The sequence below is a fragment of the Hibiscus syriacus genome, unplaced genomic scaffold, assembly GCF_006381635.1.
Source record: "Hibiscus syriacus cultivar Baekdansim isolate YM2019G1 unplaced genomic scaffold, ASM638163v2 tig00116996_pilon, whole genome shotgun sequence".
Classification (NCBI taxonomy): Eukaryota; Viridiplantae; Streptophyta; class Magnoliopsida; order Malvales; family Malvaceae; genus Hibiscus; species Hibiscus syriacus.
In genome coordinates, this window is record NW_024063512.1 from 2429834 (window position 1) to 2501626 (window position 71793).

Consider the following 71793-nt stretch of genomic DNA (forward strand, 5'->3'; position numbering starts at 1 on the left):
GAAGTTGATAGAAAGTAGACTATGAGCGCCGGTTTGCATTTTCCTTTTTGAGTCTCAAATACGGGCAAAAAATATCTTGGAAACAAAGACAAGTGTTTCATGTATTTGCCTCATGAAAAGTCCATGGCAGACAGCCTATGAACATTGAATTTGAAGGGGGAGAAAAAGAAAAAGAATGCTTAAGCGATTATTATTTTCTAATAAGCCTTTTTTATAATAATTATTTTCTAATAAGCTAGGTCTTAATGCGTGGAAGGGTGATTATAATTCAACATAGGGTTAATCAAATAGGAGAAGACTAGACGCACTAATCCGTTGATATAATTGATTGAATGCTACTTTATTTTATATAAGAAATTATTAAGACATAATTATAACAACAACAACAACAACAACAACAAAACCCTATTTCCATGTACGATGGGATAAGAGGAGGAAGTGTAGTAGGCTGCACCCAACGCCAGGTTGAGAGCAGCTTCCGTGGAAGACCTCCGGTAGTCAGAAAATTTAAAAATAAAGATACAATACAATGAATGTATAAATAATTATATAAATACATAGTTAAACAGTCTTCTTATGCCGTCTTCATATGTTCGTCTGTAATGTGAAGTAATACCCTACAAATAAATCTCTGCATAGAAATCTCTGCATATAGACAGAAATGTAAGACCTGACTAATTCAAAAAGAGGAAACATGAAGAGAATGGTACCCAGAAGTCAGCGATAGCAAGCTACGATAAGGAAAAAAGTCAAATGGGTTAAAACTTAAACTAAGGTACTCTTCTACCCTAGTTCTAAGCCTTCATAAAAATCCAATGACAGAAACGTATAAAAAGTAGAAGTCCTGGAAATTACTACAAAAGGCATTACAAAGAAGATAGAGATGTTACACCCTAATGGTTGTGACCCACACTACTCAGCTACTCTGGTATTAAGTCTCCATACTTTTCTATCAGAGGTCATGTCCCCGCTAAAGGCTAAATCCTTCAAATCAGCTCTCAAGTAGTCTACCCACTTCCTCCTTGGTCGTCCTCTCCTTCTGGCACCGTCGACTGAAATCGACTCTACCCTCCTAACCGCTTCCGACGGTTGTCGCCTAAGGACATGCCCAAACCACCGTAGTCTTCCCTCCCTTAATTTTTCTGATACATGCACCACCCCAATGACATCCTAATTGCAGAGTTTGGTGTCATGTCCCACAGAGTCCTACCACATGCCCATCGAAGCATTCTCATTTCTGCGGACTCCATCCTCCTTACGTGATCCTTCTTGATTGCCCAACATTCTGATCCATATAGCAGCGCTGGTCTTATTGCCATTCTATAAAATTTTCCCTTTAGTTTTAGAGGCACCTTCTTGTCACACAAAACTCCAGTAGCAACCCTCCACTTTAGCCATCCTGCCTTTATACGGTGTGTAACGTCATCATCTATACCCCCATCTTTATGTATCATAGACCCTAGGTACTTGAAACAATCCTTTGAGGGGAGAACGTGTCCTTCTATGCATACTTCTACATCTTCATCATTTTGGTTCCCACTGAAGTTTAAACATAAATACTCTGTATTTTCAATATTGATCCTTAGACCTTTTTCTTCCAAAATAGTTTTCCATGTAGCCAGTCTACTATTCAGCACAGTTTTTGTTTCAGCAACAAGGACAATGTCGTCAGCGAAAAGCATACACCATGGGACATCATCTGGTGCCTCATAATAAATGTCGTCCATAATCATGGAGAAGATGTAAGGGCTAATAGATGACCTTTGGTGGAGTCCGATTTCCACCAGGAATGCATGGTGTCACCAACTGTAGTCCTAACGTATGTAGTAGATCTACAGTACATATCACGAATCGCCCGGATATAAACAGTTGGGATCCGTCTCGTTTCCAAGGTTTTCCAGATCGTTTCGCGGGGAACGCTATCATACGCCTTCTCAAGGTCAATGAACGACATGTGAAGATCCCTATATTTTTCCCTATATTTCTCCATAAGATGTCGAAGTAGATGAATCGCTTCCGTAGTAGACCTGCCTGGCATAAAGCCAAATTGGCTTTCTGAAACCCTAGTAACCTGTCTCAACCTTGCCTCTATGACCCTTTCCCATAACTTCATGGTATGATTGAGTAGTTTAATACCTCTGTAGTTACCACAACTTTGGGGATCTCCTTTATTCTTATAGATTGGTATCACCGTAGACTCTCTCCACTCCTCTGGCATCTTGGCAGTCTCTAAAATAATATTAAAGATGTTGGTCAACCACTTAACTCCCTCTTCTCTTAGGGCCAGCCATACACTGATAGGGATTTGATCTGGACCGACAGCTTTGTCCCTCCCCATCTTTCTAAGAGCCATTTTCACTTCCTCAAACCCAATCCTACTTGTAGGGCAGTCATTGGTCGTAGTATGAAGGTCTGCTGACCTATCAACGATACTATCTCTACAGGTAGAGGCACCGTCATTAAATAAGTCAAAGAAGTAACTACCCAAACCCTCTTTATATCGTGATCGTTCACTAAAAGAACACCATTGTTGTCCTTAATATACCTAATGCTACCTAGATCCTTTTTCCTATTCTCCCTGGATTTTGCAAGCCTGAAGATGCCGTTTTGTCCTTCCTTGGTGTCTAATCTCTTGTACATTTCCTCGTATGCCTTATCCTTTGCTTTAGCCACTATTTTCTTGGCTTCACGCTTTTCCTCCTTGTATCTTTGTTTAGCTCTCGATCTTCCTTCGACATCATTGCATTGTATAAACTCCCTGAAACAAGTTTGCTTTGTCTTCACCTTAGTTTGGACTTCGTCATTCCACCACCACGATTCTTTATATTCCTTGACCTTCCCTGTCCACAACCCAAGGATGTTTTTGCCAACCTCTCTGATTGAATTTGCCATATTTTACCTAAAATTAGCCTTTAAAGCTTGTTTAGCATTTTAGTTCTCAATGTTTCAATTTTTGAATGAAGTAGTCCTATTAGATGTAAGCCGTTAGTTGACTAAAGATCAACACATGTTGTTGATATGATATTTTCACATATAATTAAAATGAGAAAATGAATAAATATAATAATAAGGTTGAGAACATTCATGTATAGAATAAAATTGAACTCCCTTTAGTTCGTCTTTATATAACAATCCAATAACATAAAATAGAGTAATATACACATACCTGAAGAGTAAAGGCAATCTCGTAAATATAGACCTTCAAATGAGTAATATTATATTCCAAATCGTATCACTATATAATACTCACCTAACAAAAGGGTGACAAATTCTATATCATTCTTCAATCTAGAGGAATTACGCCTCAAGGGTACCGGTTGCACCTATTGGATCACTCCCTTGTAACCCAATAATGAACAACACTTAAAGCCTAAGAGACCTATGAATTGGGCCATATAATACGTATAATAGGCTTGTAATGACCTATGCCCAACCCTCACAGCACTACGTGTCATTTGGAGTTATTTTTTGAAAATATTTTTAAAAGTATAATTTAAAATTTAATCGTTTGGGATTATTATTAAAAATTGATTTTAAAAAGATAAAATATCTATATGAGACATTATGTTATTAATTGAAAATATAATATTTGAGGATAAAAATATAATTTCACCCAAAAATAAATTTTCACCGCAAAAATTAGAAATTTGAGCATATGAGGTTATGTTAAAAATTACTTTTTTAATCATAATTTTAAATTATATTTTGGGGTGTTTAACATTACTTATGGGATGGAAAATCACTTTTATATGTCTAGAAGCGTTCCCAATCTTTTAATTTGATCAAATTATATCATTCAATTTGTATTATTAATAAAATAATTCACTTATACTAACAATGCTAAATTATTATAACAAGAAAAAGAACTTAAATTGACACTTTTAGTTAACATATATTTCCACATATCACTAACAAATAAACAATTTTAATTATTTTTGCTAGAATTTATAAAAAATTTATTTATTTTCTTAAAGTTTTATTTGAACGACATATTTAAGGAAATATTTTTAAAAAATATTTCAATTATCAATTAAACATTATTTCATGATATATGAAAAACATGTTACGTAAAATTATTAATTATTTTTTTACGTTAGAATTATTTAATGTTGTTAATACCAGTGATTTATTTTATTATTAATAAAAGTTGAACGGTAAAATCTAATTAAATTATAACTTTGTGATCTAAATAAAATTAAAATTAAGTTCAAATAATTTATTGTTTTATTATTCTTGAGTAAATACAAAACAATATTTGTAAAAAATTCTTAATCATTTAACATTTAATGTTCGTACTCTATACTTGTGATGCTCGAATCTAAAACCTTAAATCATAACATTAATTCCTTAAACAAATCATTATAAACCCTAAACCTTAACTCTAACCTTAACAAAAAGGCCCATAACTATTGGTTTTTAAAATATCTTTGAAGGAAATCACAAGGAAGAAGAGAATGGGTATATACCAAATGACGTGAAGGAGTGGGCGCAACTCAATCGTATGTATTTGTCTTTACTCGCATTATTAGGACACTATTGTGCCCAACTCTTATTGACTTTAACAACCACATTCGAAATTTATTCACTTCACGCCATCATCCACTTCCATTCTTCCATGTCATCATACCATCCATTTAACTTAATTTGTTTTTCAGAAACGAAGGAGATCACTCAATCAATTTTTCAATCAACACTTAAGATATTCTGTTAAATTTCTCGATCTAAAAAGTCAAATTTTCAATTGTTTCAACATGTTGTCTAACTTCTAAAGAAATATCATATCTTCAATAAACTGATGAACCTCAAAATTACAACTCTCTCTTAGCTTATTATCGTAAAAAAACTTAAAACTTGTTTATAATATTTTTGTGAAAGTTAATTAGATTTTTTTCTTATTTTAAAGGTTGCTTATGTCCAATGAAAAAGGATTGAAGACACCCAACAACGAAAGAACCAAAACTGCCCATGCTCTTTTGTTTCTCTAATAAATCAGCTTGAGAAGATTTCTCTTTTTGTAAACGATTAACTGGTTTTGAATTAGAGGTATTTTTATTTGAGCTGTTAATTTAATTGAGTTTACTTTCTTAGAAGAACTTAATGGATAATGTTGAATTAGGTGTTGTTAATAACTAGAAAATGTGATTTTCTATGAATATTTTTAATTAAAAATTCATAAAATTATAATTGTAAAAAAATATTTCAATAATTTTAAAAATTATTACTTAAAAATATTTAAAAAATACTAAAATAAAATTTTAATTACAACCGGGGGTCAAAAGATATATTAATCATAAAAAATTGAGATGGCGGTGCGCGATTGTGGGTTTCTCTGGGCGTACGTTAGTAGATCTAATTGAAATTGAGAAATTTGCTATGTCTCCGACATTTCAATCGATTCTTCAACGTTTTTTCCTTCAATCATCATTTGTTTTTTTGAAGATTTGCACGATTACTGATGGATTGGCGCAAACTGTTCTCGTACTCAGTTGGTCAACAACTACAGTATTATCCCCCAAATTCGCGAGATGGGATCCTGACTGTTCATCCACCGCCTGAAGTATTTGAAGGTGGAATTGCTGAATGGAAACTCTTGCTTGTTGGGCAATCATTGGGGCTGCTCCCAATCTTTCCTCATTGCAAAGGATCATTGAAAATTTGTGGAAAAAATCCTTGCAAGACACTAATGTCTAGGTCAGTTACGCAGTTAACAATCTTTATTTATTTTCCTTCAACTCTGAATATGCTCGGGATTGGGTATTGGAGAATGGCCCATGGCACATCTTTAACAAGCCGTTGATCCTTAGGAAATGGGAACCGAATTTGAAAAAGCTGAACTTTGACTTATCTAGAATCCCTATCTGGGTTCACTTGTACAATATTCCACTTGGACTGTTTTCGTGTGAAGGTCTTAGCTACATTGCAAGTGCCATAGGTTACACTATTTCAATGGACTCTATCACTGCCTCTAAATCCATATTAGAATTTGCTAAAGTATGTGTCGAAATAGGGGCGTCTGATGTAATTCCCAAGTATGTTGATGTTGTCCTTAACAATGGTCAAACAACTTCGATTGTTGTTGAAGTGCCTTGGCTTCCACCTTGCTGTAAAAGTTGTAGTGTTTTTAGCCATAGTGCTAAAGACTGCAAGAATAATCCCATTACTTCTCATGCTTCAATCCAAGTCTGGAGGAAAAAGGATCTTACATCTTTTTCTTCACTGACTCAAGAAGGTGCTGGTAATGAAGACATTCAGAAATTAAAGTCAGCAGATTCTGATATTACAAAGGATCTTAACCATAAGGACATCGAAGCAGGTAGTAAACCAGCCTCAGAATTTCAAAATTTTGACAATGACTCAGCTGCATTGGGTGACCTCCAGAATCCTGTTAATTTTTCTTCCAAGGACACTACTCCAGAAGCTGAACTTGATCTTAATGTTGAAGTTGATCATAATTTATCAGTTCATCCAGGATCTGCTGATAGCAGAAAAACTCCTTCATCACCCAAAAAAAGGCATAGAGGAAGGCCAACTAAAAATAAGTCCATCAAAACTTTAGCAGGATCCAGTAACATATTTGAAATTCTAAATTCATTGAAGAGATTCATCCTGCCTCAGAGAATAAGGGTAAAAAAGCAAAAGCAACAACTTCTGGTGTTGCAGAATTGATTAAAGAACTCATAACAAAAAAGAAGACATATCTTGATAAAGCTAAGGGTTCTTTAGTATGAAGTAAGGGAGGGGACACAAGCTCCTCATCTCAAGGAAAATGATTATTTCCTTTTGGAATACAAGAGGATTAAAAAACCCTCTTAAACAAGGCAAACTCCTTCGAAGGGAAACCCATAATAATGTAGATATTCTTTGATTGCTGGAAACTCGAGTTAAAGTTGAAAAATATGCAGACTTATTCGCATCTAAATTTGAGAATTGGAATGTCTTCACTAACTATGATTTTGCAGTGAATGGAAGGATATGGATTTTGCGGAGAAAAGACTTGAATATTTCCTTATGTCATGTTTCGGCTTAGAGTATTACTGTAAAAGGCTTTTTCAATGATGGCCCTTTCATTATCACTGCGATTTATGGCAGTAACGACGGTATTACAAGAAGACAACTATGGAAGGACCTCTGAAATCTAGATTCTAATTTTAGTAACTTCCCTTGGATCTTGGGAGGGGACTATAATGTCATCTTGCACCCAAATAAAAGCTCCACTCATGAGCAATTGGGAATGGTTACCACCTCTGATATGTTAGATTTTCAAGAAGTCACTCAGGACCTTCAGCTATAAGATCATCATTTCTTTGGTCCCACATACTCATGGAGTAACAAACAAAGTGACGACTTCCTTGCTCGAAAACTTGACAGAGTGCTTATAACCCTTTGTGGTTCCAATCTTTCCTTCACTCTATTATGGAATTCTTGGTGCCTGGACCCTCTAATCACTGTATGGATTTAGTGGCTCTTAAAAAAGAGGTACAATAAAACATACCTAAGCCCTTTAAATTCTTCAATTGCTGGACTCTTCATCCAAATTTTTTAAATAGTGTTAGTCAATCCTGGAATCCGACAGTCCAAGGCAATCCAATGAAGATTTTATTTCTAAATCTTAAACACCTTAAAGTAAGTCTTAAAAATCTTAACAAAGACTACTTTAGTGATGTCTCTGCTCCAGTCAGACAAAAGAGAGAAGAAATCAAAAAACAACAAATTCATACTTTAAGAGGTGATGAGCTCATTGAGAAGGAACTGGAATTGCAAAAAGAATTCAAATCCTTGGAAGAAGCTGAAGTCATGTTTTTAAAACAAAAAGCTAAAGTGTATTGGTTAAAAGAGGTTGACAAATGCACCAAGTTCTTTCATTCTGTCATTGCAACTAAGAACAAAAAAGACACTATAAGGGTCATTGTCAATGATCAGGGAAGAAGACTAGATTCATTTGATGAAATGTCCTCAGAAGTAATTGATTTCTTCAAGAGACTTTTAGGTTCTTACGATCCTAAAGTAAAAGATTGCACTCCCAGTCTCCTTAAGGATCTGATGAAACCATTTTCCACCATCGAAGACTATGATGTCTTATTAAGGAAATCACCAGTGATGAGATCAAAGAAGCTATTTGTAGTCAAGGCAATGACAAGGCTCCAGGCCCTGACGGGTTTACTTCATTATTCTTCAAAAAAGCTTGGTCAGTGGTTGGAGATGAAGTGATTGAGGCTATAAAGTATTTCTTTCAAGAGTCTTTCATTTATCCAGTTTTTAATGCAACTACTATTGCTTTGGTCCCTAAAATCCCTAATCCTAGAAAAGTTTCCGATTTCAGGCCTATATCATGTTGCTCAGTAGTTTATAAGACCATTACAAAGATCCTTGTTAAAAGGATGACTAATTTGCTACCAAGGATTATTTCTTCCAATCAATATGCTTTTGTCAAAGGTAGGTGTATTGTTGACAATATTCTACTTGCTCAGGAAATTGTGAAAGGATATGGGATGAAAATCATTTCACCTAGGTGTGCCTTGAAAATAGACATTCAAAAGGCTTTTGACTCAATTCATTGGAGCTTCATTTATGTTGTTCTTAAAGCATTAGAGTCACCAAGTAAATTCATTGAGTGGATAATAGCTTGCTATTCTGAAGCTAGATATTCCACAGCCTTCAATGGAAGCTTGATTGATTATTTCAGGGGTGTTAAGGGAATTAGACAATGTGACCCACTTTCCCCTATTTTGTTTGTTCTGGTAATAAATGTTTTATCCAAAATCCTCATCAATGCTGCTACTAAAGGGATGTTTGGATTTCATCCTAAATATAAGAAAATTGGTCTTACTCACTTATCATTTGCCGATGATTTATTAATTTTCTGCGAAGGCAATCTTGATTCTGTTATGGGAGTCATTACTGTTTTGGATTTCTTCTATGAATTATCTGGTCTGAAGCTTAATGCAACAAAATGTGAGATTTTTACTACTGGCATTTCTGTTCATAACTTTGAAACTATTATTAATTTCTCTGGTTTCAAACATGGAAGTTTACCTATTAGATACTTTGGGGTTCCACTTGTCACAAGGAAGCTTTCTGAAAAAGATGGTCAGACCCTAATTGACAAGATCAAATCTAGACTTCAACAATGGTCAAGGAAGAATCTGAGCTATGCAGACAGGTTTGAGCTTGTAAAAATAGTTCTTTTCAGTGTTACAAATTACTGGTGCAGGCAACTAATACTACCACAATCCATCATCAACAAGATTGAGCAACTTTGCTCAAGATATTTTTGGAAAGGTTCTGACATACCTGCTGCTGGAGCAAGGGTGAGCTGGGAAAAAATATGTAAGCTTAAATCTGAAGGGGGACTCGGCTTAAAGAACCTCAAGTCTTGGAACAGAGCATACATGATTCTTCTTCTCAAAAATATACTTGCGGGGGGAGGGCTCTTTATGGGTAGCTTGGATCCATAGTTATAATCAAGCAACAAGATTTCTGGCTCATGGAAGAAACTTCGAGCTCTAGCTGGAGCATCATGAGAATTCTGAAACTAAGAAATGTTGCTCGACTTGTTCTAGCATCAGGAGCAAAGAGTATAAAAGAAATATAGGAAGAGGTTCGATTCAAAGGCATTAAAGTCCCATGGCAAAAACTGATCTGGTATCCTCTTCATACCCCTAAACACAACATGATTTCTTGGATGGTAATTTTGGATCGGCTTCCTACTAGGGACTGATTGCAACGTTTTGGTTTAGTAACAAATGATCACTGTATTTTATGTTCTGAAGCCCAGGAAACCAGAGACCACCTCTTTTCCAAATGCAAGATGGTTGCTTCCATTTGGAGCTCTATTCTCCAACTCTCAGGCTTGAACTGACCTTCTTCGACTTGGACTAACTTGCTTGATTGGGCGTCTTCTACATGGAAAGGTAAATCTCTGCTTACTAGTATTTTGAAGCTTTCTTGGTGCGCCTTCAATTACACCAAATGGGAGGAAAGGAGCCGAAGGCTTTTCAGAGGGAATTGCAGATCAGAGGATGAAATGCTTAACTCTATTAATGAGATAGTAGGAACTCATCTAAGTGACAGGAATGTTAATAGATTAGATAGCACAAATTTATCTCTTTGTAATCATTGGGGTATAGTCTAATTTTTGTTGTACATAGGTTCCCATTCTTGTTCCATTGATTGGATTGATTTTGTAGCAGTTCACTGCTATTTTGGGTAATAAAATCTAATTATAAAAAAACGTTATATTAATCATTAATGTGTTATATAATTTAAAAACCGTTAACATAACTTATCTTATTATTTTTTAAAAAAACTAGTGATAAATTAATCATTTGAATATAATTTAATAACCTTTAATAGTTTATATTATTATTATACTATCATTTTAAAAATCAACACTGAATAATTATTTGCAACTTCTTTTACGAATTACATATTGTGATGAAGGATTCTCCGTCTATAAATAACCAGCATGACCAACTATTAAGTCCATGCAAATTAATGCAATTGCAGGTAATCAATGGTGTCTGAGAAAATAGTATGCAGTCTGGCCTTGTGCTGCTCTTAGCCATGGCATTGGCTAGTAGCAGCAACGATGGATTAGCCTTGGAGGATTCGGGTTTGTCTTATGACTATAAGGATGCACTTGGCAAATCAATCTTGTTCTTTGAAGGACAACGTTCGGGGAAGTTACCGGTGAGTCAGAGAATAAAGTGGAGGGGAGACTCTGCACTTACCGACGGCAAACCCGATAAATTACGGCTACGAAAATAGTTTGTATTACTACTGACTTATAAATTCCAGTTTTATCGAAGAATAAATTATAAGTTTGGATTCGATTTTGTTACAGGTTAATTTGGTGGGAGGTTACTACGATGCTGGGGACAATGTGAAGTTCGTATGGCCTATGGCGTTTACGGTCACTCTTTTAAGTTGGGCAGCTGTTGAGTTCCGGCATGAAATCGATTCTGCCGACGAGCTTAACCACCTCCACATCGCAATCCGTTGGGGCACCGATTTTATATTGCGAGCCCATACTTCGCCCACGACACTTTATACTCAGGTTTATGCCTTCTTTTTAACCATCTATTCAACATTCGTTCGGACATGAATATCAATGGTATTTGTATTTACAGGTGGGGGATGGAAACAATGATCACCAATGTTGGGAGCGTCCCGAAGACATGGACACCCCTCGAACACTCCGTAAAATAACTTCCGATTCACCGGGATCCGAAGCAGCAGCCGAGGCAGCTGCCGCCCTTGCCGCTGCTTCATTAGTCTTGCAAGAGGTTGATTCCAATTACTCTACGAAGCTGTTAAGAAAATCCAAATCAGTAAGAAGCTCTGGTTAAATTAGTTCCTTTATGCCTGACAAACTATCATTAACTCATATGCATATTTAACCTGGATCACTCGGTTTTACAGTTATTCGAATTTGCAGACAAGTATAGAGGATCTTACAAAGATTCTTGCCCTTTCTACTGTTCTTTCTCAGGATATCAGGTAAATCATGTAGAAATTACGTAGGTTAATACATATAACATGCATCAATTCTGTTTGATTTGAGCTTCATTCGTTGGGATTTTTTGGACAGGATGAATTGTTATGGTCGGCAGCTTGGCTATACAAGTCAAGGAAAGATATAAAATACTTAAACTATGTTGTGAGCAACCAAGGATGGAGTCAGGGAGTGTCGGAGTTCAGCTGGGACAACATATTTGCTGGAGCTCAGGCATTACTAGCAAAGGTATATCGATATTAATTCGCTGTGTAATCTTCTGTCCCTTCTTTGTAAGCAACGAAAGACAGATATTAACAGTTTTTCTTCAGGAATTCTATGGTGGGAAGAAGGAATTGTCTAAATATAAGACCGATGCCGAAAATTTTATATGTGCACTGATGCCAGGGAGTAGCTCTTTACAAATGAAAACAACTCCTGGTAATCGATAATGAATAACTATTAGATTTCTAATGAATAACTATTAGATTTCTAATGAATAACTTAGATTTCTATTGTTTGTAAGAGATAGCTCTAATTTGCAATATGTTACAAGCTCGTGCATGGTGCTGTCTGCTTACTCGAAAACGTTAAAGACGTCTAATATCGACGGCATTCAATGCGGCTCAGCCCATTTCTCACCCTCCCAAATCAAATCTTTCGTAAAATCACAAGTTAATTACATATTGGGGAACAACCCCATGGAAATGTCGTACATGGTGGGATTTGGAAGTAAACATCCCATGCAGCTTCACCATAGAGGTTCGTCCATTCCTTCGATCCATACTCACCCGAACAAGGTGGGGTGTAACGATGGCTCGAGCTATTTATCTCCTAACAATCCGAATCCGAATCAACATGTTGGAGCAATCGTGGGGGCCCCGATTCGAATGATCATTTCAACGATCAGAGATCAGATTACTCTCATTCCGAGCCCACAACTTACATTAATGCAGCGCAGTCGCTGCTTTGCTTGATGAAACCAAAGAGGAGCCTCTGCAACAGCTGTAGACTAATGCAATCATAAACATGATTGACCATGTGTAATGCAGTTTACTAGAGTTGCATCAGGCAATGTAGACCTATGAATTTACCATATTCATGGAACTAATTAATTAAGTAATTTAAACTTCATTCCAGGGAATATCTACACCTTCCTCATGGTTGTAAAATATCAAATAAAAAAAATACATTATAAGATACATCTTTTCTGGGTTTTTTTACTAGTTGTAAAGTATCATAATTTACATGTGATTTTCTAGTTGAACAAATGCTGTGTGTTGTGTGCTTTTGCATGTTATATGTTTTGAGTATCTTGAGGCATAAGATAAATATTTTATACTTTTTGACTAAAAAGTTATTTTAAAGTTTTCAGGGTTAAATTTTGAATCAAGATTTAATTATGAAACTTACCATTGGATTCTAGGGGAAGGAAATAAGTGCTCCTAATGAGTCTAGAACTCATGACCTAAGAGAATATGAAAGAATAAAGATGAGCAACTTGATCAACCGACCAAATATGTTTGCTCACTTAGCTTAATAATATTAAATGAGTTTATTATTTAATTTATTTTAATTTGGATCAATATATAAATATTGACTCTGTAATAAGAGGAGTTACACTTTACTTTTTGAAAGAAAATCACAAATCAAACAATGATACTTCTTATCATCGTTTGGTTTATTATTTTATATGAAAAGAAATGATTATAACAATTGTATGTGTTTAAAAAAAATAAAAAAGAGGTGTTTTCAATCAAAGCAAATAGTTTAATCATGAAGTAATGGATAAGTTTATAACATTAAAGAGTTACTTTTACTTTTTATTGATAATTGAATTGAACTTGAATTATTAAATTAAATAAGGGTTCAAAATTGGATGACTTTGTAAAATTTTATCTCTAAATACATTGAGAATATATATTTTTTAGGTTAGGAGGTTACAAATATTTTCTTAAAAGTTCATATTTTATAAACTCATCAAGTGAATTTAGTGAATGAAGAGAGTGTTGGTTTTTCTAGATGTTTTAGATTCGAGTAGGTACGTCTGTAGGGTGTCTGCGTTGTCAATGGTTAAGAAAATATTATCTTGTAATCATTTCAGACTATTTAAAAAAATCATTTTATCTTTTATGTATTTTTATTAGTCTGAAGTAATTACAAGGTAGTATATATTCATAATTATTCTTAGCTATTGATAATGTGTACACACATCCTGTAGACGCAAATTGAATACTTTTACTCTTTTTAAAATATGCATGATTGATTTGTCCATATTTTAATAAAGGATCAAAATACAATCCAAATATAATTGTAAAAACTACTATGATACTTTTACATATACAACTTATTTTATGTGCAATCCAAAAAGTTACTCTTGCTCAAGTTCCATTATTATATTTTTAAATTCAAAGAGGGATTGAGTTCAAACCATAAATAAAAGGGTCCTTATGGCTACTTAACCAATGGAAAAGGATTATTTAGTCCATTAATATAACTATTAATATGAGTTAGCTGAATCAGAAATTCCTAAACTATGACTCTCATTTTATATCGGTCTTTAAATTTTTTAACATTCTAATTTTATGCTCAAACTATGACTTTTATTTTAAATTAATCCCTAAATTTTTGAATATTCTAAATTCATCCTCAAACTATGATCTCCATTCTAGATGGGCCCCTAAACATTTAAATGATCCAATAAGTCTCCCAAAATCATTCAAAAATTTTGGGGATGGAATTGGAATATTCAAAAGTTTGGGGACTAATTAGAATGAGGTTCATAGTTTAGGAGAAAATGTAGAATGTTTAAAAGTTTGGGTACCAATTTAGAATGAGAGTCATAATTTGATGATGAATTCAGAATGATCTAAAGTTTAGGAACCAATTTAGAGTAAAAGTCACTGTTTGGGGATGTACAGCGTAATTACTCCTATTAATAAATATAATTTGACAGTAGTTTTCCATTAGATGGCACGCGGTTTGTCATATTTATTCCGGAAAAAGAAAGCTAGGCGAGTGCAAGTTGGATATATGGAAAATAAAATATAAAACTTGCAATGCAATTTAATCTTAAAAGGCATTTGAAAAACTGCTCAATCCGGACTTCCTTGACTTTTAACATTTATTATATACAATATATATAAATAACAAATTTCTTCTTTTTCTCGACATAATTATCGATATTCGATTTATGATTCGATTAATCTGAATCGAGTATTATAGAGGTCTATCATAGACCGATTAATATAAAAGTTCAAAACTTTAACTTTACTTGAAAGAATCTTGTTATTCTTCCCACTAAACCTAAAATTGAGCTAATTAATGTTTGCTCGGTTGGATGTATGGATTCTAAACCAAATCCATAACTGCTAATCCATTGTTCATTTCTATGGTGTCTTAGTGAGATATTAAACTTTTAGATTAGTACTGTAAATTGGCTGAGGATCTCTACTTTTGTTATATCAATTGTTTATATTCAACCTCTTGCATGAGATGTATTACAGAGACTGGAAGTGCAAAGAAGAAAAGTTACAGATACAAAAAAAAAAAAAAAAGTCGACGGTGCATCAGCTGTTACCAGTCTGCAATTTGGTTGTTACATGGCTAAAGACTAATTCAGCAACCGCCGGTTAAGGTTGCGGATTCATTCACGGGCCATACTTCATGAGACAAATCTGGAAACTGATCCAGAAAGAAACCCTCAAACTCAAAATTCTCGAAGCTTTGAACTAATTCGTCGCTCAACATTATGTTTGGCATGAGACTTTTATCCCTATGAATCTGATCAACACCTCCAAGCATTTCTTGTTCTTCCATATTTATGCTCTCGTGTTTCACAACCTCATCTTTAATGGTAGTAGAAGATAGAACCGTTTCTTCTGCCCCATGGAGTTTACATTTATTGGCAAGGCTTTTAGCCACTGTTGATGACTTATTGTGACTGCGAGTGCTTCCCGCAAGCGAGTTTCGCCGAGTCGGGTGGCCATGGCTGTGCTCGGCGGTGTATGTTATGATAAAGACTCCGGGATCCGAGCAGCTGCGCTCTACTTGCTTTCTTGCTAAACATCCTTTTAAGCTGCTGCACCTGTAATAGCTCCTGTGTTTTTCCATTACAAAATATAAGCTTTATATACAAAAACAAAGATGACAATGAAGAGAGAGATGCTTATTTACCTTGGATATGGTGAGCCCTTGATGGGTTTCTGCCCATATTTTCGCCATGCCCATCTATCCGATTGAAGATCATCAGCTGTTACATGCTGCACCACTCTATTTCTCTGATTTTTCCGGCTGAAACATGCGAAAATCATTTGTTTACTCAACAAAACTTACCACCAGATTCTTACTTGGTTATTACAAGCATGATAATTTTACAAACCTGGATCTTTTAGGTTTGCCTGAGTCCTTATTTGCACCAGAAATATTAGCAGACTGAGAAACAGATTGCTGCTGTATTTGGTTCTCAGGTTCCACCACATGTTCTTCAAGGACTGGTACGGAATATGGATTGAACTCGGGATAGAAGGTCTTGTAAAGCTCTTCCAATTCATCTAAATCTTTCGGGTTGGGCTCAAAATTTTCTGGGAAACTCATGAGATCTTCTTCCAGTTGAAAACTCCAAGGATCGAAACTGAATACTGGGTTTTCCATGTAAGAGATACAGGCATCGTTGCTGCTTTCTCCAACTGCTAGCAAATCCCAGTTCTCCATGTACAAGTTACTCATCGATAAATTTTTATGATCAGAGAAGAGAAAACAAAGAGTGGTGCTGACTCTGTCAGAGAATTGTGATGAAATGAAGAGATGGATATATAAGAGAAAATGTAAATGAAAGGCCTTTGTTAAAATATTCAAATAAAGAGAAAAGATCATTAGTTTTCTCTACTGGAAATTAAGCTGAAATCCTGCAAGTCTGGTTCGTATTTCCACCAAGTTGACATTTTTGAAAAGTCAAAGGATCATTGCAGCTCATACATTCACCGTTATAAACAGCGTTCGATGACTTCATTGACGACGTCGGTGAGAAAGGAAATTTTGACTCACCTTTCTCGAATAAAATTTCGCTCCAATCATGATGATAATGAATTACAGTTAAATTTCATTGGACTGACAAAGAACTAGTGTGAGTTGAGCTAATTACTTAGGTATTATATATAATTAGAAATTGTAACTTCTAATGTATATATATTCGAAACCTAAACCTGCTAGATATTATAAGACTAAACCCAGAGTTTATCTGATATGCTAACAGCCAAAGCAGTTTTCTAAGAATTCATCTCTGATAAAGGATCATTTGGAGAGCTGTGCATGTATCATATAAAAGGCATCATACAGTTTAGCATGATTTGGGACAAAGCAGTCACTTTCTTTTCCGCCAACTTGATGAACTCATGACTTATCTAATAAGATGATTGGAGAATAGATTTTATGCAGAAATATTAATGGGTTTGAGCTGCAAACTTTCCCAGAAATTTCTCCAAAAGAGAATCAATGTATACTATCCAAATTTGGAAATGCTATTACAATAAAATATATATATATATATATATATGCAGAGATTCGAAAAAAACAATAAAATATTTCCAATTTGCATGTAGGGCATGGTTAGGGGACTTAGGGTCGGTCCCTGGTCTCATATGCAAATGAAACCATAGGTTTTTTTTTTCTTTTAATTAAAGCCTAAGAACCCCTTCTTTACGGACGATTTGTTGTTAGACTTCATCAGATCTGGAACTACTGCTACGTTGGCGAAAAGAGAGAGAGGAAAAGTATGGATTATTATATGAAGAGTACCTTCTTTTTTAATGGCTGAAAATAGGATCAGTTGCTGTCTTCGTTGCGCAACTTGCAAAGTGATAAACACGTCTGTTAAATCTTAATACATTAGTTGCAGCCTGCAGAACATCATGCACATATAGGCTTATGGGTCTTTGGCTATCAACAGTCTGAAGAAGAACATATATGATAAAATTATTTGTGGGTGGTTCTGGACTTTTTTAAAACAATATTCATATTTTTACAGGTTAACATTTCATGCAGTAATAGTATATGATGGATGATATGTAAGATGATAACCATGGTAATTTTAAATTTTTAATGTGTTATTATTTAATTTATTCACAATGTATAGTGTTATACATAATCTTTTCATAAAGTTTTAGTCTCAGTCATCCATTCATATTCATCAAATAATCTTAAGTGTAAAGTATAAATGTAATATACTACCATCCTGAAATCTTGAACCAATTTTTTTAATCTGATGATCAAAAAATTATTTGAAGGATTAAAATATTAAATTTTAATCATTAGAAAATAATTTATGTTTAATTAAATTTTTTTGATAAAATAATTTTCCAATTCGAAATTTAATTGTAAACTAAAGAATAATTGAAATTTTAATGATTAAATTGTAAAGGAAGTAAACATGAAGGATTTACATGGTCATTGAGTCAAAAGTCTTACTAGTGAAATTCTATGGGATTTCAATATTATATATAATAATATATATGTTAAAATTTAATATAAATAAAAAAAATATTAAATAAGACCTTAGTTTTACATTAATATAAATGAATCTCTCCTATCATATCATATTAAAATTTAATATATATATATATATTTAATGTATCTGTTATAATAACTAGGACAGTTGATTCCTTATAAGACTTTTTCTTTTTTTATGTTAATTCAATAATTATCTCATCTTTCTCTTTCCCTTTGAATTTTGTTTAAAAAGTGAAGGTTTCAATTTTAATGTTGGTTACCGATTGTCGATAATTATTAGTTTTTTTATTTTTATATATTATGTAATTGTTTTCTTTTTTACTTAAGTTTTTTTAAAAAATATTGAATAAGAATCTCTGTCATCGTGATACGTTTTTCTTTATTTTTATGACACTTTTTTTTCTACTCTATGACACGTTCCTTATGGATTTTAGTACGTTTTTCGCATATCTTGTAACAACCCGAATATTTACAAAATAATATTTAATTGAAATTGGATGTTAATTGTGAAAATTGGTGAAATTTAATGACTGAACTAAAATTTATGAAAAGTTATAGGCCATTTTATAAGTTGAAGGAAATTCAGGGACCAAGCCCTGAATTCCTCCAAGAAGTGTCGGCAGGCTTATAATTTAAGCGTGGTTTCTGATTGTAAATCAGAAAACACAATTGAGAATTTGCTCAATTTTCCTTCTCTCGTACCCTTACTTCCAAGCCCGATTCCGACGCCGTTCGACGTCCAATCGTAAAATTGAAACCACCGTTGTGTTCATCATCAAGCGAGGAACAAACCCTTCAAATTAATTGAAGTGAAACGCTGCCAAACGTCGGGAATTTTCAGTCAAAGCATCGTCGTTTTTTTTAGCTCTATCGCCGGGAAAAACTTAAATTCACCGCCGATCGTTGTTCCGTTTACGACACCTCCTGCACCATCGTGTTCCTTGTGTCGTTGCGAGTCCGCCGGTGTTAACCTTGTTCGCCGTCGACGGCGGCACGTGAGGAGGTGGAGCAGTCAAAGATTCGGCCGAGTTGAAATACGAGCTCTCCGCCGTTCAAAAATTTGAACCGATCGTTGTAAGTATCTCGAAATCGCTCAAAATAATTTTTAGAAATTTTTCCGGGAATTTTCCGACACCGTGGCACTGTTCACGCGCCGAACGCGCCGCCACAGGGAGAGTGAGCTGCTGGAAAACCGGTTTGACCAGTTTTGAACCGGTTTGACCGGTCTGAACCGGGTTGACCCAACTCGACTGTTGACCCGACCCGACAGTTGACCGTTGACCGTGACCGTTGACCGTTGACTTTCTTTGACTAAAACTTAAAATGGCTTTGACCGACCCTTAAACGGCCGTAAATCTTTTCTGAATATACCTATCCTGATAGTTTTCGACGTGCCAAATCCATTTCCGCAGTCCGTTTTGCCAAATTCAAACCCAAAGGTCTCCAAATAGACGGTCAAAGTGGTTGACTTTGACTTTGACCAAGAATCTGAATTTTCGAAAAGTCATACTTTATATTTTTCGACGTCCTGATTCCGTTTCCGCAATCCGTTTGGCCAAATTCAGACTCGAAATACCCCAAATTGATAGTCAAACTCGAAAAATGCTTATATACTTAAGAAGACTAGCTTTGAACAATTAAATAGGATTTGGGACTGATAGATTATTATTGTTTGAAGGTACAAGAGACTCTCCGGATTGTTCGACAGCTCGACCCAGCTCTTCTAGATCAGTTAAACCACGTGTGCCAGTATTCGCCCGTTCGAAAATTGTAGCAGAGCGTGGTGAAACCAGCAATCAGTAAATTTGCTATTTGAACCTATTGTCGAGGTGTGTTCCCTACTTATTATTGAACTGTTTTATTGGTTTTAATATGTGGTACACCGAATTCATTGGCTATTGTTTTATGGATGCACCAATTTAATGTGACAACTTATGGAATATGGCTGCTATCTAATTTTTGTTTTGAAATGGTATATGATTACCATGTTTTTGGATTTATGGAATTTATGTCACGGTACAATTGAATTTTGGAATTGAAATACGATGAAATAGCTCTGATCAAGCTAAACTGGGCCTAATGTGACTCTTGAGGGCCCCAAGATGTTTCATTAGGTCGGCTTTCCTTTACTGTGTGCTTAGGGTAAGCTATATGGACTTATTGACTTGGGCTTAAGGATACAAGCTTCATAGCCTATCCTTAAGTCGGCTTTCTTTTTGCTATGTGCATAAAGTAAGCTATATGGAAAATACTTTTGGGAACTACTGATGGTGTACCAGAAAAGGGTTTAAACTATGATTTTCAAAAAGTTATACTCTTTTACGAATTTGTGAGATTACTGGACTATGATTTGTACCTATTGTGATTTTATGGAAATGTTGGGACACACTGAGCCTAGCTCACCTTTTGAAAATGTTTTCCCCTTTCAGATACTGTTGGTTAGATACCTTGGTTCGAGCACTTGGAGGATCAACATATCTCTTGAAGTAAATCAAATTGTAATGTTTTTATCTCGCAAGTTGACTTTATTTTGGTGACATGGACCTTATTTTAAAATATCGGATTTTATAATGATAACTCTTTTGCTAATACTGCTCGGTTTATTGTGATATTGAATTTGAAGACATGTTTTAAATTAAATTATTATTTATTGGTACTATATTTACGAGTTGGATTTTGATAGTATAATTTGTTTATAATTTCATGTTATTTATAATGTGATTTTATATTGATGGAATAACGGTTTCGAAAAATGTCTTTAATAATCATAATGTGATCCACTAGACTTAGTCGAAACGCATAGGCCGGGTCTAGGGGGTTACATTTATTGGTATCAGAGCTTTTGGTTTTTAACCCTCGGACTGTGTATGAGTCCACATTGAAAATACAGTTTTGAAATATTTTACAAAACGAGTTACTAAGGCCATGTCACAAAGTTATTAAGATTTTAACTATGTTCGAGACTCCAAGTGCTTATCTAACCTTAAGTTTATCTTCTGTAGTAATCTCGAGATCTACCAAAATGAGTGCTAGACGTGGTCGTCGAACTAGTTGTGGACGAGGTCGAGTAGCTAGATTTGCAGATCCGATTGATGAGATACGAGTAGATCCCCCACCTCCAATAGGTGATCCTACTCCTACGACACCAACGAATATGCCACCTACCGATGGTATTGGCATGACTACACCGATCATAGGAGCGACCGATATTGAGTCAGAGTCTACTGGAGTTGCATTGGATGAGAATTTTAGTAGACAGTTTCTGCAGTTAATACAGGGAGCAGTTAGAGCTACTGGTGTTGTATCTGAGGTTCCTATTTCACAGACGTTGATTGCCAATGGAGTTAGAACTTTTGGGGGACAGATTGGTGGAGCTCCTACTGAAGCTGAGGATTGGCTCCAGGATACAGAGAGACGCATGGATCAGTTGGGTTTGGACTCAGCTAAGAGATATCTGGGTGCTGTAGCAATGTTAGATGGTAATGCCTACACTTGGTGGGAGTCAGTGACCAGTAGTGTTCCTACCGATCGTTTGACCTGGAATTTCTTTAAGGATCGCTTTCGGAGTCGTTTTCTGGGAGAGCGCTACTTAGCTCAGAGACGACAACAGTTTCAAGACCTGGTTCAGGGAGACATGACTGTTTCTGAATATGAGATCGAGTTCCTGAAATTGTTGAAGTATGGATTCAGTATGGTACATACGGAGAGAGATCGATGTCGTAAATTTGCCCTTGGACTCAGATACGAGCTGCGTAGGCAAGTTGTAACCCATCAGGATGAGATATTTGATGTGCTGGTGGGCAGAGCCAAAGATGTGGAAGAGGTGAAGGTTTTAGCTTCTGGTAGAGAGCGTGTTGATCAAGATCGATCTAAGAAATTTTCAGGCCTGGTGGAGTCATTAGCACAGTCCGGAAAGAGGACTCGTACTTCAGCCCCTCAGAGAAGCAATACACGTTTCAGGCCTGCAGCATCCTCACCTTTAGCTGTCAGTCGAGGCGGTTCCTCGTCGTATTATAATGGGCCCCTTTGTGAGTATTGTGGTAAACAGCACTCAGGAGAGTGTCGTAAGAAGATGGGTCTTTGCTATCAGTGTGGATCTAGTGGTCATTATCGGAGGGATTGTCCTCAGTTAGTTTCGTTTGAGCAGACCACTACCCAAACTCCTGTGCGTTCGCAGACTACAGTACAGACCTCAATTAGAGATCGTAGTCAAGGAAAGACTCGAGGATCAGCGTCCAGGACAGACAGTAGAGCCCGACCTCAGCAAAATAGAGGGTCAACAGCTTTTGAGGCTAGACAGCCAGCTTTGGTTTATGCAACTAGGCGTCGTGATGACAGAGATGAGCCTAAGGTTATTGCAGGTACATTTACTATTTATTCTACCCCATACTTTGCATTATTGGACAATGGTTCCACTCACTCCTATGTATTGAGCTCAGTATCTCGAAACCTTCAGATTCTGATCGAGAACACTGAAAATACTGTTACAGTTATAAGTCCAGTAGGACAAGCGGTATTAGTGAATAAAGTATTCCGGCGTTGTCCTCTCGAGGTTCAGGGAGAAATTTTTCTCGCTGATCTTATGGAGCTTCCTTTAGAGGAGTTCGATATAATTCTTGGAATGGATTGGTTGAATAAACACAAGGTAAAGCTGGATTGCGAATACAAGCGGGCTACTCTGAAGACTTCAGATGGTCGGACTGTTGTGTTAATTGGTGAACGGCGTGGTTATCTCTCCAATATAGTTTCAGCGATGGAAATTGATCGTATGATCCGGAAGGGATATGAGACCTTCATTGCTTGTATTTTGAACACCAAGGGTGCATTGTCCACGATCGAGGAGATTCGTACAGTTAGCGAGTTTCCTGATGTTTTTCCGGAGGAGTTGCCTGGGTTACCTCCTAATAGAGAGGTAGAGTTCGAGATTGAGACTTATCCGGGATCGTCACCTATTTCTATGGCACCTTATCGTATGGCTCCAAGGGAACTTAAAGAGTTGAAAGTCCAATTGCAAGAATTATTCGATCGAGGATTTATCCGACATAGTACTTCACCATGGGGAGCTCCAGTTCTGTTCGTGAAAAAGAAGGATGGGTCGCTAAGATTATGTATTGACTATCGGAAATTGAACAAGATGATGGTCAAGAATAAATACCCACTACCCAGGATTGATGATTTATTTGATCAATTGCGATGAGCTACTGTATTCTCTAAAATTGATCTTCGTTCGGGGTATTATCAATTGAAAGTTAAAGGATCAGATATTGCAAAAACGGCTATTCGCACTAGATATGGTCATTATGAATTCTTAGTGATGCCTTTTGGTTTGACGAACGCTCCTGTAACTTTCATGGATTTGATGAATCGGGTGTTCCGACCATATTTGGATCAATTTGTGGTGGTCTTCATTGACGATATTATGATCTATTCTCGTACTGAGGCAGAGCATGACGAGCATTTGAAGATAGTTCTGCGGACTTTGAGAGAGCATCGTCTATATGCCAAACTAAGCAAGTGTGAATTTTGGCTTCAAGAAGTGTCGTTTCTGCGGCATATTATTTCTGCGCGAGGTGTTCAGGTCGATCCCAGCAAGATAGAGGCTATTATGAATTGGAAACGACCTAAGAACGTATCTGAGATCCGCAGTTTCTTGGGCTTGGCTGGTTATTATCGACGTTTTGTTGAGGGCTTCTCGATCATTGCTTCTCCTTTGACAAAGTTGTTAAGGAAGAATGTGCCGTTTGACTGGGGCGAGGCACAACAGGAGAGCTTTGAGAAATTAAAGGCGGTTTTGAATCAAGCACCGGTGTTGATTCAACCAGAGTCCGGGAAGGATTTTACAGTGTATAGTGATGCTTCACACTCAGGACTTGGCTGTGTTTTAATGCAGGAAGGTAAAGTGGTGGCTTATGCATCCCGTCAGCTGCGACCTCATGAGTGTAATTATCCTACTCACGATTTGGAGTTAGCAGCAGTGATTTTTGCCTTGAAGATTTAGAGACACTATCTTTATGGAGAGAAGTGTTATATTTTCACGGATCATAAGAGCTTAAAGTATCTCCTGACCTAGAAGGAGCTTAATTTGAGACAACGGCGCTGGCTAGAGCTTCTGAAGGATTATGATTGTGTGATTGATTATCACCCTGGTAAAGCTAACATTGTAGCGGATGCTTTGAGTCGAAAGACGGTATCGGAGTTGAGATCTTTAATGGCTAGGATGAATTTATATGATGATGGCACTTTGTTAGCAGAATTGCAAGTTAAGCTGACCTTGGTTGATGAGATCAAGGCTAAGCAGCCCTTTGATAGCTCCTTGCTTCCCATATTTGAGCAAGTAGAGCAGGGGACAAGCTCAGATTACGCCCTTGACCGGGATGAAGTTCTATGCTTCAAAGGTCGGTATTGTGTGCCTGATGATGCTGAGTTGAGACAGACTATCCTTACTGAGGCTCATAGTAGTCCATATGCTATGCACCCCGGTGGAGATAAGATGTATCGGAATTTGAGAGAGATGTATCATTGGATCGGCATGAAGAAGGACATCTCAAATTTTGTAGCGAGGTGTTTAACTTGTCAACAAGTTAAGGCAGAACATCAACATCCATCAGGTTTGTTACAGCCTATTAAGATTCCTGAATGGAAATGGGAGCGTATTACTATGGATTTTGTTACTAGCTTGCCTATGACTCCTTCGAAAAAAGATTCAGTTTGGGTGATTGTTGACAGACTTACAAAGTCAGCTCACTTCATTCCTGTGCGAGTAAATTATACTTTGGACAAGCTGGCAAGATTGTATATTTCAGAGATTGTCAGATTGCATGGTGTTCCATTGTCTATTATTTCTGATCGAGATCCAAGATTTACTTCAAGATTTTGGAAGGCGCTACATACGGCTTTGGGAACAAGATTGGATTATAGCACATCCTTTCACCCACAAACTGATGGTCAATCTGAGAGAGTGATTCAGATACTTGAGGATATGTTGCGGGGTTGCGTAATCGATTTTCATGGTAGCTGGGAGAAATTTTTGCCTTTGGCTGAATTTGCTTACAATAACAGTTATCAGACCAGCATTCGTATGGCACCCTATGAAGCACTCTATGGGCGTAAATGTCACACTCCGATCTGTTGGACTGAGTTGCGTGATAGGAAAACGTTGGGACCTGAGTTAGTGCGAGAGACGGAGGACACAGTCCGATTGATACGTGACCGTTTGAAAGAGGCATTTGATAGGCAGAAGTCTTATGCAGATCAGAGAAGGAAAGATATACAATTTGAGGTTGGTGATCATGTCTTCTTAAAAGTTTCACCGTGGAAGAAAGTATTGAGAATCGGGCGTAAGGGTAAATTGAGTCCACGATTTATTGGGCCGTATCGTATTCTGAAGAAAGTTGGACCTGTTGCTTATCAGCTTGAGTTGCCTTCCCACCTCAGTCGTATTCATGATGTTTTTCATGTGTCTATGTTAAGGTGATACCGTCCAGATCCAGGTCACATTATTCAGGTTGAAGAAGTAGAGCTGAGACCGGATTTGTCATATGAGGAGGAGCCCATTCAGATTTTAGAAAGAGATGAAAGAGTTCTTCGGAATAGGCGAATTCCAATGGTCAAAGTTCAGTGGAGTAATCGAGGCCCCTCAGAAGCTACTTGGGAGACATTGGAGTCAATGGAGGCTCAGTTTCCTCAACTATTCTCATAAGGTAAATTTCGAGGACGAAATTTCTTGTAGAGGGGGAGAATTGTAACAACCCGAATATTTACAAAATAATATTTAATTGAAATTGGACGTTAATTGTGAAAATTGGTGAAATTTAATGACTGAACTAAAATTTATGAAAAGTTATAGGCCATTTTATAAGTTGAAGGAAATTCAGGGACCAAGCCCTGAATTCCTCCAAGAAGTGTCGGCAGGCTTATAATTTAAGCGTGGTTTCTGATTGTAAATCAGAAAACACAATTGAGAATTTGCTCAATTTTCCTTCTCTCGTACCCTTACTTCCAAGCCCGATTCCGACGCCGTTCGACGTCCAATCGTAAAATTGAAACCACCGTTGTGTTCATCATCAAGCGAGGAACAAACCCTTGAAATTAATTGAAGTGAAACGCTGCCAAACGTCGGGAATTTTCAGTCAAAACATCGTCGTTTTTTTTAGCTCTATCGCCGGGAAAAACTTAAATTCACCGCCGATCGTTGTTCCGTTTACGACACCTCCTGCACCATCGTGTTCCTTGTGTCGTTGCGAGTCCGCCGGTGTCAACCTTGTTCGCCGTCGACGGCGGCGCGTGAGGAGGTGGAGCAGTCAAAGATTCGGCCGAGTTGAAATACGAGCTCTCCGCCGTTCAAAAATTTGAACCGATCGTTGTAAGTATCTCGAAATCGCTCAAAATAATTTTTAGAAATTTTTTCGGGAATTTTCCGACACCGTGGCACTGTTCACGCGCCGCACGCGCCGCCGCAGGGAGAGTGAGCTGCTGGAAAACCGGTTTGACCAGTTTTGAACCGGTTTGACCGGTTCGAACCGGTTTGACCGGTCTAAACCGGGTTGACCCAACCCGACTGTTGACCCGACCCGACTGTTGACCCGACCCGACCGTTGACCCGACCCGACCGTTGACCGTTGACCGTGACCGTTGACCGTTGACTTTCTTTGACTAAAACTTAAAATGGCTTTGACCGACCCTTAAACGACCGTAAATCTTTTCCGAGTATACCTATCCTGATAGTTTTCGACGTGCCAAATCCATTTCCGCAGTCCGTTTTGCCAAATTCAAACCCGAAGGTCTCCAAATAGACGGTCAAAGTGGTTGACTTTGACTTTCACCAAGAATCTGAATTTCCGAAAAGTCATACTTTATATTTTTCGACGTCCTGATTCCGTTTCCGCAATCTGTTTGGCCAAATTCAGACTTGAAATACCCCAAATTGATAGTCAAACTCGAAAAATGCTTATATACTTAAGAAGACTAGCTTTGAACAATTAAATAGGATTTGGGACTGATAGATTATTATTGTTTGAAGGTACAAGAGACTCTCCGGATCGTTCGACAGCTCGACCCAGCTCTTCTAGATCAGTTAAACCACGTGTGCCAGTATTCACCCGTTCGAAAATTGTAGCAGAGCGTGGTGAAACCAGCAATCAGTAAATTTGCTATTTGAACCTATTGTCGAGGTGTGTTCCCTACTTATTATTGAACTGTTTTATTGGTTTTAATATGTGGTACACCGAATTCATTGGCTATTATTTTATGGATGCACCAATTTAATGTGACAACTTATGGAATATGGCTGCTATCTAATTTTTGTTTTGAAATGGTATATGATTACCATGTTTTTGGATTTATGGAATTTATGTCACGGTGCAATTGAATTTTGGAATTGAAATACGATGGAATAGCTCTGATCAAGCTAAACTGGGCCTAATGTGACTCTTGAGGGCCCCAAGATGTTTCATTAGGTCGGCTTTCCTTTGCTGTGTGCTTAGGGTAAGCTATATGGACTTATTGACTTGGGCTTAAGGATACAAGCTTCATAGCCTATCCTTAAGTCGGCTTTCTTTTTGCTATGTGCATAAAGTAAGCTATATGGAAAATACTTTTGGGAACTACTGATGGTGTACCAGAAAAGGGTTTAAACTATGATTTTCAAAAAGTTATACTCTTTTACGAATTTGTGAGATTACTGGACTATGATTTGTACCTATTGTGATTTTATGGAAATGTTGGGACACACTGAGCCTAGCTCACCTTTTGAAAATGTTTTCCCCTTTCAGATACTGTTGGTTAGATACCTTGGTTCGAGCACTTGGAGGATCAACATATCTCTTGAAGTAAATCAAATTGTAATGTTTTTATCTGGCAAGTTGACTTTATTTTGGTGACATGGACCTTATTTTAAAATATCGGATTTTATAATGATAACTCTTTTGCTAATACTGCTCGGTTTATTGTGATATTGAATTTGAAGACATGTTTTAAATTAAATTATTATTTATTGGTACTATATTTACGAGTTGGATTTTGATAGTATAATTTGTTTATAATTTCATGTTATTTATAATGTGATTTTATATTGATGGAATAACGGTTTCGAAAAATGTCTTTAATAATCATAATGTGATCCACTAGACTTAGTCGAAACGCATAGGCCGGGTCTAGGGGGTTACATATCTTTACGATCGTTTTGGTGTTCACACAAAGACCCTCAGGACATTTTTTTTCTTATTGATTTGTCAGTGGTCACGTATAGTCAGATTCATTCTTTAATAAAAGATTGTTTACCGATATAATTAAAATTATGTAGTGAAGTAACATGCCAGATAGTTTGATTCGCTCATCACTTCTTTATCATTTTGTAAAGCATCTCGTTCAACGGAAACAATGATTTGTTATAAAGGTTATTATTTTATGTATGAGTCTTTTATGACTATTATCTATATTTTTCTTTATCTTTGGGTACGTTGTAGTTCCGATTCCCTCTATTATTTTTATTATATTTTAGGTTAATAATTGAAGAGAATGAAAAGTGAAAAGAATGAAGCATTTTGGACCACGAAAAAGGGCAGTAATTAACCCATGAAAACATAATTTTTTGGTTATTTTGGCTTCCAAATTGGGATTATACATCATTTTCATAGTACCCATAAACCTAGAAAAGTTTGAAAATAAATTTCTTCTTCATGGTTGGCGTTGTTTTGGTCTTTGGGGACTGTTACGTCCCACGCGGAAATGGGAAGAGAAACAACAAAAATTAAACTGAAATCATACGTCTGGGCAAAGAAAATTGACGACTCTCCAAGTCTTGTCGGTAGGGTTTCGTTCAACATTTCCTGCTGCCTCTCTCTATATTCATAATTCTCAACTAGGGTTTGGTGCCAACTTTTCAAGAATTAAATAAAATCATTTATTTCTTTTGTTATGATCTATGCCTATGTTATTATCTATATTCAGAGTTTATAGTTATTCTAGAGGTGGTAAATGGGTCATTCAGGTCATGCCATTTTGGTTTGAGACTTGATTTGGGTTGAATTTGGATTGGGCCGAGTCATTTCGGGTTCAGTTTTAATTCGGGTTAATGGAGAGTTGAATATGGTATGGTCAAAATCAGATCAGTTGGTTTTTTGGTTGGGTCAATATCAAATCGGTTGATTTTTTAGTTGAGTTAATATTGGATTGATCGATTTTTGGGTCAGATCAATATCAGATTGAATAGTTTCGGTTCGGGTCAATATTTAGATTTTCGGGTTAATTTGTGTTAAGTATGAGTCCAACCAAGTATATATAAAATTAGGGTAAAGTATAGTAATGATCATTGAACTTTTCTAAAGCTTTCATTTAGGTCACCCAACTTTTAAAACTTACAATACATCCTCCCAACATTTAGTCCATTTGCAATATGGTCCCCCAACAGTTACGTCGGGGACCATATTGCAAACGGACTAAATGTTGGGAGACCATATTGCAAATGGACTAAATGTTGGGGGACTGTATTGCAAGTTTTAAAAGTTGGGGGACCTAAATGAAAGCCTTAAAAAATTTCAGTGACCATTACTATACTTTACCCAAATAATAATTATATATGCCAAAATTAACAATTTCGGTTAAGTTGAAGAGGATTAAAGAAGAGTTATAGTTACAATTACAACCACTTTTCGAATATTAAAATGGCAAAATATCAGGATAAAATCATACATCCTTTGCCACGTTGGAGAAGGAAAAAAAAACACAATGTCCTAACAAAAACATAGATTGATCTTCGTTCCCCTTATAGAATGCTCCCGAGATTAGTGATGAAGAGCAGTAGAAGTAAAGCTGCCCACCATCTTCCTACCAATGGGTTTAAACCATTTGCTTTGTTCTTGCAAACCAGCTTGTGATCATGGTAACTGCATACTGCTTGATTCCTGAAATCATCAACAACAAAGCCTTGAATTCACAATTGATCAATCAAAAGGAGATTACACACTACAATATTCAACCACGTAAGTTTGTGTCAATATAACTTTGAAAAAGGGTTGTTGAACGGAATAATGATTTCATTGACTTCATTCTCCAAATTATAGGTAAGTTTCGATATAAATTCCGGGAAAAATAACGAACCGAGTTGAGCAGAAGATGATGACATAATCTGCTCTAGAACAGGTGAAAATACTGGTGGGGTCATCATATGCATAACTATAAGAAGTAGGGCATGCAGACTTGAACGTCTTGGAATAATACGTAGGTTGATAAGTGGAAGGGTTTCCATGGGTTCCTCTGCAACAATACTCATCTGTGTTGAACACATCGCATGCGCTTCGGCAAGCGATAACCTTCCCATTGGCCTTGACAGCTAGCTCGAAAGGGCAATTTCGCCTCAGGTCGGAGTTGCATCCAACAGTGGAGCAATTTCCCTTACCTTTTAACGGTGTGACAGATATGGGCACATTAAATCCATTGACGAGACTAACATCGTAAAAATCAAGAGCAGCGAGCGTAAACTCAGCGAGTGATGTCGGGGTTTTGCCGGCAGCTCCGTACTTAAGGGTTTCGCCACAGTCCCCTGTCTGGCATGGACCATTTCCATTGCTGTCGAACTTGCAACCGCTTCGACCCCATATGCGACCACTCCAGCCAGCAGGGGCGTTGAAGACATTGTGGTTTCAATTCAATACCTCCACCATTAAAGCTTTCACCGGGGATAATCCCAGGCCAGATAGTTTCCTTGCAGTTGTTTATTATGGTGAAGGTTCTTGCACATTCATAGAGTTGTATCCCTGCCGAAAAGCACTATTGAAATCCGAAAGAACACCTAAATGTAGCCATGTATCATGTAAATAAGAGGGGAGAAATTATGAATTACCTGATGAAAGCAATAGCAGTGTGAATAGAAGAGGTGAAACCAGATCCATTGGTTAGAAGATTGAGATTACAGTGAGTAGGGAGGAAAGGTAATTCCATGATTAGAGGCTACACGATTCTTTTCCTAATCCTTTCCCGCAAGTTTATACAGCTTCCAATCCTTATTGCCACGATATCCGCATCTACGGTATAGGCTACTCATCAGTACATTTTCCATCACTATAAAAATAAGGGTAAAGTATAGTAATAGTCACTGAAATTTTTTAAATCTTTCATTTAGGTCCCCCAACTTTTAAAACTTGCAATACAGTCCCCCAACATTCAGTCCGTTTGTAATATGGTCCCCCAACATATAGTTCGTTTACTATACATTACCCATAAAATTATTGATATATTCCTATAAGAAAAAAAAATGTATTTTTGTTTGTTAATCTTATCATTTAGGTTCAAGTTCAACTTTTAAACATTAATGTTTCAAATTACACTATCATTTATGGATGATGATTTGACCCAAACCTATAAGACATATTTTATTTTGTGACTTGAATTTCATATTGATCTAACATGAAAAGTTTGTAGTGCAACTTATTTGGTATAGAATTAAATTATAAATTATAAATTTTATTCTCAGTTAAACTTTTTAATTAGATGTTTGATGTCTAATTATAAATATAATATTTATTCAATTGTAAAAAATAATATAATAATTATATTTGAATGAATATTTATATAAATAATTTTTAAATAATTTAAAAGTTATTGGATCAGATACAAAGAGGATATTTTAAATGAAGAAATGTTATATTGAACCATTTAACTATTACTAAAGGCTAATGGTTAACTAATATTATAATACACAAAGGAAATAAAATATGTATCATTTTACAATTTATCAAATTATTAAAAATAGATAATAATAATAATAATAATAATAATAATAATAAATTATTCATTTACTTAGAATCAATTATCGGGTTAAAATTGGATAGAAGTCCAATTTGGATCGGTATGAGTAAATTAAATTTGTGTTGTTTTCGATTAAGGTTGTTTTTCGTTCGAGTTACTTTCAGTTCTGATTGCTTTTAATTCAACTAAAATTTAGGTTGATTTCGGTTCGATTTAATTTATTTTGGGTTTCAGATCAATTATAGGTCATCATATTCGGGTCTATATCGAATCTCGAATCGGATAAATTGATTTGAGTAATTGGATACGGTCAACTTTGTGAAGTCTAATTCTAATAATATTATTTTTAGAGTTTTGAATTTAGATTTTCCTTTTAAAAATATTATCTTACCATTACATCCAATTAATATAAATAATAAAAAAATCATTTGATACAATCTCAACATTTGTTTTCTAATGAGGTAACAACATGGTTTTCAGAACCGGACCGGTTAGCGAACCGATTATACTACCGGTTCATTGGTTTAACCGGTCGTACCGGTCCGACCGATCGGAAGAACCGGACGACATCATAATTATTTAAAAAATTAAATAAAATACAAAAAATATTTAATAAAAAATAATTTTTTATATCACAATTCATATTCAAAGCAAGTCATAACATATATAAGTTAAAAACCATAAAATCAAGTGAAACAAAATGATTCAAATTAACTACAACATAATATTTAAGGTAAAACATATTAAATAATAAATATAATTATATAACTATAATTAAAAAATATATTTGGGGCTAAAAAAATCATAACAAAATGATATTGTTTGGTTTAATTTTTTTTAAAAAACAATCTCACATGGCTAAGAAACATAGAAGATCATCCCAACTAACTTATATAAATAATAGAGGTAATTTGACATTCAAAATCATGGAGCTTGTTGGTGAGCATTGAGTGAACTATTCTTTTACTTCAATTAAGCTCGAATTTTAAGCTTCAATCGAGCTTCTAAATTTTTTTTTGAGTTCAAGTTTCAATATTATATTTCGAGTTCAAGTTAAACTTCATAATTTTTAGCTCGTGAGTTTGAGTCGAGTTGAGTTTACTTTTAAATTTTTCAAGTTCGAGTCGAGTTCAGCAATACTCGAGTTCGACTTGGCTCGTTTAACAAACGACGTCGTTTGGTTTAATTTTTTTAAAAAACAAAAACAAAAAATGCGATTTTTTCCGGTTTTCAGCCGGTCCGGTTTGAACGGTTCAACGGTTCTGACCGGTTCACTAGTAGTGGTTCAACCGGTTTAGATTAAACCGGACTAGACAACGATTTCCAATTGAACCGATTGAACCGGCCGGTCCGATCCATTTTCAAAATAGAGGGTAACAATAAGGACGTACATGGAGGTGATTGACTATTCTCCAACACTGTATTTTGAAAAGAAAGAGAAAAAATGAAGAATTTTTAATTTTTATGGGTGGATCGTAGGTTGCTAAGTTTTATATTTTTGTAGGGTGTAATAATTATAAAAAAAAGAGTATTATTATTATTTTTCTTTCATGTCAAATGATGGTATTACTAGTAAACATATATTGATTAGATCAATAAAAAGAGGATTTGTGTTAAATAAAACAACGGTGAGCATATCGAATTTGATAAGCAAAAGAGAGTTTAATTTCATTGGCAAAACGAATTTGAGAAATATAGAGAATCGAATTTAATGTGACACAAATTAATTAAGAGATAATTGAGGAAAGTGAGAAACCAGTTTGATTAGAAGAGTGAAGCTTTTCCACTTTGAGTAGATTTTTACTAAGTTTCATTTGTAATCAAACATATATTCTTATAAATAGATACTTCGGCTTAAGGTTAGAATTAAATTTTATTTCTCTAAATTCTCATATATTCTTCTTTGATATTTATGAAATTCTCTTCTTATGTTCATGTTTTTACCCAAAAGAGTTTTTCACATGAAATATTAGTGATTTTTTTTTGCGACCGTTTTACATTTGTTATTACCGTGTTTTCATCGTAACAAATGTTATTATTATATACTTTGTTTATTGTTTGAGATTGGACACTTTAATATTGTAGGTTTTTTAATGAATTTTATTTTTTAAAATTTACAATGAATTTTATTGAATATTTATAATTTTTTTTTATATTTTTTAGAATTTATTTTATATTTATGTTACCTTTGTTATTCCAGTAATCTATAATTTTGAAAATTACCATTTTTATCATTGTATATGTATCAGTGCAACATAATGTTGTAGTCCATATAAGGCATAATGCTAAAATTAACCCCAACATTTATCAAAATGGTAATTTATCCCTATTCTATTTTTTGGAACATTTTGGTCCTATCGTTTTATTTTAGGGTAAAAATACCCCTAAAATTTGACAGAATAATCTCTTTATCCCTTATTCATTTTTTTAGGTCATTTTAGGCCTCAACGTTTCATTTTAAGTTAAAAAAAAAACTCTTATTTTGGAGTGTGAATCGTATGTCAACTAATGATTTTAAAACATATATATGATTTTTGTCCCAAAATGAAATGTTGAGACAAAATGCTTTAAAAATAATAGCTGGCAAAATGATTATTTAGGTAAACGTGGAGGCTATTTTTAAAATTATGCCTCCGTATAACAGTTTGTCTCTCAAGCTTTTTGGATGAAGTTGTTTGTGGTTACAAATGAATATCTAGAATTTCAACTTTGGGATTGTCACACTGTAGCTGATTTGATGTTTTGCATTGTAAAATAGGCTTATTTTTAGGACGTTGATCAAATCGAATTCAATGGAATGTAGTATGACGATGATAACTCGAAGAATCTAAGTAATGCTAATACTTGCTACTATCTGTTTGATAAAATGACAAGTAGCTTTATACAACACAAACATTAGTCTTGAAATGCTTTCTTACATGGGATAACAATTTTGGGGGGGGGGTACACCTAAAATGGTTGAAAACTGTTCTTCCTCAGCTTGAGATTTTGTCCAGTGCATGTAAATATAAGCTTGAGAAACTACTAAGACTTCATTCTTTAGAAGCTTTCCAGATCTTCTTTTGTATTCAATAGTTTTAGCTCTTAGTACTGGTTCTTATTAGTGGTTACAAAATTCTCAGTTTTAGCTAAGACAGTAGCTGAGAGTTTAGTTCTATGTAGGTATACCTGAATGTAGAATTCTAGACATACATGTCTTTGTTTCCAATAGTTTGCAGTGGTTCCTTGGTTAACTTCTGTAACACCCGAATAAGCTCTGTTGGTAATGCTCAATCCCACATAGTGTTGGAAACACTATTGGGAATGGTATTTAAGGCTTGACATTCCACTTCCTTGTTGAGTGATAGAGAACAAGGGGGGCTCTCGCGCACCGCCGCCGCCGTCCGTCCGTCTCGTCTCGTCTCGTCTCAGCACGGCACGGCACGGCACGGCTCGGCTCGTGGTCGTGGTCGTGGTCGTGGTCGTGGTCGTGGTCGTGGTTCATCTAGACGTTTCAGCTGTTACAAATAAGAGGTTTAATCCTGAAATTTTATGGACGATTTTAACCCTATTTCTAGCCTATAAATAGAGTGCTATATTCAGCTTCTCAACTCACTCCAAAACATTTACAATTCACTTACAAAGTGTTTTCTAAAGTTCTCTCTGTGAGTTCTCTCTGAGTGCTTTCCGATCAGAAGTGCAATACCACCAGCAGTCCACTCCGGTTTCGGGTGTACGGAATTCGAAGCGACCGTGTTAACCTCGGGGAACGGTCCGCCTACTGCAGCGATTACACACATCGAGGCGAATTCGTTTCTAAGGCAGTGGTTCTTACCACGACACGGTTTACGAATCTGTTCTTCTTAATTACTGTTTATATTTTCAGTCAGTGCTAACGGTGTAGTTTTGCAGTTCATATATCCAACAATTTAGAAACGAATTTCCATAAACTGCAATCATGTCGACACCTTTGAGCAAACTCATTCCCGATCTTTCCAAGCTCGATGCACTTGATGGAAAGAACTATAGAAGGTGGTCCCAAAGAATTATGATATTCTTCGAGCAACTTGATCTTGATTACGTGTTGCTCAAGCCACCACCTACCATGCCACCAACCCCAGCTGTCGGTAATGATGCGGATGCGATCCTCAATGATGATGCCTTAGCAACTGCCGCCGCCGCTCTCGCTACCTACGAGAAATACGAGAAGGATAACAAGACGGTACGAGGACATTTGCTCAGCCACATGTCAAATAAACTATTTGATATGTTCCTTAGAGAAAGGAGTGCCAAGGCAATATGGGACACTCTCGACAAGAAGTATGGTGTGGATGATGCGGGGATCAAGAAGTACGTTGTCGACGAATGGCTCAAATTCCAGATGACAGACGACAAACCAATAATGGATCAAGTCCATGACTATGAGAACTTAGTCGCTGACATCATCGCTGAAGGGATGCAAATGTGTGAGGTGCTGCAAGCCAATGTACTCATTGAGAAGCTGCCCAAGTCCTGGTCCGATTACCGCAACTCTCTTAAGTATAAGAAGAGAGACATTTCGCTTGAAGAACTTGTGGGCCATATGAAGATTGAAGAAGCCAACCGTTTAAAAGATAAGCTTACTAATTCTATGAGTAATTTATCTTTTAGAGCTAACTTGGTTGAGTCTAAATTTAAGAAGATCATGAAACGTGGGAATCAAGACAAAAAGACGAAACCACATAAGGCTACCAACTTCAAGAAGTCAGGAAAGGCCAAACCGGAAGGAAAGACGTTCAAGTGTTATGTCTGCGGTTTACCTGGCCACAAAGCTTACCAATGCCAACACCGCTCAGACCGCCAGAATGACAACAAGCCACAGATGCACGTTGTAGAAGAAGATGATGAGATCATTGCTGCGGTGGTCTCAGAAGTTAATCTGGTGGAGAACAGTTCAGAATGGGTAGTTGACACTGGCGCTTCGAAGCATTTCTGTGCAAGGAAGGAGTTTTTCACCGAGTTCGAGGATGGAAACACTGGTGAACGTGTGTACATGGGGAACTCTAGCAGCTCTGAAGTGCTAGGCAAAGGCAAGGTTTTACTCAAGCTGACTTCTGGTAAAACTCTGGCTTTAAATAATGTTCTGTATGTACCTGCCTTGCGTAGAAATTTGATAAGTGGTGGGCTTCTGAATAAGGCAGGCATTAAGTTAGTTTTTGAGGCAGATAAACTTGTACTTTCCCGAAATGGTGATTATGTGGGGAAAGGGTTTTTAAGCAATGGTTTATTTGTCATAGAAACTCAATTTAATGAAAATAAAGCTACCACTTCTGCTTATATTGTTGAATCCATTGATATGTGGCATGCTAGATTAGGACACGTGAATATTCATGCTTTAAAGAAATTAATGAATATGAATGTTCTGCCTAAACTAGACACAACTAGCTTTAACAAATGTGAGATTTGTGTAGAAGCTAAGCATACTAGACCTCACTTTAAGACTGTTTCTAATAGAAAGACTGAACTGTTAGAACTTATTCATACTGATCTAACAGATTTTAGAAACACTGAAAGTAAAGGAGGAAAACACTACTACATAACTTTTGTAGATGATTATTCAAGATATACAAAAGTTTATCTCCTAAGAACTAAAGATGAAGCTGAAAACTTCTTTCTTATTTATAAGGCAGAAGTTGAAAATCAGTTAGATAGGAGAATCAAACGGGTTAGATCTGATAGAGGTGGTGAATATGGATCTAATTTCTTAAAAGATATTTGTGAAAAGAATGGCATAATTCATGAAACATCAGCCCCCTATTTTCCTCAACAGAATGATATAGCCGAAAGGAAAAATAGAACTTTAAAAGAGATGATGAATTCTTTACTAATAAGTTCCGGGTTATCTGATAACATATGGGGGGAGGCCATTCTATCGGCAACTCATATCTTGAACCGAGTTCCTCATAAGAAATTAGATTCTACCCCATATGAATTGTGGAAAAGATACGCTCCTAATTTACAATACCTGAAAGTGTGGGGGTGTCTGGCTAAAGTGGGCTTGCCAGACTTTAAGAAGTCCACCATCGGACCTAAAACCGTTGATGCAGTGTTTATAGGGTATACTACGAATAGTGCTGCATACAGATTCATGCTTTTACAAGATTATTCTATTTGTGAATCAAGAGATGTTGTTTTCTTTGAAAATACTTTTCCTTTAAAGGAACTGAGAATAAATATTGAAACACAAATAGAATATATTCCATCAACTTCTTCTAGTAATCCTGCTAGGTCTTTTGAACAAATTGATTTTGAGCCTAGAAGAAGTAAAAGGCAAAGAATTGAAACCTCTTTTGGACCAGACTTTATTACTTCCTTTATTTCTGAGATAAATGATTTAGACTTCATTTCAGATCCTATAGCTCAAATTTTTCTATTAGATGAGGATCCTAAAACTTTTGAAGAAGCTATAAGATCTATCGATGCTAGTTTTTGGAAAAGCGTTGTTAATGATGAACTAGAATCGATAATGTCTAATCATACTTGGGAATTAGTTGACTTGCCTAAGGGATTCAAACCAATCTCCAACAAATGGGTCTTCCGGAAGAAACTAAGGCCAGATGGTTCGATTCAGCGGTACAAGGCAAGGTTAGTCGTCAAAGGGTTCACTCAAAGGTTTGGTTTAGACTACTTTGATACATACTCTCCCGTTACAAAAATCTCAACGATTCGTGCATTATTTGCACTAGCCTCTATTCATAAGTTGCAGGTACATCAAATGGATGTTAAGACTGCTTTCTTGAATGGGGAACTAGATGAGGAGATTTACATGGAGCAGCCACTAGGTTTTGAGGCACCTGGTATGGAAGGCAAAGTTTGTAGACTCAAAAAGTCACTCTATGGACTTAAGCAGGCTCCTAAACAGTGGTATGAGAAATTTCATAAAACTATTCTTAGTTTTGGTTTTGTTGTGAATGGTTCGGATGCTTGTGTATATTCGAAGATGTTTGAAACTGAATGTGTTATCATAAGTCTTTATGTTGACGACATGTTGATTTTCAGTTCTAACATTGAGTCCATTAACAAAGTTAAAAATTTCTTGTCCACTAAGTTTGAGATGACAGATTTGGGAGAAGTAGATGTAATCTTAGGAGTCAAAGTTACCAAAACTGAGAAGGGATTTTCTTTATGTCAAGCACATTATATAGAGAAAGTGCTAAAGAAATTTGACAGTTTTGATGTCGTCCCTGTTCGAACTCCTTATGACCCTAGCATACATCTAGTTAAGAATAAAGGAAGTAGTGTTTCCCAAACTGAATATGCTAAATTAATCGGAAGTTTAATGTTCTTAATGAACTATACTCGGCCTGATATTGCTTATGCTGTGAGTAGACTAAGTAGATATACTCATAATCCGAGTGGTGAGCACTGGATTGCGCTTAAACGCTTACTGAAGTATCTTAAGGGTACTGTGAATTGGAAACTTGAGTTTGTTGGCTTTCCTGCGGTATTGGAATGATATTGTGATGCCAACTGGGTTTCTGATAATGATGAGGTAAGCTCTACGAGCGGGTATGTTTTTACTTTGGGTGGAGCAGCGATCTCGTGGAAATCATCAAAGCAGACTTGTATTGCTCGTTCTACCATGGAGTCAGAGTTTATAGCTCTTGACCTAGCTGGGCAAGAAGCCGAGTGGCTCAGAAGCTTGTTAGCAGATATTCCGTTGTGGGGAAGACCGACTCCTCCAGTTTCATTGTTGTGTGATTCACAAGCTGCAATATGTGTGGCTAAGAACCAAGCTTACAATGGTAAGAAAAGACACATTCGCATAAGACATGAATCAGTTAGACACTTGATAAAGAATGGAGTGATCTCTTTAGAGTATGTGAAGTCGGAAAGGAACCTAGCAGATCCACTTACCAAAGGGTTAAGTCGGAAGCTGGTCCTAGATTCGTCGAGGGGGATGGGTCTAAAGCCCATTGGTTGAGGAATTCATGGTGGATACCCAACTTAGTTATCTAAGTTCCATGTGGTCAAACGAAACCATGGAAAGACTCATAGTGCACATTCCTACTGTCTATCCCTATGATGAATAATGTGCATGCCCAGGATGAGCTTAATTGCTCTTAATAAATTCATAGCCCAGGCTTTGGGTGGTCTTAGTGAGAAAGACTTGATGAATTTACCGATTTTGGCTGAATATCTATTCTTAATAAGTTCATAACCCAGAGTGAGTGGGTAGGAAATGATGAACTTACCAACAGAAAGGTTGAGTTTGTTAAACTCTTAATAAATTCAAATCCAAGTATTTGGATGGTTCTAGTGAGAAGGACTTATTGAATTTACCGATAAATGAGGTTGAATATTTATTCTTAATGACTTTTTAGCCCAGAGTTTGGGTGGTTCATTTATAATGAACTTGAAAAAAGTCACCAAACCCTTTGTGAGGTTGAGCTATTATAAAAGCTCTTAATTATTTCATATTCCTTTTTAAAGGGTGGTTTATGTTGAGATAAACTTGATGAAATAACCTATGTAAGTGAGAAGGGTTAGCCGCCTTCTATGAAAAATGTTGGGCTATTTTTCTAGCACACTTACTAGAATCCTGAGGTAAGATGGCCAAATATATACGTTTGTATATATATATATCTTACACATCGAGGACTCAGGTGGATGAAGGGGTTAGTTGTGTGTTATGAGTTTACCCTGATCTTAGAAAGTTCCAGACTAGTTTCACTTATCTAAGAGAAGGATTGCTCATCATCACTATGTACTAGTTCCAGATATGTTCACTAGTGCTTAAGCAACTAATCTCGCTATTACTCTTCTGGAAAGCTTGTTTTCGAGTTTCAGAAGATTTCTTTCGCATTAGTGGGGGAATGTTGGTAATGCTCAATCCCACATAGTGTTGGAAACACTATTGGGAATGGTATTTAAGGCTTGACATTCCACTTTCTTGTTGAGTGATAGAGAACAAGGGGGGCTCTCGCGCACCGCCGCCGCCGTCCGTCCGTCTCGTCTCGTCTCGGCTCGGCTCGGCACGGCACGGCTCGGCTCGTGGTCGTGGTCGTGGTCGTGGTCGTGGTCGAGGTCGTGGTCGTGGTCGTGGTCGTGGTCGTGGTCGTGGTAATACGTGTCTTCGACACGTCCGCGCGGATACTATCTTTTTAGAGAAAATTCTTGAGGAATTTCTCTTTGAAAGAAACAAATGGAAAATGTGAAAGATATCAACTGATATTTATAGGCTGCTGAGGACTGTTTGAATTTCAAATAATAACAGCTGAATTATTTTTTTTTATAAGAAATTAAACAATTTATTCCTAAATTAAATCAGAAACGTTAAGATGTACCTGGACTGATTTACAGCTTTGTACAGAGGAGACAAGATGTTAATATCATGAGTTACAGGAGTTATTTGATTTAATTCCAGGGGTTACATGATATAATTTCGGGAGTTATAACAGCTGAATAATGATACAATGAACCTGGACTATTTCTGAGTCAGGTTCATCTAGACGTTTCAGCTGTTACAAATAAGAGGTTTAATCCTGAAATTTTATGGACGATTTTAACCCTATTTCTAGCCTATAAATAGAGAGCTATATTCAGCTTCTCAACTCACTCCAAAACATTTACAATTCACTTACAAAGTGTTTTCTAAAGTTCTTTCTATGAGTTCTCTCTGAGTGCTTTCCGATCAGAAGTGCAATACCACCAGCAGTCCACTCCGGTTTCGGGTGTACGGAATTCGGAGCGACCGTGTTAACCTCGGGGGACGGTCCGCCTACTGCAGCGATTACACACATCGAGGCGAATTCGTTTCTAAGGCAGTGGTTCTTACCACGACACGGTTTACGAATCTGTTCTTCTTAATTACTGTTTATATTTTCAGTCAGTGCTAACGGTGTAGTTTTGCAGTTCATATATCCAACAAGCTCAAAGTAGTTGAAAGGTCCAAATGGTATAGAATTGTTATTGTGTTGAATGGAGTTCATAGAATTGTTCATCCTGGGTCAGTTTTGTTTGAATGTCAACAAAGAACGAAGATTTATAATCAGAATATAATGATTATATCACTCAAATCATTTAAATTGTCGCATGTGTCGAAAGTATTGTTAAAATGGTTGTCAAGTTTGGCAACCAATTTTGAAAAAATAGTTTTTCAAGTTTGGTAAATATTTCTTTGAAAAATAGTTTTTCAAAGTTTGGTAGATATTTCTTGAAAAATGATAATGGGATAATCACAATTAATCCCTAGGCTTTAGGGTATTTACAAGATTAAGTCCTTAAGCTTCAATTATAAATACTCTAGTTTATTTAGCTTCAAAACCATCCCAAAATTATTTTTTTTCTCCCAATACTAGAGAGCTTTCTTGTGAGTAGTGAGTGTTTTGTAAACGCCTGTAAATTTTCTCTCTTAATAAAAGATCTGCAGCAGTCCGGAGACGTAAGCAAATTGGCTGAACTCCGTTATCAATTTCGGGTATTATTTTTCCGCTTTTATTTCACATTCTCACTAATCTGGTTATAGGGAAATTACTTGTATTCGTTTATTTTCCAACAACTGGTAATCAGAGTTTTTGGTTGTGAATTTTGTCATTTTTTTGCGAGATTACTATTCATTACCATTCACATGAATAGTGAATTTCGTGAATAGTAAAAAAAATTGTCGGCGATACGAATTTATCGACGGAGGTGTTCTAATACACGGTGGTTCGCAAGAATTGTCAGAAACGATCCAAACGAAGCCAGATTTGAGTGGGAGCGATGGCTGTAGACGAAGAGAATGTGAAAATTGAAAAGTTCGATGGTGCGGGCTTTGGCTTTTGGAAATGCAGATTGAAGATTTTTTGTACCAGAAAAATCTATATCAACCTCTCTCAGGAAAGCAACCAGAGGGCCTGAAGAACAAAGACTGGGTTTTTTTCGACAGACAAGCCCTCGGAGTTATCCGACTGACGTTATCCCGCAATGTTGCTTTCAACATAGCAAAGGAAAAGACCACGATGGGTCTTATGGCAGCTCTCTCCAGTATGTATGAGATGCCATCGGCCTCAAACAAAGTTCATTTGATGAGGTGATTATTCAATTTGCAGATGACGGAAGGGGCATCGGTGGCTCAACACCTAAATGAGCTCAACACAATCACAACCCAGTTGAGTTCTGTGGAAATTAAATTCGATGATGAAGTTCGAGCTTTAATTCTCTTATCATCTCTACCAGACAGTTGGAATGCTACTGTTATAATAGTTAGAAGTTCGTCGGGAAACAGCAAATTGAAATTTGACGATGTTCGGGATCTAGTATTGAGTGAAGAAATTCGACGGAGAGAATCGGGTGAAGCATCAAGCTCCTCAGCCTTGCACACGGAGTCTAGAGGGAGAACTTCATAAAGAAATTTCAAATCGTGGCAGATCGAAATCCAGACGGGGAAAATCCAGAACGGGAAAGAAAGATTTTACCTGTTATAATTGTGGCAAGAAGGGTTACTTTAAAAGAGACTGTCGAGCACTGAAGAAAGATACCGGCGCACAGGAGTCTGTCAACGTGACAGAGGATACAGGTGATGCCATGATTCTAAGCGTCAACAGTCCAATTGAATCATGAATCTTGGATTTAGGGGCATCTTTCCACTCCACCCCATGCCAAGAAATCATGGAGAACTATATCAATGGTGATTTTGGGAGGGTTCATCTAGCTGATAATGAAACCTTGAAGATCATCAGAAAATGAGACATTCGATTAAAGTTGTCAAACTAGACCACCTGGACGTTGAAGGGAGTGAGACATATTCCTAGCCTCAAAATAAATTTGATTTCTGTAGGACAGCTTGATGAAAAAGGATATAGCACAACATTTTCAGGATATGAATGGAAGATTACCAAAAGAGCACTCGTTATTGCTCGTGGTAAGAAGACTGGTACTCTCTATGTAACATCAAATTTAGAGAATATCATTGCTGCAGCAGATGTTGATGGAAAATCAAACATATGGCATCAAAGGCTTGGCCATATGAGCGAGAAAGGGATGAAGACACTTTTGTCAAAAGGGAAGTTGTCGGATCTAAAGAATGTAGATGTCGGACTATGTAAAGATTGCATCTTTGGCAAACAAAAGAAAGTCAGTTTTGCAAAGATTGGTAAGACACTCAAGGCAGAAAAGTTAGAGTTGGTTCATACTGATGTATGGGGACCATCTCCAGTTACATTCCTTGCAGGCTCGCTATATTATGTCACCTTCATCGATGATTCAATAAGGAAGGTGTGGGTTTATTTTCTAAAGAAGAAATTAGAAGTCTTTGATACCTTCAGAAAATGGAAGGCCATGGTGGAAAACGAGACTGGTTTGAAAGTCAAGCGGTTGAGGTCTGATAATGGAGGAGAGTACAAAAATAGTAGATTCAGAGAATTTTGCGCAAACAATGGGATCAAGATGGAGAGAATAGTTCACATGACACCGCAACAGAATGGCATAGCAGAGCGCATGAACAAAACTCTGAATAAACGTGCCAGACGCATGAGGATACACGTCGGCTTGCCCAAATTGCTATGGGCTGAAGCTATCAACACTGCAGCTTACCTGATCAACTGTGGGCCCTCAGTTCCCTTAGATGGCGGAATACCAGAGGAAGTTTGGAGCAAGAAAGAAATAAATCTTTCACACTTAAGAGTGTTTGGTTGTATTTCTTATGTACACATAGACTCTGCTGAAAGAAGTAAACTTGATGCTAAGTCCAACAAATGTTCCTTTGTTGGTTATGGCGGTGATGAGTTCGGTTATCGATTTTGGGACTATGAAAATCGGAAGATCATCAGAAGCAGAGATGTCATTTTCAATGAGAATGTGATGTACAAAGACAGATCAACCTTAAAATCAAGTATCTCAAACACTGAAGTTGAAACAAAGGAATTTGCTGAGTTCGAGGAGATTTCTGGAAATGATGTTCAGATCAGTCCTGAAGCAGTTCAAGAAGAACCAGGCACACCGGAACTAAGACGCTCCTCCAGAGTTCCTAAACCAACCCAGCAGTATTCTCCTTCTTTGCACTACTTGTCGCTAACTGAAAATGGTGAACCAGAGTGCTATGATGAAGCAATGCAAGTGGAGGATTCAGTCAAGTGGGAGTCTTCCATGAAAGATGAGATAGACTCACTTATGTCAAATCAGAAGTGGGAATTAGCTGAATTACCACCAGGCAAGAAAGAGCTCTACAACAAGTGGATTTACAGGATCAAAGAAGAGCAAGATGGGAGCAAACGCTACAAAGCAAGATTGGTTATCAAAGGTTTTCAGCAAAAAGAAGGTATTGACTACAATGAAATTTTCTCTCCAGTCGTGAAACTGTCTACAATCAGACTGATATTGAAAATTATAACTGTAGAAAATCTACATCTTGAGCAGTTAGATGTAAAGACAACTTTCTTTAATAGTGATTTGGAGGAAGAAATCTATATGAGGCAGCCAGAAGGCTTCATAGAGGCAAGCAAGAAAAATCTGGTATGCAGGTTGAAGAAGAGTTTGTATGGTTTAAAACAAGCTCCTAGACAATGGTACAAGAAGTTCGATAGCTTCATGAGTAGCAGTGGTTTTACCAAATGCCAAGCAGATCATTGTTGCTACATCAAGAGGTTCGACAATAGCTTCATTATTTTATTATTGTACGTTGATGACATGGTCGTTGTAGGCTCAGACATGCAAGAGATTATAAACTTGAAGCAAAAATTGTCGAAGTAGTTTGCTATAAAGGATCTGGGCACTGCAAAACAGATTCTTGGGATGAGGATTAAGAGAGACACAAAGTCGGGGACTTTGATGTTATCACAGGCTGAGTACATCAACAAAGTACTCTCCAGGTTCAGCATGCAAGATGCTAAACCAGTAAGTACACCTTTAGGTGTTCATTTTAGACTCTCCAAAGAACAATCGCCAAAGACGAAGTAAGAACGTGCACACATGGTGAAGGTGTCGTATACCTCAGCAATTGGAAGTCTAATGTATCTCATGGTTTGTACTAGACCAGATATTGCTCATGCAGTGGGAGCTGTTAGCAGGTACATGAATAATCTAGGCAAGGTACACTGGGAAGCTGTCAAATGGATCCTCAGATATCTGCGGGGTACTACAAACAAATCACTTTGTTTCAAATATGGAGATACGATACTGACAGGCTATGTAGATGCTGACTTAGACAGAAATGTCGACATCAGAAGAAGCACTACAGGGTATGTCTATACCCTAGAAGGAACTGCAGTGAGTTAGGTTTATCAACTACAGAAGATAGTTGCTCTCTCCACAACTGAAGCAGAATATGTTGCTGTTACGGAAACCAGCAAGGAGATGGTTTGGCTCCAAAGTTTCTTAGAAGTGTTAGGCAAGAAACAAGAAAACAATGTCTTGTATTGCGACAGTCAAATTGTTATCCATCTAGCAAAGAATCCGTCTTTTCATTTCAGGACGAAGCACATACAATTGCGATATCATTTTATCCGATCTCTTTTGGAAGATGGGATTTTGAAACTAGAAAAGATTAGTGGAGCTCAAAATCCGGCAGACATGTTGACAAAGACGGTGACCACGGATAAACTAAAGTTGTGTTCAGCTTCAGTTGGCATGCTAGATTAACAAGACTAGAAAGGTTGTTGCATCGATCGAGGTGTGAAGACAAATTAAAATCAGTCTTCAAGTGGGAGATTGTTGAAAGTATTGTTAAAACGGTTTTCAAGTTTGGTAACCAACTTTGAAAAAATGGTTTTCAAAGTTTGGTAAATTTTTTTTTTTGAAAAATAGTTTTTCAAAGTTTGGTAGATGTTTGTTGAAAAATGATAATGGGATAATCACAATTAATCCCTAAGCTTTATGGTATTTACAAGATTAAGTCCTTAAGCTTCAACTATAAATACCCTAGCTTATTTAGCTTCAAAACCATCCCAAAATCATTTCTTTCTCCCGATACTAGAGAGCTTTCTTGTGAGTAGTGAGTGTTTTGTAAACACCTGTAAATTTTCTCTCTTAGTAAAAGATCTGCAGCAGTCCGAAGACGTAAGCAAATTGGCTGAACTCCGTTATCAATTTCGGGTATTATTTTTCCGCTTTTATTTTGCATTCTCACTAATCTGGTTATAAGGAAATTACTTGTACTCGTTTATTTCCCAACAGTCTGAAGTTTATCAATTGGAATGAAAATGTTGAGGATCTTATTTCTGTGTGTTCTGAACTGTCTGAGCTACAAATATAAAGGAACTGCCTTAAACTCTTGAATTTTTATCATGAGTAGTTTTTTTAATCTTCCTGTGAACATTTTCTTTACTCATGGACGTATGCATATAATTTTAGAGTAGGTGTGGGTATTTCATGCAGTCTCTTACTGCTCCACCATTGCAGTTAAGACCGAAGAGAGCTGCCACCGAACAGCTAATGCCAGAACATGGATGCAAGCAAGTTAGGGCCTCGACCTCATATTCCTAATGAGGGTTTCTTTCTTTTCCTTGGTTCTCATGTAAATGTATCCCCTCATATCAGATGTCTGTTATAGAAACCGTAAAGTGGCTTATTCATTGTTGTAAACCGGGATACCATACTTGTTCAATTTGTGTGCACAAATCAAGCTTATAGTTAGGTTATCACTATAACAAGAAGTATTATGTGCAGTTCTATACATCCTCTTTTTCTTATTCATTCCATGTCTCATGGCTGAAATTCTAAATCCATGTATGTTCATTCAGGTATTCAAGATATCATCTTAAAATGATCTGCATATGTGCAACACTTGGTAACCTATTATATTTATGAAATTTAGAAAGAACTAAAGAAATGGTTTCTAAAATTTCATTGAGTAATCACTTGAGTTTGATAGAAAGTACATTTACTTATTTATACTAATAGTAAACCAACTGCTTAATTTACTAATTAACAATTTGTTTCAACAAAACAGAGACTAACTTCTAACATAATCACAGGTTTGAACTCATGACTTAAAGCTCCTTAATAGGGATGGATGCATGATTTTATGTTGGGGCGAGCATATAAAATTTAAGGAGGGGTGAACATATAAAATATTCGAGAATTTGAAATTTTCAAAGAAGCGACTGCTCCCACCTGCATCCTTTTTGTCCATCCCTGCTCTTGAGCTGCATTTTTTTTATTGAAATCGTATGCATTTGAATTGCCTGGTTTGTTAAACCCAAATATGAAACGAAAACCAACTCTACTAATTCGGAGCATTTAATGGTTTGTTTTACATGCATTGACAAAGCAAATTAATATATCTAATCTGCATTGCTGAGGAGTTGGAGAAGTGCAACTGACACTGCTTCAGTGGAGCAAAACCCTGATGCTTTGACTCTGATAGTGACTTCCCCAAAATGCAATGAACCTTGTGCTTTATATGAGACAAATACGATGAACCTAAAAAGGGAATGAATCATCCTTCAAAAAGCTTAATTTGTTTATGTACATATAATTGCACATTGTAAACATGATTTTTTGATTAAAAGTTATACGCATTGATGCTTTTAAGAGCTGTGTATTGAGTAATTCTGAAGAGGAAAAAACCGAGATGCTTTATTTCTCGGTTGAAATGTATTTAAGGTAATTATTCTCCTTCCTAAAAATATGTCTAATAGGATGTACAGTGTCACCATTAATAAACTTCATGATCATTTTTTTTTCTTCTGTTGTGGGATTAATGTCCCCATCTCTTGAGGACGTGACATATACATATACTCAAATTTTATGGACTGAGACCAGAGTGAATGAGCTCGTGTGCTGTGCAACCTGATTCATTCCAGTTGAGACTCATATCGGAAACCCAGATGCCACCTTAGTTCTTCAAAGACTAGAACTAGGCCCACTCAAGGAGGCTATCGTCCCGGCTGCTGGGAGCCGACCATTTTTTGTGAATCCTAAAGCGAAGACCCATGAGTAAAGCTGACAGCCTTGGTGAAAATCAAGTATCAAGGCACATAATGTGGTCCTGCTTAGACATTGCTCAGTGTAACAACTTGATGTATTTAGTTGGTCCAGCAAGTAGAAGAATGATGGTAAAAGATTTGACGGGCAACAGTTTCCAAATTGGTCAACAGTCTTATGAAGTTCGAAAGAAGGAAAAAAACACAACTTGTGAATACAATTAAAATCCTAAATTGGTCAAAATTTCCCATGTTCTTCAATTCCTTATTCTTACTAATGGCTGCCCTCGCGTGTTCAACTTTAGTGACTCCTTGTTTGAATTTTGAACCATTCTTTCTCAAGGCTTCACCATTGAAACATCAACATGAATGAGTTGCATGAATTTCACATGATTTGTTGAACACAAAGTTTGGCCAACCCAATCCCATATCTCTTTTTCTGACTCCAATTCCTTTTATTTCTTATGATTATCATTTATTTAATATAAACTCTCCTCCACTCATGCTTCGACCATTTCAAACACAATAGCTTCTAGTGTTATTGAACCAGATTAATAATTTTCAAACCTCCACTACCAGCAACCAAATGTTTTGACTTCATTAAAATAATACCTGTTTTGGGATAAGTATTAATTAAAATATTAAACGTGTTAATTACATGAGACATACAAAAGCTTAGACTCATGAACCTGTCAAACTGTATGTCTGTCTCTCTAATTAAGAGAATAGTTTTTTTTAACATATATAGGAAATAGATAAACCAGAAAGAGGGAGGGAGGGAGGGAGATGAAGTGGTGTCATTTTATCATTGAAAAAAATGGCGAAAATTAGCGTAAGAAATGTGGTATGTGATTATCACATGGGACGGTATTGGTTTAGTTCATTTAAGGCTTGTCTAAATTAAGAGAAAACCCAAGATTTTGTATCGGGTACAAACGTAAAAAATGTGAAATTACAAAATTTCATGTTTACAACTTTGATTATCAATAAAAATATAAAAGAATATTTAAATTATATGAGAATTTGAATTTATAATGGGTACAATCGCACATGTCGCTCTTCAATTCAATTTATTTAGGGATGGACTGAAGGAGACAGTCGGGGCAATCACCTCTAAAATTTTAAATTATCATATATTTTAAATTTTTTTATATTTTATATTGGTAATATGTTTTGACCCCAAGAATTTTATTAGTTTATATAATCTCTTAAAATTTTAGAAATTCGTCGTAAAAACTTCCATCCGTTTATGTCCAATGAACTGACGGAGGGAAAGAAGTACAACTGTAGTTTGAGCTCGTAAATTGTGTTTTAATTCTGTGAAAGATGTGTATTGTTGATCCTACATGGAACTTTCTGAGATAAACCCCATCCACATAGACTTGTAGGGATATTAACACTATAAATACCTTTGCTTTGCGCAAGTCCCCAGCACAGGCAAACCAGAAACAATCCACAATTCCTCCAGCATTTCAACTCACTCGCCAAAGCTAACCTATTCTTTTGTTTTTTTTTTCTTTCAATCATTTGTGAACTTGTTTTCATCTCCAAAGCTAATTTGTTCTTTCTCTATAAACCATCCCAAACCAAAGTTATATTCTTTATAGTTAAAAGAAGAAGATGGTTGCTATGTCTAAGATTGCTACTGGCAATGGTCATGGTGAAAACTCTCCTTATTTCGATGGATGGAAGGCATATGAGACCAACCCTTTTCACCCAACGGATAGACCCGATGGAGTTATTCAGATGGGTCTAGCTGAGAATCAGGTAAAATATAAACCCCCCTGCATTTTGTGGTAACTTGGCTGCTATCTATATGAAGAAACTGAAGGTGTTTTTGCTCTTTAACCTCTTCAGCTTTGCTTCAACTTCATCAAAAAGTGGGTCGTGAAACATCCAGAGGCCTCCCTCTGCAGTGCTCAAGGTGTAAACAAATTCAAGGAGACTGCTCTTTTCCAGGATTATCATGGGATGCCTGAGTTCAGACAAGTATGACGAGTTATATAATTAACAAAATCTTTCATATGCTTCATCTTCTTAATTCAGTACTTAATGAAACTGTTGTATATGCAGTCTGTTGCAAAATTCATGGGGAAAGTGAGGGGAGACAGAGTGAAATTTGACCCAGACCGCATTGTTATGAGCGGTGGCGCAACCGGAGCTCATGAGATGGTTGCCTTTTGCTTGGCTGATCCTGGTGAAGCATTTCTGGTTCCCACTCCTTATTATCCAGGGTAATCCATATTATTTTGACATTTTTCTTACGTTTTCTTTCTGGGATTTTCCTTTAAATTATGTATATAGAACCAATCTTAGATAAGTAAAACATGTAGCTGATGGGATTAAGGCTTAGAATGAGTTTGACTAATTTGAGCTTTTGAAAATTGATCAATGACATTTCCCTCTGATTTGCAGATTTGATCGTGACTTGAGGTGGAGAACAGGGGTTGAACTTGTTCCGGTCGTTTGTGAGAGTTCCAATGATTTCAAGATCACTACAAACGCCCTGGAAACTGCATATGAAAAGGCCAAAGAAGCTAACCTGAGAGTCAAGGGTTTGCTCATAACCAATCCATCAAATCCCCTGGGCACAATCTTGGATCGAGAGACATTGAAGGGTATTATAGAGTTCATAAATGAAAAGAACATACATTTGATTGGTGATGAGATATACGCTGCCACAGTTTTCATGGAGCCTGAGTTCGTTAGTATTTCGGAGATTCTCGAGGAAGTGGAGTGTAATCGTGATCTCATACACATTGTGTATAGCCTTTCCAAGGACATGGGGTTCCCTGGTTTCAGAGTTGGCATTGTCTACTCATACAACGATGCAGTGGTGAGCTGTGCTCGGAAAATGTCCAGCTTTGGACTGGTTTCCACACAAACCCAGCATTTAATCGCATCGATGCTATCCGACGACGATTTTGTTGATAATTTCATTATGGAAAGCAAAGAGCGGTTATTCAGAAGGCACAAGTATTTCACTTGGAGTCTTTCTCAAGTTGGTATTGGTTCTTTGAAGAGCAATGCCGGGTTGTTCATATGGATGGATCTGCGTAAACTCCTGAAGGAGAAGACGTTTGAGGCCGAAATGGATCTGTGGCAGGTGATAATCAATGAAGTTAAGCTTAATGTTTCCCCTGGTTCTTCTTTCCACTGCAATGAGCCAGGTTGGTTCAGGGTATGTTTTGCTAACATGGATGACCAAACCATGGAAGTTGCTTTGTTGAGGATTAGAACCTTCATGCTTGAACACAACAAGGCCATGGTTCCTCGTAAATTATGCAGCCGAAGCAGCCTTAAACTCAGCTTTTCTCGAAGACAGGACGATTTCATGTCTCAGAGCATCATGTCTCCTCACTCACCCTTACCTCAATCGCCACTCGTCCAAGCCAGGACTTAAGCTTGATCCACTAAAACTTTTTACCATATTATACAATTCTTAAAACAAACCTTTTAATTTACTTATGTTAGAGAAGCTGCTACATTTTCTGCCATGGAAATAATCCCTATACCATTCAACAATTGTATTTTTTGGGGTCTTTTCCCACATGCAAAAATGCAATATTGTGGGGAAAATCTCAACATTGGTGTGCACTGCTCATGCACATATATACTATTGTTGCTTATTTTACTTTTGTTTATATAAAATACTAAGAAAAGGACCAAATTGATGAAGATTATGTGTGTGGACTGCGATGAAGATTATGTAACTCGTTATACTACACAAGCAAATGGGTGACTGATTCAGTTATTATTGGATCCTCAAACGCCCAGAAGTAGTTTTCATCTACCAAAACTTCTAGGCGGTACATCTCTCTTATCACTGCATATCAAACAAGATTATACCTTTCGTTTCATGCCAAGTTTCAAACAATTATTCATGGTAAGGTTCCAAGATTTTATTACATGACGGTAACGTTGTGCAGGGACCAGTGCTTTCGAGGAGAGGTTCTGCGTGCAACTAAGCTTGCTGCTCAACTATAAGTTGGCCTTGGCAATTTCTAGTGCCTCCTCGACTGAAGAGGCTTTTTGAAGCTTGGCTTTGTCAATAGAAGGCTGGTTCCTCGCAAGTTCAGGAAGGAATTTAAATTCCTGTAACATGATCAAAACAAGGTGACCTTTAGAGCCTTGAGAGCAAAGTCTATTATAACGTAGCACAAAAGATGAAAAGTAAATACAGCATCTCAGATGAAATGACTAACGTGTATCTGGTGAATCTAACATGAATTACATACTGTTAAACCTCGCACGAAGCGCTAAATATAACTAATTTTTCTGCAGTGTAAATACCAAGAAGGATATTATATTGACATCATCGTCTCAAAGCACCATCTCTTACTGAAAGTTGATCCAACACCGAAGACAGTGCATCTCCTACAAACTATATTATTATTTCATACATGTCAAACTCAAAACTGAAATCTACAGTTACTTTCCTTTTTTCCATATATTATTTCGTTTTTTCTGTTGAAAAGATCAACTTACTTAAAACATATATACTTTATGAGGAATAGATGGTTTGTATAAACACCGTGTTTACTTGTATTGTAGCACTTTCTTCATTGCATCACTTTTTTTTTACCTCTCTTAGACATAACCTAAATTCAACATGAGTAAACAATCTCAATGATACAACCAACAATGCCAAGTGGCATGGAAATCCTGTAAAGGAAACTACCTCAGCACTTCCACTTTCAAGAAGAACTCCTTTCAATTTACCTGTAAGGTCATTAAGAAAAAGTTCAATCTTTCTTGGTCAAAAGTGTAACAGAAAATGGAGAGGGGGAAAGAGAGGACTTTAAGAAGTTCCATTACCATTATCTATCCAGAAAGTAGCAATTTTGGGATCAAAATTTCCAATCTCAACTGTCTCTCCAACTGGCCAAAAAGGTTATAATTGAAAAGTGAGATAACATATATTTTTTACATGTACTGTTAGAAATGCAAAGTAAAATATATTCTCACCGTTGTCTCCAAAAAACTGCCACCAAACTTTCCTGGGGCTCCCTTCATACTCAAAAACCCTAGAGTAAAAGTAGGGCAGATAATCATATCTGGAAAACAAAAACAGGTAATGATGCAAGTCGTCACCTTTTCAGAATTAAAGAGCGACACTGCATGTATCAACATCATAGAAATTTGGCTTGAGGAACAAAAGGGATAGACCGTTACATACGTGTGAGTTTGTTCACTAAGTAATGCCTTAACACAATGTTGTGCAGATCGACGAGCATGATCAACATGCTCAACTCGTGCCATGCGGTCATACATCTGTCATGATAAAATGTGTACTTTTGCAGATCTTGAAAGGAAAAATGAATATTGATTTGAAAATATTGTACCTTAAGGGGGAATGCTGCAACATCTCCCACTGCAAAGATTCCAGGTACGCTTGTCCGGAACAGACCATCAACCTGGTTCATGTTCAGACATCAATCATCATTTTTTTTTTATAGGAAGACATCAATCATCATATTCACATACTCGACAAGAAACAATCAGAATCTCAACCATGATCATAAAAGGCATGAGAAAAAAAAATTCTGGTGGTCTTCTTAACAGTAAACAATAGAAAATGTAAGAAAAACATAAAAGAAGTTCATCAAGGCATATAAAATATACTAGTACAACAAGTCGGTTACCTGCATAAAGTGACAACAATATCATAAAATATTTATGTATATTACTAGATACATGAATAATAATGCATTAAAGTTAATTGTAATATGTAGTATCAAGGAAAAAATAATTCGATCAAAATAAAGATGATGCTCACCTGTATGCCACCAACAGTAGAATTTAACCCTACCGCTTCAAAGGGACTAACTGCAGGTTTTGCTCCAATACCTATAACTACCTGCAGAATGATGAAAATATTGGATAAAAGGACAACTTGCCTAGTTCTCCCACCACTAACAAATAAGAAGAAAAAACAAGAGTTTTACTTATAACAAAATAGTTACCATGTCAGCTTCTACAGTAGATCCATCTCCAAGTTTAACAGCAGCTACCCTTCCATCAGAACCAGCTTCTAAGTTTTTGATAGAAGCACCCTGGTCAGTGGTTTAACAGTCACAGGTTTTAATTAAGTTCAGGTGTTTATTGGCGGCTAACTGAAAACCAATTTCAAAATAATGAACTTTGCTGCACACAAATTCAGATTGCAGCATGTGTAAGAGAAAAGAGACACTCATAGAGTTAGTACCTTTAAAAATTTGACACCGTTCTCTTTGTATAGCTCTTCATACCTCTGAGCAAGAGAAGGAGTGAATAGTCTTTGCAAAAGATGATTCTCTGGGAAAATGATCTACATTAGGAGCAAAAGGATACTGAATTAAAGCTCAGCAAGTCATTACAAAATATATAATCTCGTGCACAGGCTCATGCAGAATTGCACATGTTTGTGTCAAACTCCAAATATATACATTTCTTGAAACATAAAGAAACTTTTCACTCTCAGTTTTCAAGATATCAGGAGTGACACCAGAGTTAAGACCATAAAGAAAAACTACAGAAGAAACGCAACTGTTTGTTTTGGTTTCATTAATAATTCAAAAAAGTAAATTTACCAAATAAAATTAATTACCGAAGTATCAAGTTTCCAGCCAACGGCAGCAGCAGCAACTTCCATCCCAATATAACCACCACCAACAATCACCACCTTATGTGCCTTCTCCTAAATATTAAAAAAAGTTTTATCAACCATATAGGAACCATATAGGAAATATGTGAGTTAAAGGAGCTCTTTAAAGTACCAAAGATGAGACTAGTGAGTCGGCATCTGCAACATCCCGAATATAGTGCACACCAGGAAGGCTACCACCTATATTATTTGGAAATCTGAAATAAATACATCAAGAAATCAGTGACTACTTCTTTACCGTTTTACTAGTTTATGTGTATAATCTAGGACAACTAAATGGGAGGCCAATGCAAACCGATAAGCATACCTTGAGGCTGTACATCCTGTAGCAATTATAAGAGATCCATACTTCAGCAATTTGCCTGAACTAGTCGTTAGGGTTTGCATTTCAGTATCAATACTCGTTACTGGATCCTCATAAATCATCTAATTATAAAAGAGAAGCAGGGGAGAAGGTTAGAACAAGTAAACATCTGTTTCTCAGCTCACCAAGTTAAAGGTTACGAAAGACATATCAAAATCAGCTAGAAGAAATACCTCAATCCCTTTCTCTTTGTACCATTCAGGAGTTTGCCTTTCACCACCAGATCCAACACAAGTATGAAAACCCTATTATGATTCAATGTGAAACAATCAAAACAATATATAACATATTACAAGCATGAAAACGTTCAAGCCCACAGAAAACTACACCTGAATAGGTTTGAAGTTCTAATCATTGAGAAAATGAACTTGCAACATAACTTCATCTAAAAATCACATAAATGCAATAAAATACTCTCAAAATGACCCAACGTGGGAAAAAAAGACTCATTCACTCACAATTCTTAACAAGCACAAAATACATAATTCAAGTTATTTTTTTTTTTTTAAAAAAAGGAGATGTGCTGAAGATTCTTACAGGTAATTGAGCTGGCTTCTTATCTTTAGGAAACAAGTAGCCCTTTGTCAAAGCCGGTCTCTCATACGGTGCATATGCCTGCAAAATTTTAACAACATCAAATCAAAAGCCCAAAATCAAAACCACTACATAATAAAAGAATCATTCAAAAAATGCAAAATAGGATATGGAAATCACCTCTTTAGACACAATACAGAGCCTGCCATCGGCCATACCATGTTCGACGAATGTCCTCGCTGCATACCCAGCAGCATTGCCTCCTCCAACGATCACAACTCTATCAGATGCCGGAAAAAATGAACAACCCAAATTCCATCAAGTTATATAAACGTGGAATTGTTAGCCAAATTGGAAATCGGAAAAAAAAAAGCTTTGATTCAGAGAAACTAACTCTCGGTTGTCATTAGAAAAAGAAGAGGAAACGACGAAGTGTCTGGTGAAGCTTCTGAACCGGATGCACGGGGAAGGGCGAGAACGAGTGAAAGAAGAAGAATGAGGGCACCAGAGAGCGAGTCCGTGCTTAAGTTGAAGCGAGTTCGATAAACTCCCCATTACTTTTCGAGCTGTAAAAAGAAAGAATGAAAGGAGAAAATACTTAGAAAAAGAAGTGAAATTTGATATAAAGATCAGCAATTACAGTAGCAGCAGCAGGTTTAAGTGGAAGATCGGACCTTGGGACATGTTATTTGAAGGTGTTTTAGTAGTGAGAGAAAACTCCGGAAAATGATAAGTTTATTAATTATTGAGGCGACTTTGGCTCTAGAAGGGAGCCAAGGGGCATGAGACTATGCCGATTCGAAACCCCTTTAATAGGCCTGTAAACGAATCGAACGTACACGAATTGAGGTATATTCATGTTTATTTATTTAATAAATAAACGAACATAAACGAACACGAACATAAACGAACAAAATGTTTTTTGTTCATGTTCGTTTATTAAGGAATATAACTTGTTCATGTTCGTTCATTTAATAAATAAACGAACATAAACGAACACAAACATAAACGAACACGAACATAAATGAACACGAACATAAATGAACATAAACATTGGAGACCCTACCTAGGGGTGTAAACGAGTCGAGCTCAAGTATTGTTGAGCTCGACTCGAACTCGAAAACTTTCAAAGTCAGCTTGACTCGACTCGAAAACTCACGAGCTTAAAATTATCAAGCTCGACTCGAACTCGAAATATAATATTAAAACTCGACTCGAACTCGAAAATGCTCGAACTCAAAAAAAAATTAAGAGCTCGATTATTGGATTCTTGAGTTCAAAGTAAACTGACTTGAGTTGATGGATGATAACTATTTACTTGTAAATTCGAATACTCCATTATATATGAAAGAAAAGAATATTATTTGAGTAGAAGAAACGACGCTAAATACTTAACATCCCTTCTGGAATCCATCACCTTTGGACTTGGTTTTGAAAGCAACCGGTTTCTGGGACTCCTTTTTGTTCATCAGATAACCAATTGGTGGCGCAGTCAAATAGGGTTCCGACGCAATGGATGTTGACGGTGTTGGGTATGCAGTTTATGGATCGTTCAAAAAGAACTAAACCATGTTAATATTGTTGGGTTTTTCAAATAAAATTGGGTTAATTATGGAGTTGGTCATCAGAATATCAGATTAATTAATATTTTTAAGATACTTACAAATTAGTCACCAAAACTGATTTAAGAAGATTGGATTAAATATAAATAAATGAACATAAACGAACATAACCGAACAAACATAAACGAACATAACTGAACGAACATAACTGAACATTCACGAACGTAAATGAACGAACGAGACCTATGTTCATATTCGTTCATTTAATTAAACGAACACAAAATCTTGTTCATGTTCGTTCATTTAATAAATAAACGCACAGAAACGAACTTCCCGCCGCACGGTTCACAAACGATTTACTGAACGTTCAGCTCTTTTACAGGCCTACTCTTTAGGCCTTTAAGGATGGTTAAGCAATCAGCCCAGCACCAGTGATCTTTTGACAGATGGGAAATTGGGCACCCGATGTTCAGATAAGAGTCGGCGACCTGCCTAGTTAGCTGCATTTCACCATTCGAGGGCTCTGCCTATTATCTGGGAGAAAGCCGGAATATGCCCAACCCAATTGTCTTGATCATACTATTAAAATTAGTTCCTAACGTTTTTCAAAATAATTATTTTCAGTTTTTTTAAATACTTTAATTCTTAAAGTTTCAATTTTTAATCAAAATCTGCAAACTTGTCTCAGGTTTGTTTTCTCCTGCTCAAATGGTTCCCATTTCCAAATTGTCCAAGAAGGCTAAAACAAAGTTCAGCCAAGAAGAGCATATGAAAATGTTAATCAAACATACATTTACATTCAGCACAGTGAGAAACTCTCAGTCGAATACAAAAATGTTATATAGTAGTTAAAGTATTTACACTCGCCTCGAAGCTTCTCTACTCAAATCAAACAATGGTTACCATGTTAAACGAAGGGCCACAGCTTAAAAAAAACACTACACAAAGTAATAAATGCGTGCTTCACCAGAACCATGGTACCTGAAACCTATGTTAAATTAACTTCGACACCCTGCTTCGGACCAAGAGATCGATTCACAAAAATGTCTGACATTGTTACACGACCGGCGCAGATGATTTGGCGCCTTGGTCCGACACATCAAGAATCTCATTTCTGCTTCTTATCATCCTATGAAACACTTCCGTTATCAGCATCTGCAAAGGCACCAATGACCAACCCTTCTTCCATTCTCCGACAAACCTCGGCCAGTTCCGCCACTTGTTTGGTTGTTTCCTCCACTTTATCTTTCTCTCCAGGGTGTTGAAACGTAAAGTATATCAAACTATGCCCAAGCTATTCCATTTTCTGCATCTCGAATAACAACTCGGCCATCCCTTTCATCTTCTTCTTCTTCCACTCATCACCAATCTTGTCTTGTAAACCACTCGGACTATGGCTCCAATTCACGTGCTTACAAATGGGAAGATGAGTTGTCAAAGCGTTCCTCTCTTGACATGGTATTGCAGCAATCACAACCCACATAACAACATTATAAAAGTCCACGTGGAGCGGCCAGGTTCATAGTCATGGCATGAATCTGTTTGGCGGCCGACCAATGCTTAGCCACCTGCCATGAAAGTGATTTGTAATGACCAAAGGTATCGTAAAACTTTAATTATTAATTTCGGATGTCATTACTTTTTGTAAATGATTTTGTAAATTATTGATTACGAATAAACACGTTTCGGCGATTTTATCTCCATTTTTATTCTTTCATATTTCTTTAGGTTAAATATCTATTTCGATCAAAAATTAATATAATAGGAACTAAAATATTCCAAAATTAAAAGAATAAAAGATCAAATGACCATTTATACAAACGTTAGAAAATAATTTTATCATTATATCTTAAGTAAACTAAAAGTTATTGTAAATTAATGATAAAATAAAAGATATCAACTATGCATGTGTTGCTATAGTACTAACTACTAACAATCTCTATGCTATCTTTTAATTAACTTAATAATCATTTTAAACATGTCCAAATGGTAAAAATATCATAAGCTCAATTTTTAATATTTTAAATCAAATTTCATGTATGAACATACGTATAAACTTAAAAATTAAGAACTCAAACATGTTGAAATTTTATCTTATGTTTTTTTAATAAAAAAATTTACTAAATGGTTAAAATAAATTAGTTAGTTATTTTTAAACATGCTCAAGGCACCCATTGCATATAAACACCAAATCTAGCATACCAAATCTCTAATTATGCTTGAAAAAAACTACAAAACATGCATCGTACTAACCTCAAACAACAATCATCATTAGGCCTGTAAATGAACTGAACGTTCAGCGAACCGTTCATGAACCGTGAGGCGGGAACTTCGTTTATGTTCGTTTATTTATTAAATGAATGAACATGGACAAGATTTTGCGTTCGTTTAATTAAATGAACGAACACAAACAAATGGTCCGTTCGTTCATTTACATTCGTGAACGTTCGATTATATGTTCGTTTATGTTTGTTCATTTATGTTCGAACTGAGGGTAAGTTGAATATGTTACGAAGATTATTGAAGTTGTTTGGATTTCAAGAAGATTGTTTTGTTGAACAAATTAACTTCAAGACTTTATTATGTTCATATAACTTATTTATGATATATGTATGTTTTTGTCGTATTCGAACAAATTAACTCTAAAGTTGTAGGTTATATTAAAGAATTTTAAGTTGTTATTCTTGTTGTTTACTTTTTTTACATTCATTTGTTGTATTCGAATAAGTTTGTTTTTCGTGTTTGTGTTGTTCGTTTATGTTCGTTCGTTTGTGTTCGTTTATGTTCATTTATCATTTAAATGAACGAAAATAAACGAACATGAACAAGCTATATTCATTAATGAACGAACATGAACAAAAAAATTTTGTTCGTGTTCGTTTATGTTCGATTATTTATTAAATAAACGAACATGAACATCCCTCCGTTCGTGTGCGTTGGGTTCGTTTACGGGCTAATCATCATGCATAGGCACACCTCAAACAAGCAAAATAAAAACAATCAAAGTGCACCTCAAACCTACCATTAATACCACTCCAAAAACAGCAAGATCACACCTCAAACCTACCATTTTATTGATTTAATTAACTTTAACATTAGAATTCACAAAATCCTTCCAAACTTAAATCTATTGCTTAGATTTGATCTACAACACATCAAAGTGATATTTAAGACATTACAAACCTTTAAATCAGCAAAAAACTAAAAAATATCAAAAATCTGATTATGCACACTTCTGATCTTAATAACTTTTTAAAAAAATTATTATTAATTTATTAAAAAATTAAAACATCATAATATGATATATTCACATTAAAAACTATATAGAAACTTTAATTAGATGAATCAAGACTCAATCTAAAAAGAAAAGGCACAAGATTTTAGTATAGAAATTAGCTCAACTTTGAAGAAACGTGATTGGATGAAGAAATCTTAAAAATTGACTTCGTTGAATCTTGAAAAAGAAATGAAGAAGATAGAGAAAACGAAGAGATTTTCTTAAAATCTAGAGAGAATAAATGTGTTTGGAAGATTTAGAAATCTAAGAGGTTCCCAACAGAGGTCGGTTCAAGTGGTAAGTAGTTTGATATCGCTTAAGTAATGTCTCGAGTTCATATCCTTGTGTATGCAAAAACCCTGTGCTGGGAGATTCACCCACCAAAGTCAGATGTGTAACGTGGGTCGATCTGGATTAGTCAAAGTAAAATCTTAGTACGAGGAGGGCAACTAAAAAAAGGAAATCTAGGAGGTTAGTTAATTATAGAATATTACATGTTAAGTGTTTGATTAAGTATGTAACATCAACTCAATAGGAAATTTATACAAAAACCAAGGGATAAAATGAAAGGTATAGATTTATAAGATTATAATTGTAATGTACTTTTTAATAACAACAAATAACTATTATTGAAAATAAGTAATTATCTAAAAAATGGACTACTTTCTGTACCTAGATTCTAGGCTTTTCTCAATTGCAAAAACAATTGGGCTCCAAATGTTCCTCAAGAGTAAACCATAATCTTGGGTTTATGATCCAAAGAGAAAAAAGAGCAGATCAAAATCCTGTGGAGTGTTAGAAAACAGGGCCAAATTTGCAGCTGAGTTGCGACCAATCCATGCTACCTGCCCAGCAAAAAAGAGGCCGAGGAGCGGCAACAGGCATCCCGTGATCAGCACAACCATCATATCCGAAAAGCAGTTGGCTAAGAGAATACTTGGCACCATCTTGCATGGGTGATTTTAAAAGGTACCCACATGTTAAGCTGCGTGAAGCATGGATTAATTCAATTTTACTTTCTTTCTTTTTTAATCTTAAGAAAAACTAGAAAAAGTCTCACGGATTTCGACCCACCAAACTTTGATCTTATCAAACAAAGAAAAACTCTCCATCCCTGAGTTTCTCAAAAAAGAAGTTAGGAAGCCAACATATTTTTGCAGTCTAAAGAACATTACAAGTAGTTGAAAAAAACAAAGTAGGCGACAATGATTCTCCAGATATAAACAAACGTAGTCAGAGTTGTTCTTCTTACTAAATAACCTGGTTTGGAGCAGAAAAAGGAGGGGAAAATGAAGAAGGAAATGGGGAGTACAAAACAGTCAAGCTCAGAGGGAAGCAGTACTGTGAAGGGAGTGCAGACCCATGGAGGAAAATATGTTCACTACAATGTGCATGGTAACCTGTTTGAGGTGTCCAGCAAGTACGTGCCTCCTATTCGTCCAATCGGTAGAGGTGCTAATGGTATTGTATGGTAAGTTTTTTAACTTTATGCTACGTTAAATGTTCTTGTTCGTATATTTCATGGGGGTTTCTGCTTCTGCTGTTTTTTAATCTTCTTTTGCTTGCTGGTTTTTTCATGGGTTCTCGTGAAATATTTCGTGCTGTTGTTTTTAACAATCAAGTTAATCTGAAATGGAGTAAAAAATAATTAAACACGACGTAAAAAGTAAATTCAAAGATACAATTAAGTTATTAACATATAAAAATTTATACAAACGTATAATATCTTGAACATATAAAAGAGATAGACAACTTTTAAGGATACTATGTCTAGCTTATCACAGAACAACTATATAAAATAACTTATACCATAATTTAACTTGACACTGCAAATATTATCTATATATTAAATGAAAAATTATCCCTATTATTATAATGAATATAGTTACTATAATTGATTTATTGATCGATTAATTCGAATCAAATATTATAAATGCATAAAAATCTTGTTTAATGATCTAAAGTGTCTTATTTTGTTATATCAACTAATTGTTAATATCGTTTTTATTAATGAAACAATAATTACAACAGACGTTTTGTCTTTCGATCGTATAAATAATCTTCCAAATATATTTAAATTTTAAGTTAATAACATGGTTTACAAATGATTAACGCCTTCAAAAATTATACTATGTATTAACATTTAATTTTCTTTGTTCACCATGATTAGGTGCTTTCATGTTGTTTATTTGTTTTTAAAATAATTTTGAATTGATGTCATAAATAAAGGTAGGGTGTTCATATATAAAATAAATTATATGTTCACCATTTGTAAATATAAATTATTTTTCAATAAAATTTGTGTCAAGGAAAAGATTATTAGATATTGACTCAAATTTTAATTAGAAATTAAGTCGAATTTTATCGTAATTCTACTTGTTGAAGATTATTTTGAGATTAAATTTATTTAATTAAAAATTCTTATGAAATCAGGATTTATTTATTTTGGAGAGATTGTTAGATATCGACTGAATTAAATGATCTCATTGCGGTTATTTTCCAGTGCTGCCGTCAATTCAGAGACCCGTCAGGAGGTTGCTATTAAGAAGATCGGCAATGCATTTGATAACATTGTAGATGCCAAAAGGACATTGAGGGAAATCAAGCTTCTTCGTCACATGAGCCATGAAAATGTAAGCTCCGCCTCTTTATAATTACTTCCACAAACTCCAACTTCAAGGCTTTGGTTCTCAGGGTTAATCATGCATCTCCTTCTGCTTTTGCAGGTCATTGCCATCAAGGACCTCATTCGACCACCCAAGAAGGAGACCTTCAACGATGTTTACATCGTATATGAATTGATGGACACTGATCTTCATCACATTATTCGCTCTGACCAACCATTGAGAGATGATCATTGTCAGGTTTGGATAAAATGGCTATGGGGACTGGACATTTATGTAACTGATTTAGCTTCTCCTAATTTATATTAGTATCTGATAATGAAACCTTGTGCAGTACTTTTTATATCAGCTGTTACGAGGGCTGAAGTATGTACATTCAGCCAACGTTTTGCACCGTGACCTTAAGCCAAGCAGTCTGCTTTTGAATGCCAATTGCGACCTTAAAATCGCCGACTTTGGATTGGCCAGGACCACGTCCGAAACAGATTTCATGACCGAGTATGTCGTCACTCGTTTATACCGAGCGCCGGAGTTGCTCCTTAATTGTTCAGAATACACTGCTGCAATTGATATGTGGTCTGTTGGTTGCATATTTGGAGAAATTATGACAAGGGAGCCTCTGTTTCCGGGCAAAGATTATGTTCATCAGCTGAGACTCATCACTGAGGTAGCTATGGTCTTGCACAATGCTTTCATTCTAGATGTAAACCTCTGTTCATTTTTTAATGCTGAACATTCTTTTTTGTACAAAAGTTGATAGGTTCACCGGACGATGCGAGTCTCGGATTTCTCCGAAGCAACAATGCCCGAAGGTACTTTAGACAGCTTCCACAATGTAGGAAGCAACAGTTTTCAGCTAGGTTCCCAAATATGTCTGCTGCAGCTGTTGATCTGCTTGAAAGAATGCTTGTCTTTGACCCCAACAAACGAATTACAGGTAACTAGAATTTCAAGCACAACATTTGTGATGGTTCCCCATATCTGTGATTAATTACTTTGTTGCATCTGTTTATGCAGTTGAAGATGCACTTTGTCACCCATACTTGTCATCTCTTCATGATACCAATGACGAGCCCGTCTGTCCTCGACCTTTCAGTTTCGATTTCGAGCAATCATCATGCACTGAAGATCACATCAAAGAGCTTATATGGAGGGAATCTGTGCTATTCAATCCAGATCCAGTTCATTAAGAGAATCTCCAATGGGATGTTTATGTAAAAATGTAGCGGGAATCAGCTTCATTCCCTGGAATTTCCTATACATATATGTATGATGTTGTTGGTCATCATTCAATGGAGTTCATATAAATTAGGTTGATATCATTCAACTTTACTTCTTTGTCACCTGAAGTGAAACTAATCTACAATGAGATGAAACATAACTTGTTTGTGAGATTTGGTACCCAAACTGGTTGACATAAGCCCAATCTGGTGTTAGTTTAGGTTCTATATCATGTACTTGTACTGAGATGAGTCGTATCTTGTCTTTTCTTTTTTACCGAATAAATCAAATCTTTTTTATTAAAAAATGGTTTACATTATTATATTAATGATGTATCATCTAAATTTTACATGTTTTCACATTGGCCTAATTAAGAAGGGTTTTGTAAATTGTGGCATCTAAACATTTCTCTTATAGTATTGTAATACCATTTCATATTGTAACTGTTGATTTTTTTGGTTAATTCTTCGTATCTGATTTATTAATTAATTATTTGATATCAGATTTTGTAGAAGTCTATTATGGAGACGACTCTTCCAACTCAGTTTACTCCATTCGTAAGCGCTAAATTTAAATTTATGATCTTGCTTAGATCTAATGTCTGATCATACTAGATCAACTGGTTGTTGGTTATGTATACTTAATTCTTTAATATAATCTAAATAGGTTTCAACATCGGAAGGCAATGTAGGGTGAGTTTAAGTATAGCATGAGATCTTTGTTATTGCCTTAATTTGACGTAGTATTGTTAATCATTAATCCTTCTGTCTTATAATTTGTGTTTCATATTGACTATACATAATTTTAGAAGATACATTTAATCAAGAAAAATGATAAAATTATCTCTAAAAAGTGATTGATAGATTTGATAGATTTATTTAGACATGTGTAAAATAATAGGACATACAAGGGAAAAAATATATAATTGTTGATATTTGTTAACTTTTCTAATATGATATTTTGGATGTGATAATTTTAAAAATTAAAAGAGACACATTTAGTAAGACGGAAAGTATGTTTTCTAAAGTATGGTTTAAATAGTGAAAAGAAAGGAACGTTGTTTTCTCAAGATTCGGATTCGAACAATTGTATCTACAAGGTATGTGTACATTGGTAATAAGTAAGAAATTATAGTATTAAGAATTTTAAGTGTTCAACATGATCAAAAATTGTGTAAAGAAATTAATATATATATTTTAGATATAATATTATAAAATAAAATAAATTATAATTTAAATAATATTTATATTCCTTAATTTTAGATAGTTTTAAAGCAATTAATAAAAATTATTTATATTTTTAATATATATATATAAATAATTTTATATTTAAAATGAAACATAAATATAATTTTATAAATTAATAAAATACAACTCCATCTCTTTAACTATTTTTTTTAAGATCAAACATTTTCAACCACCTAAAAATGATTTAATTGGAACAGCTGCTGAATGCCTAATTATTTGCTTAATTAATTTAAGAAAAACATAAAATGGTTAAATATATCACACTGCAAAAAGCAGTCCACAACAAAAAAAAGAAAAAAGGAACAGTTTACAAACCTCAAACATCGAGACCCATCTTGTCCATTCTTCTCATGCAATGAACCATCAGTTGTCACTTGGACAACACTATCAGAAACAGCAGGCCCATCATACACATTATCTTCCTCAACAATATCATCAAGAATCTCCTGCCGACAAGGACACCTCATCTCATTCTTGCTAATATCAGTAAATGCGTCTTCTTTGAAATTAGACTCGCCCCCTTCACCTTGCACACACTCTTCATCTTCTTCCCACATATTTTGGTACGTCTCCGATGAACTTGGTGACCCCCCCCTCCGATCAGAACGTATGGAAGATGAGTCTTCATTGATCATAATGATCTCCAAAACTCTGATCGAAAACCTGTCATCGCCAACTTGTAATATCAACAAATATTCAACTTATGGACTGATATTTTATGGACTGCCAACTAGGTAACGATGAACTAAGCCCCATAGGGAGAGTAAGTGCATCCCTATTATTTTGAAAATTTTAGAAAAAAAAGGGAGTAAAAAAAATTACATATCCATTTTAATTTTGAAAAAAATATATTAAAAATTTTGACCCCAATTTTGAATTCCTAGACCCGCCACTAATGCCAAACATTGAGAGATATCTTTAAACATATACTATATCGTACTTACACCATATTAATAAAAAAAATATTAACATTTGAGTATTTGAATGGATATGTTTAAATTGGTTGTATAATGCACTGCAGACAGAAGATTTTTATGAAGGAAAAATCAGTTCTAAATGTTAGGTTAATTAAGCTAGTGAAGATGCTAAAAGAAATTGCGTTAGACAAGTGGGGCAATGATGATAAGAACATCCTAAAATATGTTAGTGATCAACTGTTGCTTCCTAATTACCATGAAAATATGTTGGTGTAGCTGCAGTTAAGGAGATTTTCAATTTGATTATTTTGTTAGATATTTGAGAGTCTCTCTTATTATAAGAATATTAACTGAAAAACTGATAAAGTTCTTTGAAAAGATCACAACAAGATCTAGACAGTAATCAAATAGGAACCTTACTTATGTTGGTAGACTGCAACTCATTCGTTATGTCTTGTTTAATATTACAAACTACTAATGCATGCAACTTATTCTTCCTAAAGTTGTGAAAAAAATTAATCATCTTTGTACCTGGTTGTTTTGGAAGGATAATAATTCATTCGTCGTTAGTATTAAAATATGTTGGAATCAAATTCTATCTTTAAAATCAGAAGGAGATCTTGGTCTTAAAGACATATCATTAGAATAAGACTTGTATTTTTCAATAAATGAAAGCATCTTGGTAGGTGAAAGGCTCTTCATCGATTGTTTGGATCACTGCATATATTATTAAAGGGACTTGTTTAATGCATATGGATAGTAAGAATTCCATGAATTTGAGCTTAAGAAAATTGTTTACGTTGATGAACGAAGCTTAAGAAAATAAAACAATAACATTGTGTTTTTAATTTTAATTCAGAAATCTTCAGTGTTTTTAAATGCAAGAAATCAGAAGTGGAAACACCAAAAAGTTTGAACAAAAAAGGAAGCACTAACAAGTTTTAACATTAACAAATTATTCAGAAAGAACAATACAAAATGGGAAAAAGAAATCCCACAATCCAAATTTGGATATTTAATATAAAACACAAACTTCATTAATTATTACTCAAAGTTCATAAGACAAATTCACACCCATATAGAAACTTCTGGTAAATACCATACATTAACATTAAACCCTGGCAAATTCGACACTGATATGGGGAAAACTGAACCCCTTATTTAGCACAAGTACTGCAGATGTATTTAAAACCCCACTTATCTTGTTATCTTCAATTCCTTATACAGCAATATTCTTATACCTGTAAGAAGGAATTATTGCATCAGTTGTCCCCAAACAGGTAACCCAGAGAGGAATCTCCACCAGGAACTGATTTAACTTTCGTTGACGGACGATCCTGCAATTTTTACAGCACTGTTACTAATTAGGTTAAAAACTATACATATATATAGTATAAACATACACATGATAAAAGTAATAACTCACAGTGATGAAGTTCCCTGAATTCTGTCCTTTAGCCCTATGATAGTTGTTGATGATGTTTTTCTCAGTCTGTTTCTCTGAACTTGGTTTATACTGCAACGGAGGGTTCTCTGGGGTAATTTCTGTGCCATATGGAGGCTGGATCGGTGGTGTTTCAGTCGGTGCACTTGGCTGCTCATCGGCACCAAAGAGGTAGCCCAAGGAACTTTGGCCGCCGCCGTAGCTGCAACCTCTACTCATGTTTTTGGACAAGTGCAAGATTTAGTGAAGTAAATTTCAAACAAGGGGAAGAAACCCTAATATATAATGTGCTTCGGGGACTGTGTCTGTATGGATGGGATTATGTGTATGTACATGCATGTTTTAACATACGCATCATATTCATATACATGCTTTAACATGTGCATCATTTTCATGTACATGTTTTAACATATGCTTTGGCCATAGCAAATAGCAATAAACAGTAAGATAAAACAAACTAATTGTTGCAAAATTGCAAGTGTGTTGGCAGTGGCGGACGGTAATGGAGATTAAGAGACCATGGCAAAAAAAATTTGGAAAATTAACATTTGGCTCTTTAAAATTTTAAAAATGTTTAATTTGGTCCCCTCAAAATGTTTATAAATTCTCATTACGTTTTAAAACTTTTAAATAATTTTAATAAAAATTCTAATTAATTTTTTTAAAAGTTCTCACTAAATCTTTCAAAATTATTAATTTTTTAATAAAAATATCCAAAAAATAAAAATAAATTAACAATTTTAAAATTTTAATTTAACCTTTAAATTTTCTTAAATATTCAGATAAATTATCCCCAAAATATTTTTTTTTAAATTAGCTAGGGATGAATCTAGGAGATGTTGGGATGCGGTCACATCTCTAAAAAGTTTTAAAATTTTCATTTTGTACCTAAATTTTTAATATAACTTTTTAAATTCGTATCTCTAACATAAAATCATGCGTAATCACTAATTAAATCTTAATTGTGTGTTGGAAAGGAGTATCCTATGGATGCCTTTTTTTTTTTTAATATTATGGATGCTTATCTTTGACCTAACCTGTATGTATGTAAATGGATTCACTTGTAGGAGATATGTAAATTTAAACAACGATTATCAGTTTAGCACGTGGACCATGAGGAAACTTATGAGGCACATGAAAAATGAACCATTCTATAATTTCTTGGAGCCGGTGTGCGAGGTTTTTCAATCATGGGAGCATGGATTCAAACCCTAGAGATGCCACTCCAACCCTAAATTTTATATTGCAGAAACGTCAATATTTACAAAAGAATAATTGCGACTTCAGATCTGTCTCTCTGCAAAAGAATAAGAGATCAGTTGGTTGGTTGTGTTCAAATCAAGCAGGCTCTATCCGCCATTGAGACCAATATAATAAACAATAATTACCAGGATTTACTGCTGCTTCTCACTTCAATACTGTTGACAGGTAATCCACGTTGGGATTGGTTAAACCACCGATCATTACTTTAATTAATACGTGGTTAACCTCGGTCCCATTTGCGGTTGGACTAATGTTGAGGCATCTAGGCTAGCCCATGATTTCACCATCTTTGCAATTTACACACTCTAATCAATCACAGTCAAAATCAGCGTACTAAGGTGATGGTACCTCACTATAAAAATACAAAATATGAAGACATAATACTAAAATCAACCTTAAAGTTTAATAAAATAGTTATTATTTTATTTTTTTCCTTTTGAGGTTTTTTTGATACCCTACGTTTTATTTTAAGTAAAAAAAAATATGATTAGATAAAAACTGTTAATTAACTAATGATTAATATTTGTTATTGACGTGACAAGTCTTATGTATCTAAAATGATAATGTGATATATGACATGTCATCACTTATATACATAGCATATTTCATGTTATCACTTTAAACATGTATCATGCGCTATGTCATCACTTATATATAATGACATATTCAATGTCATTACTTTAGATATATAGTATTTGTCACATTAACGATAAACGTTAATCGTTAGTCAAATAACGATTTTCATCTAATCAAATGATATTTTATCCAAAATAAAATGTTAAAGATTAAAGTGATCCCAAAAATAATTGGAGCCCAAATAATATTTTTTTTAATCTAGGATAAATACAAGGTAGAATATGTTTAAAAACTCACAATCCTTTGACAATGAACGATTATATCCTTACATATGTGGTGCTCGAACCTGAGAGTTCAAGGGAAAATAACAAATCTCTTAACCACTAAGGTTGCTTGGTTCGTGCTAAAATAACTATTTAATTAAACGTTAGAGACATTTTTCTTGCCTTTATATAAAATATTCATAAGACAACTTTTGCATTGGGATTTCACTGTAACCTAATATACTTTTATCATCAACAAAGCTCACTATTTAAGAGGTAGAAGGGTGTGTTAATGGGGTTAAATCAAGATAATGGGTGATTATCACAACATATGCATAAAGGGGAAATTATTAGTGATAATTTGGTTGTTGATATAGTGTTGCAACGGGTCCCATTAATGACTTGTATTCGGAAAACGTAAGAATATGAAAAAGGAACTAAGCATGTTTGATTGATGGCAAGGCTCGGTAGTAAGGGAGCTTGTAGGGCTAAGGAATGCAGCTTTCAGGTAATGGCTAATTACTACATAATTAACCATCAATAAAGATGATTCTGAAATCGATCAATATAAACTGAGGCTACTCGAACCAGTTTCAGTATTGTATATACAATTCGTTTCTTTCTGAAAACTAACGGTTACCGATAATAATCTAACTTATATTATTGAAAACCTTTTTTAAAATAATTTAAAGTGATTATAATATTGTATGTGTTTAATATCACTAATATTGCTCAACAATTCTATCCATGAAAACTTAGAAATTAGTTGACTGAGGGATTGAAATTGGTGATGGAACATTTTGTGAGTGTAAAATGATCTGTAAATGGCAGCCACTGAATCTTGGTGAAGTTGAAATGCTCAACCAGTGGGGTTACCATAAAATGAAGTGACCTTCTAACATTAATTATGTCTAAAAAGTATATGGTCTTAGTTGAATAGACAAATATCCTGTTTCAGCCAAGCTTTTCTGATCATTCACTCGCCACAGTGTTTCTCGCATTTATTATCTATTTAATTAAATTATTAACCTTTTTTAAATATTATAAAATAATTATGATATTTTTTTATAATATGAAATTGTTATATATCATGATTCAAAATTCATTTGATTTTATTGGAAAAATCTATGTTACAACTTGATTGGTGAAAAATTAATTTAAGAAATATAATTATTCGCTTTTCTTAATAGATGATGCTTAATATCGTAATTTTCTTGTACAATTTTTCTCTGTAATGAATTTACTCTCT

The 71793-nt window shown here is 35.6% G+C and overlaps 5 protein-coding genes, 1 long non-coding RNA gene and 2 pseudogenes across 8 annotated transcripts; 4 read left to right on the forward strand and 4 right to left on the reverse strand.

The window, feature by feature from the left end:
• Positions 1–10513: 10513 nt before the first annotated feature.
• On the forward strand, positions 10514–12607 carry LOC120193485 (annotated as a pseudogene).
• Positions 12608–15058: 2451 nt separating this feature from the next.
• On the reverse strand, positions 15059–16237 carry LOC120193486 (WRKY transcription factor 22-like). 2 transcript variants are annotated; one of them, XM_039195971.1, is made up of 4 exons: positions 15876–16222; positions 15671–15787; positions 15338–15593; positions 15060–15298 (listed from the first exon to the last, which is right to left on the reverse strand). In XM_039195971.1, the coding sequence occupies exons 1-4, from the start codon at positions 16220–16222 to the stop codon at positions 15113–15115; spliced, it is 906 nt and encodes a 301-aa protein (XP_039051902.1). In that variant the 3' UTR covers positions 15060–15112. The 2 variants fall into 2 exon arrangements, with proteins under 2 accessions (XP_039051901.1, XP_039051902.1); XM_039195970.1 differs by having other exon boundaries at positions 15059–15593; positions 15876–16237.
• A 13496-nt stretch (positions 16238–29733) lies between these two features.
• LOC120193487 lies at positions 29734–30889 on the reverse strand (annotated as a pseudogene).
• A 10889-nt stretch (positions 30890–41778) lies between these two features.
• LOC120193663 lies at positions 41779–47008 on the forward strand. The gene is made up of 3 exons (XR_005522872.1): positions 41779–41792; positions 43835–43838; positions 46856–47008. It is a non-coding gene; the product is annotated as an uncharacterized LOC120193663 (long non-coding RNA).
• Positions 47009–50056: 3048 nt separating this feature from the next.
• On the forward strand, positions 50057–52136 carry LOC120193725 (1-aminocyclopropane-1-carboxylate synthase-like). Its single transcript, XM_039196163.1, has 5 exons — positions 50057–50133; positions 50199–50373; positions 50464–50595; positions 50680–50840; positions 51022–52136. The coding sequence occupies exons 2-5, from the start codon at positions 50227–50229 to the stop codon at positions 52007–52009; spliced, it is 1428 nt and encodes a 475-aa protein (XP_039052094.1). The 5' UTR covers positions 50057–50133; positions 50199–50226; the 3' UTR covers positions 52010–52136.
• Positions 52137–52341: 205 nt separating this feature from the next.
• On the reverse strand, positions 52342–56957 carry LOC120193724 (monodehydroascorbate reductase, chloroplastic/mitochondrial-like). The gene is made up of 17 exons (XM_039196162.1): positions 56825–56957; positions 56545–56716; positions 56331–56430; positions 56154–56231; positions 55790–55861; positions 55560–55678; positions 55365–55449; positions 55196–55285; positions 54815–54916; positions 54573–54662; positions 54386–54466; positions 53952–54023; positions 53786–53880; positions 53575–53663; positions 53425–53487; positions 53288–53328; positions 52342–52701 (listed from the first exon to the last, which is right to left on the reverse strand). The coding sequence occupies exons 1-17, from the start codon at positions 56832–56834 to the stop codon at positions 52588–52590; spliced, it is 1473 nt and encodes a 490-aa protein (XP_039052093.1). The 5' UTR covers positions 56835–56957; the 3' UTR covers positions 52342–52587.
• Positions 56958–62259: 5302 nt separating this feature from the next.
• LOC120193473 (mitogen-activated protein kinase 2-like) lies at positions 62260–64950 on the forward strand. Its single transcript, XM_039195958.1, has 6 exons — positions 62260–62460; positions 63493–63622; positions 63716–63853; positions 63948–64280; positions 64367–64550; positions 64631–64950. Exons 1-6 carry the CDS (start codon positions 62279–62281, stop codon positions 64801–64803), a joined length of 1140 nt encoding a protein of 379 aa, XP_039051889.1. The 5' UTR covers positions 62260–62278; the 3' UTR covers positions 64804–64950.
• Positions 64951–68009: 3059 nt separating this feature from the next.
• Positions 68010–68697, reverse strand: LOC120193661 (protein SPIRAL1-like 5). Of its 2 annotated transcripts, none has more exons than XM_039196100.1 (2): positions 68425–68697; positions 68010–68335 (listed from the first exon to the last, which is right to left on the reverse strand). In XM_039196100.1, exons 1-2 carry the CDS (start codon positions 68659–68661, stop codon positions 68261–68263), a joined length of 312 nt encoding a protein of 103 aa, XP_039052031.1. In that variant the 5' UTR covers positions 68662–68697; the 3' UTR covers positions 68010–68260. The 2 variants fall into 2 exon arrangements, with proteins under 2 accessions (XP_039052031.1, XP_039052030.1); XM_039196099.1 differs by having other exon boundaries at positions 68010–68352.
• Between the last annotated feature and the right edge of the window lie 3096 nt (positions 68698–71793).

Bases quoted from the DNA above. Each gene is read 5' to 3' on its own strand.
- LOC120193486 (XM_039195970.1), bottom strand. From the start codon at position 16,222: ATGAGTAACTTGTACATGGAGAACTGGGATTTGCTAGCAGTTGGAGAA. The intron at 15,788-15,875 runs GTTTGTAAAATT...CGCATGTTTCAG, and splicing joins GGCAAACCTAAAAGATCCAG to CCGGAAAAATCAGAGAAATA. The intron at 15,594-15,670 runs GTAAATAAGCAT...GGAAAAACACAG, and splicing joins AAGGGCTCACCATATCCAAG to GAGCTATTACAGGTGCAGCA.
- LOC120193473 (XM_039195958.1), top strand. From the start codon at position 62,279: ATGAAGAAGGAAATGGGGAGTACAAAACAGTCAAGCTCAGAGGGAAGC. The intron at 64,281-64,366 runs GTAGCTATGGTC...TTTGTACAAAAG, and splicing joins AGCTGAGACTCATCACTGAG to TTGATAGGTTCACCGGACGA. The intron at 64,551-64,630 runs GTAACTAGAATT...CTGTTTATGCAG, and splicing joins CCCCAACAAACGAATTACAG to TTGAAGATGCACTTTGTCAC.
- LOC120193661 (XM_039196099.1), bottom strand. From the start codon at position 68,661: ATGAGTAGAGGTTGCAGCTACGGCGGCGGCCAAAGTTCCTTGGGCTAC. The intron at 68,353-68,424 runs GTGAGTTATTAC...AATTAGTAACAG, and splicing joins ATTCAGGGAACTTCATCACT to TGCTGTAAAAATTGCAGGAT.
- LOC120193725 (XM_039196163.1), top strand. From the start codon at position 50,227: ATGGTTGCTATGTCTAAGATTGCTACTGGCAATGGTCATGGTGAAAAC. The intron at 50,374-50,463 runs GTAAAATATAAA...TAACCTCTTCAG, and splicing joins TGGGTCTAGCTGAGAATCAG to CTTTGCTTCAACTTCATCAA. The intron at 50,596-50,679 runs GTATGACGAGTT...TTGTATATGCAG, and splicing joins GGATGCCTGAGTTCAGACAA to TCTGTTGCAAAATTCATGGG.
- LOC120193724 (XM_039196162.1), bottom strand. The intron at 56,232-56,330 runs GTGATTTCCATA...AAAATTTTGCAG, and splicing joins TCTGTATTGTGTCTAAAGAG to GCATATGCACCGTATGAGAG. The intron at 53,881-53,951 runs GTACAATATTTT...TTATCATGACAG, and splicing joins TTGCAGCATTCCCCCTTAAG to ATGTATGACCGCATGGCACG.